The sequence below is a fragment of the Salmo salar genome, chromosome ssa05 (genome assembly GCF_905237065.1).
Source record: "Salmo salar chromosome ssa05, Ssal_v3.1, whole genome shotgun sequence".
In the NCBI taxonomy this organism is placed as follows: Eukaryota; Metazoa; Chordata; class Actinopteri; order Salmoniformes; family Salmonidae; genus Salmo; species Salmo salar.
Window position 1 is genome coordinate 72,688,918 of NC_059446.1, and position 71,619 is coordinate 72,760,536.

Here is a 71,619-nt window from a genome sequence, read left to right on the forward strand (position 1 = left end):
TAGTTCATTCTCTTTTTCCCCAAAAACATCAACACACTCACTCGCTCTTTGACGTACGTAGATGCATGTGGGGAGAGGGGGTAGGGAGGAATGATGGTGTGTGTAGGGGGGTGGTGAGTTAGGGTTACCACGACAGTTGGTCAGATAGGATGCCCTACTGGAATCATGCACTCTGAGGCAGGAATGGAAGGATGGCGTGAGGGAGGGGATGGAGGGAGGGATGTCAGAGAGGAGTGAGGCGGAGGTTATGGAGAGAGTTAAGGGGTTGTCCATCTACCCAGTCATAGTAGAGTAAACATCAACAGTAGTATACTATGTCGGCCTCTCGTCCGTTCCCTTTGAGCGTTTATTCTACAGCTTGGTGGAATTCCCTGGAGGAGGAAATGGTGGAGCAATATCAGCATGATGAAATGATTGGCTCCCAAAATCACGTTTGCAATTGGAGCTTCCTGTGTTTCCAGCGTTGCGTCATATTCAACATTCCCTCTGTTTACACATCCAAGGCTGTGAGGTAGGCAGGATCAGAGCCTTAACCTTCACCTCCATTACACTACAGTCACTTACAGGAGACATACAGTAACCAATGGTGTCATTTAGAACAGGAGTTTTACACTACATAAACCAATTGGAATACCAGAAGGGTTATTTGGACAATACCAACATATTCAAATGTAAATGTAAAAAAGTATGATAAATATTATGAAATGATTCAAATGTGCCCTTATTGTATTCCAGGGATGATCAACTCCCAGCCAATCAGAGCGCAAGGATCAAACCCAGCAGACACTCTGACCCATCAAAAGGCTTCATATGACAGTGAGGAAACCATGTAAGAGACAGTCGCGTGCAGAACTACACGGCGCCAGGGTTTGTCAGGGCTACGCAAAGATTGACTAACCCAGTAAAGTTGGACTAAGTGAGTCAGGTTTGTCTGGCCAGGAGGCCAAGGGAAGGCCATTTCACAGGTTCCCTACTCTCACTCTCTGATGTCTTACTAATGTTTCATACACACACGGACACAGTCACAGACATAAGGAGGGCTGTAGTACGCCGTGACACAGTCACAGACATAGGGAGGGCTGTAGTACGCCGTGACACAGTCGCAGACATAGGGAGGGCTGTAGTACGCCGTGACACAGTCACAGACATAGGGAGGGCTGTAGTACGCCGTGACACAGTCGCAGACATAGGGAGGGCTGTAGTACGCCGTGACACAGTCACAGACATAGGGAGGGCTGTAGTACGCCGTGACACAGTCACAGACATAGGGAGGGCTGTAGTACGCCGTGACACAGTCACAGACATAGGGAGGGCTGTAGTACGCCGTGACACAGTCACAGACATAGGGAGGGCTGTAGTACGCTGTGACACAGTCACAGACATAGGGAGGGCTGTAGTACGCCGTGACACAGTCAGAGACTTATGGAGGGCTGTAGTACGCCGTGACACAGTCACAGACATATGGAGGGCTGTAGTACGCCGTGACACAGTCACAGACATAAGGAGGGCTGTAGTAAGCCGTGACACAGGTTCCTCTGATGTATAACATTTTAACACACACACACACGGCTGGTATAAACCATGTCACAGGTTCCTCTGATGTATAACATTTTAACACACACACACACGGCTGGTATAGACCATGTCACAGGTTTCTCTGATGTATAACATTTTAACACACACACACGGCTGGTATAGACCATGTCACAGGTTCCTCTGATGTATAACATTTTAACACACACACACGGCTGGTATAGACCATGTCACAGGTTCCATTCTCTCTGATGTGTTGGAGGTTTAATTCAGTGTCTCACTCTGCTCCTCCTCCTCCGGTGGTTTCAACACATTGGTGATGTCATGGGTAGCACATCGAGGCCACACACACACACACACACACACACACACACAAACTTAATGTTCTTGTACACGTATATACACCACACTCACACCACCAGCCTACTAATTATCCACACATATGCACACACACTCACACTCACATTCGCACACACACACGCACTCACACTACCCCTTCTCCTAACACACACACATCATGGCACATAGGCCTTCTTTCCCAACAAATAGCCCCCCATGAGCACACAAACACACACACACACACTGCATACATGTGCACTCCCTCCCTCTCACACAAACACACAAACACACACACACAGAGTGACAGTGTGTATGAGTGATACGAGTGATCACCACAGGCAGATTGTCTAACAGACTCTCAGTGCCTCAGAACCACCCAGGAGACCCCCATCATGGTAGGCAGACGGAGAGAAGGAGAGAGAGGGAACGAGGGAGGGAGAGTGACTAACTTCACTCTTTCTTTTCTTCTTGCCCCAGCTGTGTCTTCAAACAGCCCTTTGATGTGGGAAATTAAAAAGAGCGAGTGTGTCAATATCTCCCTCGGTCCTCCACATTCATCCATTTCCTCTCCTCCTCTCCCCTTCTCCTCTCCTCTCTTTTCTTGTCTGCTGTTGACCCAGGAAAAGAGAATACTACTTGTTTCCCACAACACTTCTACCACCCAGCCTCCTCGCCACTATGCCCTCATAAGTGTCAGTGTGTTTATTTGTGTATCCGTGTGTGTGTGTGTGTAGGCCCATCACTTAACACTTGTACCCACTACCCACATCATTATTAGTGTGTCTGATGTTCTCCCTTGAAGACCCACCCTCTAAGTATTTTATCCTTTTGTTGGTTTATGAGTGTGTGTGTGTGTGTGTGTGTGTGTGTGTGTGTGTGTGTGTGTGTGTGTGTGTGTGTGAGTGAGTGAGAGGGAGTGCACATGTATGCAGTGTGTGTGTCCACGTGCATGTGTGTTTGTGTGTGTCTGCGTGAGTGAGTGAGAGTGAGTGCACATGTGCTCGTGTATACAGTAAGTGTGTGTGTGTGTGTGTGTGTGTGTGTGTGTCCACAGGCCCACTCCCCTGGGGTTTATGTCTATGCTGCATTAATCCTCTGTCTCTGCCTTGATGACTGGAAACTCATTTCTGCCTTTTTGCAACACTGTGCTATGCTTTACTGCACCTGACGGGGTGTTTCCAGGGCCGCTCAGTCAGTGACTGAGAAAGTGTGTGTTTGTGAGACTGGTGCGTGTGTATGTGCCTGCTTGTTTGCACATCTTTGTTTGTTTGTGTGTGTGTATTCATTCTGCCATGTATGTGTGTGTGCATTATGCTGTGTGTATGTATTGCACTGTGTGTGTGCATGTGTGTGTGTGTGTGTGTGTGTGTGTGTGTGTGTGTGTGTGTGTGTGTGTGTGTGTGTGTGTGTGTGTGTGTGTGTGTACTGTTTTAACTCCATCTTATTCCCCCTCCCTGACACTGTTACTGGACTGGAGTCCAGTCACTGTTTCTATGCAACAGTAGGCCCCTTCTTGACAACACCTCTCTCCCGTCCCGCTCTGTCTCTCACTCTTTCCTTCACCCTGGAGAGGGAGAGAGGGAGAGAAAAAAGAAGGGGGGAAAGTGGAAATAACAGGATGATGTCTCAGGAGTGGCTGTCTGAAAAAAAGGAGAGTGAGGGGGGTGAGAGAGGTGTTTGCTCTGTGTATGAACTATGAAGTGGGGAACGTGCCATATGGAGTCCTACTGTAAAGCCACAGTCAAAAAGCATTTTAACACTCAGAGAAACACAATAAACAATGAGAGGGAGAGAGCGAGAGAAAACAAGGTAGATCCACTGTATAAAGGATACAGGACTGGAGATAGGCTGATATAAAATTAAACAATGGCCTTTTTAAACTTCTGCAGTGATAGAGAGAGGGGGGAAGAGATTTGGAGATGGAAAGATAGAAAGAGGTAGATGGACTGATAAATTTGTAGCGGGATGCGACGGAGGAAGTGTAGACTACTGGAGATAGGGACAGGATGGAGGAGCGAAAGTGATACAGACCGAAAAAAAATGAAAAAACAACGGAACATTTTGAAAAATTTGCTAAGGGAGAGACAGCGCTGGGAGGGAGGGGGAAAGAGGGAGCACGTGTGTTTTTATGAATGAATGTCGGTGACTCAGTCGATGTGTCATACAGCCCAGTCTTTATAAAAGGACGTTTAAAACAAGCCTAAACATTTCACTGCGCGAAAATTTGACTTACACACGCTCGCGTCCCTCTCTCTGTACTCATCCGTCTATCCCTCCCTAACCATTTGTCTGAGTGTCTGTCTATCGTTACTATCAGTTCATTACTTAAACTGATCTCAAACTTTACTGAACAAAAAGTTTGGAGGCATTGAATTTTATTTCTTTTTTGGATTGTGCGCCCTCATTCCTCTAATTATTCATTCATTCTCTCGTTCTTTTCCTCTTCTCCAATCTCTTGCCTCCACTCTTTTCGCGGAATGTGAAAGGGAGAAGAAACTGGAGCACGTGACAATTTCCGGAGTTCGATTTATTTATTAATTTTCTTACCTTATTTTAACTATTTATTTACTGAAATTCGTGCATTTATTTCTTGGACACGAACAAATATGAAATGTAAGTGCCTATGATTTTTTTTCTTTCAAAAGCCATTATTCTTTCAATTGTTTCTTAATTTTCTTATTATTATCATCCTTTCTCTCAAACTTTTCTTGTTTAGTTAAGTCTATGTCCATTATGTTGGCATAATAATATGCTGACACGATTCTGAGGGTACGATCATTGATTGGGCTATTCCATATTCAACTGCAATTACTGAGCATGCAAATGTTACTGAATTGCAGCCAAGCATTGCCATGTTCAGTGACCACTGAGTGATCCATTTGTTTCAAGAAGCCTAGACACTGACGTCTTATACCAGCAGGTGGTTAAAGTTTGAACAAGGAGTGATGCTCTCCTGAGTCCTGGCTTGTGCTTCTCCTGTAATTACACGGGCATTTATCATTTCAGCAGCAATTGGGACTTTCTTTACCTTGTATTTGAACTTGAAAGAGAAGGAATGAATGAGCGTACTGTTACAGAACTGTCTTGGTTTAGGCTATGTAATGTATGTCATCCAACAACTGATGTATACTATTGCAGGTGTGACAATTGGAGGCATTCATGAAAGTCGATAATTGTGAAGGAGATCAACATAATATTATAGTGTGTCATAGCATGTAATGATTTAGGTCAAGTGATTTGCATTTAGGACCCTGGTCACATTCAACAACTGATGTATCGTATTGCAGGTGGGACAATTAGAGGCGTTCATGAAAGTCGATAACTGTGAAGGTGTTGTTATTGTTAATAATATTATGAGTCATAGGATTGAATGATTTCGATAGATTTTCAGTTAACCTGTGAAAACATGACTCTGCTGGCTTTGTGCAACTCTGAAGGATTCCACTGCCAAGTCTGGGTTTATGTTTACATTATGGTGCAATATCTCTGGAGAGTTGACAGCCGTGCCCCGAGGTCATTATCATTATATCGACATGACAGCACTTCTCCGCGGTCATATAAACCTAATAATTGCTTCCGTTTCCTCCCACCCTGCAGTGCTTGTCGACTCCTCCTCCTCTCTGCTGCTCTCGCTGCTATTGGCCCAGCTTCCTTTATTTACGTCTGCCGTCCCCGCCCCCTACCGGCGGGCGAACGTCGTGCACGAACTGGATAGATTGGCCAATCAGACGAAGAATCTGAGGCAGATCACAGCAGATTTATTGGTGAGTGGAATGTTACTGTACTCACTTCTGATGTCACGATGGGGAGATTGCTATGCTGATCTGGGTACTGTATTGATTGTGTGGTGGTGATCATGCCATGACCAGTTACCTGAGGCACATGAAAAGAGACTGGCTGAAGTTGTTGTCCAATAGCTCACCTTTATGACCCCTTAATGACTACTATAGTGCCATAGTGATTGCATAGAGCAGTCATAAGAAGCCATGCTCCTTCTGCCTCACTCTCCCTGGCTGACGCAATATAACTCTGGACAGTTGAATTGGACAGTTGCCCTAGATGTTTTATTCTCCTGGCTACGTTAACCTGCTTGTGTTGTGTCAGCCAGTGTATTAAGAGTCCCTTGGCTGTGTGAGAAGGACAGTCAGGGCAAGCGTCAGTAGAGATTTCACTATGTGAGGTCAGCCTTAATCCAGACAGGACCAACTGGAGGGCCGACTGACCGTGGGGAGATCTGACTCAACGTCCTGGTCTGACTGGTCACCTGATACCATAGGGCCTGATGGAGCCCTCATAGTAGGAGAAAGTTGCCTCTAGGCACTGATTTCAGGTCAGTTTAGTGTTAATGCTAAGGGTTAGGATTGGGGGTAGGTATGCTGGTCCTAGATCTGTGCCTATGGACATCTTATACCTGGAGTAGAAAACACACACTCAAAGAGAATAGAAAGTAACTACCGGTAATAGTTATTTCTGGAACTGATTAACTCCGTTTATTAGCTGTGAGGAAATGGAAGGTGGATTGGCACCTGTTGCTTATCTGGTGCTGTTTCCTGAAGTTGTTCTAATCTAGATGCCCAAGTAAAAGCGGCTGGGGAGTTTGTATTGAAATGGAAATGATTGCTGTGTACGTTTGGCCTACAGATGTGCTGGAAGTGTCCTGTAATCAATGTGTTTGAACAGGTGAACCAGAACATATCCTTATCTTTGGTTTTTCATTCTATTTTGATATGATGTAAATCAGAAACCACATTTGTTTAAGACACAAAACTGAAAATAGTTACACACTAGTCTCTGGCAGGAGGATTGTTCAATAAGTGTGTGTGTGCGTGCGTGCGTGCGTGCGTGTGTGTAGTATCTCTGTATGAGGACAGAGTGCTATAGCAATAGTGTTGTATGGGGGCCAGATGTGAGGAAGTAGCCTTATCAAAGAAGAGAACTCTGCACAGCAACGGCAATATGCTGCTTTGACAAAATATTGTGTTTTGTTTTTCACTGACATGAAGCATTTCTTTTGGTTTCTTTTCTTCTTATGCGGAGTTCCACTGAATAGGGGTCAAGGCTAGGAAAGAAAAATAGAATTGGAGACAACGGAAAGTCCCCGCAAGAAAGCAATACAACTGTGTGTGTGTCTGTGTAATGTTTCTACATGTCTGTTGTGTGTTTTCAAGAGTGTGTGTGTCCATGTGTTGTGTGTGTGTCAGAGTATGTGTGCATTGAGGGTGCTGTAAATAGTTGTGTAGGTGTGGTGTTTTTAGTGTTTGGTTTTCGGTCGCCACAGCAAAGTGACCTGATAAAAATCACAGAGATTTATCACATTCCAGTATTTGCATTCAGGAAGATTGTTGGGGGGGGGGTGCAAGGTTCAGTTGAGTGAGGTCATGATGGAGAGAACGAGAAAGGGCGGATAAGAGAGAATTACATGCTGAGACTGAGCAGATAAAGAGATCAGAGAGAGGTGCATGAGAAGTGGTCACCAGCCTGTGTGTAACAGGGTGTAAGAGAGAAGGTAGAGAGGAAAGCAGAAGGAGAAATAACCCAAAGAGGGGTGAAAGGGATAAGAGGGGTGGGACTGGATTAATTATGAAAGAAAACTTTAAGCCACAAACATTAGTGGTTTTTGTAAAAGACAGAGAAGCAAGTGAGTGAGGGAGGGATGAGAGAGAGATGGGAAAAATCAACAATAATAGCAACAACAACAATAATAGCAAAACACGATGGAAAAAGCAGTGAGGACAGAACACAACAGCATGAGGAAGCATTAAGTGTACACAACCCATTGTGTACCACCATCCATCATGTTTTCCTAATGCTGTTATGTTTCTCCACTGATTGGTGCTCTGACGCACATGGCATCAGTCACTGTTGTGCTTCACGTCATTCTCAGTCATTTACATTCTACTCATAAATCACTTCACCTGTTAAAGGCCCACAGAGATACAGTAGCCAGTAGCAGTGCCCCCCCCCCTCCCCCCAGTCTGCTGTGATGTGGTCTGTCTCCCCCTAGTGGTGGCTGTGAGCAGTGAAGACAGACTCTGGGGATTGTACACACATTACTACACAGCAATACGTCATCTCAGACTTTTTAATAGCCGTGACCCTGGAGTTTCCCTGCAGCTCTGTGTTGTCTATCCCACTCGGAGCTCTCTTAGTCACAGCATATGTTATTCTCCTCCTCTCCCAGTAGAAAACATCCTGTGGTTTCAGGTCACTTGCTCTTATTGTTGATGTTTTCGGGGTTACAATCTGGGTGAACTCTCCCTGACCCGACCACACTTTTCTCAGGGAAAGCTAGGGTCTCTAGTCCTGGCCAGACCAAACAGTCATCTGATCTAGGTACTGCTGGAGTAATACTTTTCTTATGCTTACGTGACTCTTGTGAGGATGTGCAAATTTGTGAGGATATAGTTGACTGATGTAGAGTGTTGTTTTGTCCGTTTTTTTCTTACAGAAGGAACATGCGTTCGAGACAGACCCAGAACAGCATAGATTTAAGTCCCTGCCACTAATGAACAACAGGGCCAGTGACATCAACTCCCTTGAGGTAAATGTCTTTTACGTTGTGTGTGTCTGTCTTTCTGCCTTTCAGATGAAGGCCCAGACATTTCATGTCCCAGACATTGATACTAAATCGCTCTTTCTTCACCCCCCCTCTTCTTCTCTCCTCCAGATGAGACCCACTCTCTCTCAGCTCCACGCGGACTTGAAGTCGTTTGAGCACCATTTTGCCTGGTTGAGCAGAGCATCAAGGAAACACCACCACCCTGCTCTCCCTAAACTGGGACAGATGATGTCACTCATCAAGTCTCTCACCAGCATGCTAGAGCATCAGGTAACTGCTCTGTTCAACACGAATACGGCTGATACAGTATGCAGCGTAGTACATTTATATCAATTAGATATTTTATACATTTCATCAGATCGTTCTACTGTTCTTATACTGTGTGATGATCTAATAATGGTATAACTCTGCAGTTCTTACACTCTGTTTCAATCATTACATTAAGGCCTGTTGCATCACATTCCTTGGATGGGAGGTACATTAGTCTAGCCTAGCACTTCAGACAGGAAATCTAAACCATCCCTCTCTCTCTCCGTTCTCCTCATAGATGATGAGAGTTGATGCTCAGCGTGTCTCTCCTCCCTCTCCCTCGATGCCGCCGCCACCCCCCTCTCAGTTTGATGTGTTACAGTCTTCCCAGGAGCTGCTACTACAGTTCAGACTCTTCTGTGATTGGGCCCAACGAGTGTTCTCAGTGCTCAGTACAAAGTCCAAAATGTCTGCAGTACAATGATGATTCCTGAAGTGCTATTGTCTATAGGGATACACAGAATCCACACTGCAACCAATGGGGATCTACTAGCTTCAACCGGCACTACAACCAATGATGATCCAAGAAATCCACACTATAGCCAATGATGACCCAAGAAATCCACACTACCACCAATGATGATCCAAGAAATCCACACTACAGCCAATGATGACCCAGGAAATCCACACTACAGCCAATGATGACCCAGGAAATCCACACTACAGCCAATGATGACCCAAGAAATCCACACTACAGCCAATGATGACCCAAGAAATCCACACTACAGCCAATGATGATCCAAGAAATCCACACTACAGCCAATGATGACCCAAGAAATCCACACTACAGCCAATGATGACCCAAGAAATCCACACTACAGCCAATGACCCAAGAAATCCACACTACAGCCAATGATGACCCAAGAAATCCACACTACAGCCAATGATGATCCAAGAAATCCACACTACCGCCAATGATGATCCAAGAAATCCACACTACCGCCAATGATGATCCAAGAAATCCACACTACAGCCAATGATGATCCAAGAAATCCACACCACAACCAATGATGATCCAAGAAATCCACACTACAGCCAATGATGACCCAAGAAATCCACACTACAGCCAATGATGACCCAAGAAATCCACACTACAGCCAATGATGACCCAAGAAATCCACACTACCACCAATGATGATCCAAGAAATCCACACTACAGCCAATGATGATTCAAGATAACCACACTACAACCTTGCACTGTTGTCACTGAACCTCCATCCTCATTGTAGCCAATGAGAGACCTCCATATTCAAACTACAGCCTATGAGGATCCACCATATTCACACTATTACAACCAGTAATGATCTCAAATATACATGAACACTTCACTGCCACCCCATCCTCTCTCTTAAATACCTTGTTCCTGACTGTGTTATTTATGTATTTATTTATTTATTTAGTTATTTATTTGATGTCATTATTTATTTGATTTTGTAACGCGTCACGTATCACGTATCATTTTTACTTTGTTGTGAATTTAATTTCTTGTAGCTTGTCAATACTCCCATTTTGTTCTCTCTCTCCCACTTCATCCCACCTCCCAAACTAAACAAGGAGACCACACAGTAGCACTTCCTGACTTCTTACAGTCTCTAATGATATGGATTGTATTTTCAACTATTTAACCCGTCTCTCTTTACAAAGAGTAGCCTATTTCCGCCAGTAGATGTAGCAAACATACTTGGCTTGTAGCAAGCATATCTTGGGAGAGCGTACATGTATTTTTCTTACAGTGCTGTACTTTACCTTGTAGATTTAGGGTTACTCATAGAATCTTCTGAACATGTTAAATGTGCCACCTGTTTGGTTTTGTAAACTGTTAAGAAAGAGAATTATTATGAACCATGCCTCAATCAGGATGTCAACACAACATAGGAGAGTAGATCATTTTTCCATGGGTTTAGTTGCTATAAGTGGCTGTGTCCCACATGGAAAAATAACAGGTGGCCTATCTAACACTGTGGTAAAGGTTTATGAATATGCCCTGTTGCTAAGCACTGATCTAGGACCTGATCTAATCTCTTTGCACAAATTTGTTAGGATTAGCCTTTTGAGTCAGCTGATCCTGAATCTGTGCCTTGGTACACTTAATGTTTGAGCATTTTAGTGACATAAATAAGAAATGAAAAAACACCCCAAGCCTTAAAATACTATGTATTGTGATACTATGGTTCTGCACAGCTGTACATACTTGTACAATAATGTAAATTGTTGTATACAATGCAATTGTGTAGTATAGTTTCTATGATATAAATGTAAAATACTCTGTCAATGCTATCCCTATTGTTTTGTCGCAATATCAATATTATTCTATTCTAGTATTTTGTGACAGTATTTACTATTTATTTAAGTTACTTTGGTGGAACTATTTATTTGCGCTGCAGAGGAGCAAGTCTCCTGTTGTTTTTGTACTTTTATACTGTTTTTATTCATATTTACCATTATCATTGCTATCATCCATGTTGAAATCATTGTAGTACCATGCCTGAACGCTGTGTAAAATCTTGTGCTTGGGCTGTCCAGCACACAGACTGACTGATTGGCCTAAATGTGAAATGTGTGCCTTGAAAAAAAAAAAAAAAAAAAGTTAATAAAGAACATGCACAATGAGATGGGCTTTTCATCTTACTTTGTCATCTTTAGGTAGGCCTTCACATCATGCTCTCTTTTTTTCCTTTCCCTCCATCATTCACCATCCTCCTGTGTCTCGTCCACCGTCACACACTACAGGGCCTTTCCTACATTCTACCAAAGACTGCATTAACCATCAGGCATTGCAGCAAGCACAGTTCATAAACCTGTTTCCAATTAACCTATAATAAGCCTTTTTATATTTGGGGTTAACTAAATCACAAATTAGTACAGTATTATCATATATTTATATTTTTCAAACAGATCTAGAGACAAGACTTGACTGTTGTAGCTCTTACCCAATGGCAGTGGTGCATTCGGGGCTAGACCCAGCCTATAGCGATCGTCGTTGTTGGGAGGCGGCAGCGGGTGGGTGACTGCCAGCTAGCTAGTTAGTTTGTGCTCAGGTTTATTGTTAAGGTTGTATGGAGTAGCACTGCGAGTCTCAATCCCATTTCACAATATCAACAAAAGCATTAACCATGAGTTAATGATACTAGGTGAGTAATTGTTACAATATTACTAATGCACCATTCCTATCAAACATTATATAGCGAAGAATGCGCACGGACGAAGGCTTATAGATTCGCAGGCCAGTTGCAGAGGAGGCATTGAAGGCGGCATCTGTAACATTTTCTGCTCATAGCTAACATCAGGGTAGGTAGCATTTGGTTTTTTTCTGCCTTTTAGCTTGGAGAAACCGATCTTTTTCGCACACGCTCATCAGGGACAGACGCGTATAAACAGAAAGACGAGGAGGGAGAAATTAGAAGGAGGGAGGGGTCGGGAGGAGGTGGGATTTAAAGGAATAGGCGGGTCTGTCTTTTGGCCGACTTTATTATTTGTAGATGTTTGAATAGTTGTAGATGGAGATCAATAGTTAACGTTGCTTTGGTGTTAGTTCCTGGACCTTGTGTCATTGATCAATACTTTGTGTTTTATTTTATTTCACAGTCCTACTCTTAAGAAAGGAGACCACCCACTACATCAGCTCAGCTGTTGTTTCCACACACTGAGGAACAGAGCCACATCAGCTGAAGGAACCTTTCCACCAGCAATGAATGAAACCGGGAAAGAAGAGACACAGCTCCACCAACACTAATACACACACCTACATTAATACCAAACATACAACCTGTTATTCCCTAATCCTGTCTTGCCTCAACATGGCAAACTCAGTGGCCACTCTAGTGGTCCAAGCGGAACTATTACCCCCTCAACCGTCCTCCTCCCTCTCTCCCTTCCCATCGCTGCAGGGATCAGGAGAAGGGGAGGAGGACAGGGAAAGGGGGGAAGAAGCGGATGGGGAGAAAGGGATGGTGGAGGGGGGTGAGGATATAGTGCTGACCGGGGTAGGGGTGCAGATGGTGACATCATCGGTCCTGGCTGCGCCCCATCTCCAGGAGCACCCTGAGCACCCGTTCCAGTGCCTGGACTGTGGCAAGAGCTTCAAGTGGTCTTCAAGGCTGGCCCACCACCAGCGCAGCCACAACAACGAGAGACCCTACCGCTGTAACCTCTGCCCCAAGGCCTTCAAGGGCTCCTCCGCACTCCTCTACCACCAGAGGTACTGCAGGGAGGGAGACAGGGGGAGTGACACAGTGAAAGTTAGCAATAGAAATGCTTGCAGCTTATAACATGCATCTCACTTTATGAAGAGTATTGTTCTCCTTGTGTCCATCTGTTTTCATCTGTTTAGTTCTCTCACAATAATCCAAATGAGGGAATAGTGACGTGAACAATATAATGTGAGTCTCTTTAGGGCCGTGGGAAACTAGTGGAATAATCAATACAAGCAGGAATTCTTTCTGTAGCCGTATGATGTCCTGTAGATCCGTTGAAGGGTCAGGAGGTTGTCTGTTTTCATGTTTGTTTTTTCTGTGCAGATCTCATTCAGGGGAGAAGCCCTATAAGTGTGACGACTGTGACAAAGCTTTCAAACGCTCCTCCCTGCTCCAGGTGAGAAACACTGGCCAGTAGTCGTTCCCCCATTTTGTGGTAAAAATGTGTTAAAACGTTTTAACTTTAAAAAGTTGAATGTTACAGTATTAAAATATTCTTTTTTGGGTTAAGGGACCAGTCACGGAGGTCCTCCTCTCTCTTGTGCATGTTTCCAGGTCCATCGTAGCGTCCACACAGGCCTGCGGACCTTCCAGTGCCCCTACTGCCCGCTCACCTTCAAGTGGAGCTCCCACTACCAGTATCACCTGCGCCAGCACACGGGCGAGTGCCCCTACCCCTGCGACAGCTGCCCCAAGGCCTTCAAGAACTCCAGCAGCCTGCGCCGACACAAGAACGTGCACCTGGGTCTGAAACCCTACGTGTGCACCGTGTGTACCAAGGCCTTCACCCAGTCCACCAACCTCAGACAGCACATGAGAATCCACACAGGAGAGAGGCCCTACATCTGTGGAGAGTGTGGACGCAGTTTCACACACTCATCCAATCTGGCCCTGCACCGGAATTCTCAAAGTCACACTGGTGAAGGAAAGGGGGGGGAGACAGGGGGAGGCAACATGGGGGATGAGATACAGGAAGTGATAGTGGGGGAGGACGTGACATCACAAATGTTGACGGACATGGGCTTTGTGAGCCAGGAGGCCACGGTGGGGGTGGGGGTCGGGGAGGTGTTCCTATCGTCAGGTCACCAGACCCTCCTGCCCCATCTCACCCCCTCCCAGGGGGGCGTGTGCACATCCAGGGCCATCGGGACAGAAGTGCACGTGAGCACGGAGTCGGGCGCCAGCGTGCTGCTGTACAGCTGTGGCAGCTGTAGTCAGACATTCAGCACACGGACAGAGCTAGAGGACCACCAGGCCATGCACCTGGGCCCCGGGGAGGAGGGGAGCAGCGGGGTGGGGGAGGGGGGGAGAGGGAGGGGTGGGGCATCTGCTGGCTGACTTTGAGGAGGTGGTGGAGACGACGGCAGCAGCAGAGAACGGACACACTACGGCTGAACTACTGGGACTGACCGGGGGGAGTGGACGGAGGGGTGAGTAGTAGGACTCTGTCTCAGCCTGGGGAGGTTACCCCTAAGGCTCTGTTTTAGGGTCACACCAGATTCATCCATTCATGATCAATATTTGGTTTCTTACTCTACCCTCTAGGTCAATATCTCAGCTAATATGACTTCTGTGATGTTGATGCTGTAGTGCAGTGACTCTGGCCTAATAGTGTTTTGTCCCATGTCAGAATATGGGGACTACTCAGGCCCAGTTTGACCTGCTGCAGAGCTTCACAGTGGGGGCTCAGATCCCCACAGACAGCGTGGAGACAGGGGGTAACACCACAGGTCCAGGGACGGGCACAGAGTGTGCCTACTGCGGGAAGAGCTTCAAGACCAGCGGAGGGCTCAACAGACACCTGGCACAGGTACCAATCAGCTGATGGGCTGCACATCCTCACTACTGTGTCATAAGGTCTCTGTCCTGGATGCCAGTCTGTTTCTACGTCGTCTAACTTGTTCCTAGATTCAATCAGTTAAGCATTAACCTCCGATAACCGACAATAGCATAGCATATCATTGCTTTTGTTTGAGAGCTGTCAAATCCACATGCAGCTCCCGGCGGTATGCCTTTCACAGACATTACCATTGAATGCATTAGTAGAAAGCTCCTCCAGCCGTATTACAAGTTGGAACTCTGGAATGTGTGATGATATCTACACTTTGATTAGTCTGAACTGATCTACTCCTTGGTGTCAGTAAAGCTGACGTTATCTGATCCATAAATAGTCCGTTTTGATGACCCTCTCTCTTCCCATATCTTCTTCTCTCCCTCTGCTCCCTCTCCAGGTCCACTCCCTCTCTCCCTCCCAGTCTCGCTCCCAGTTCAGCTGCTCTGCATGCGACCGCTCCTTCACCCTCCTCTCTTCCCTGCTCACCCACCAGCATTCCCACACCCCCGAGCAGCGCCTCCTAGCCGAGGCTGAGGCGGAGATCGTCTGCCCCGCGTCCCTGTCCCTTTCCCTGCCCCTGCCCTCCTCCCCCAGCCAGGGGGACCAGCACCAGGACACCCAGGGGGACATCCACGTCAGCCTGATGGCTGTGACCGAGGAGGGGGACAGGGAGGTGGTCAAGACATCCACCAGAGCAGTGGTCAAGGGCCAGAGGAGAGGAGCAGCTAGTAAGACTGCTGGGGGGAACAATGGTGAGTTAGTCTTTTTCTTTTGGCATTTTGATAGAAAATACTTTTAAAAGTGAGATACCTTGACAGTAACAGAGCCTAACCAACTGCTGCTCATGAAATTACCTGTATAATTAATGTGTGGAAGAAAATAAAAGAAGTCTATGTAACATTCTCCTCGTCCCTGTGGGTACGGTACAGAGAGGCCGTACCGTTGCTCTGAGTGTGGGAAGGCCTTCAAGGGCTCATCGGGTCTGAGGTACCACATGAGGGACCACACAGGAGAGAGACCCTACCGCTGCACAGAGTGTGGCAAGAGCTTCAAGAGGTCCTCACTGCTCTCCATACACCAGAGGGTAAGACGCATGCGTCCATTTCTATCTCACTAAGGCTGCGTTTAGACAGGCAGCCCAATTCTGATCTTTTTATTTCACTAATTGGTCCTGTGACCAATCAGATTAGCCTTGAAAAATATCTGATGTGAAAAGATCTGATGTGATTGGTCAAAAGACCAATTAGCGGGAAAAAAAGATCAGAATTGTGATGCCTGTCTAAATGCGGCCTATGGCATTTGTCACAATGTGCAGAACAGCGGCACTGCTGCAATATAGCAGTTTATGACCTGCTTTTCTTGTTCAAACTTGAATGTACCTGTACTTTCAGAAGAATCCAGGGCGTATTCAGTTATTTTCTGACTGACCCCCCCTCTCCAGGTGCATACAGGTGTGCGAGCGTTCCAATGCCCCTACTGCCCGCTCACCTTCAAGTGGAGCTCCCACTACCAGTACCACCTGCGCCAGCACACGGGTGAGCGGCCCTATGTGTGTCAGGAGTGTGGCAAGTCCTTCAAAAACAGCAGCTGCCTGAGGAGACACAGTCAGCTCCACTCTGGCCTGCGCCCTCACATCTGTCCCATCTGCTCCAAGTCCTTCTCACAGACCTCCAACCTCAAACAGGTCAGCACAGATAGCTCTGCTATGGCTGATGCTAGGATTCTTATGATATTGTGTACAGTGGCCCCTTTGCTCCATCTCTCTATATATACACAGTGCATTCAGAAAGTATTCAGACCTCTTGACTTTTTCCACATTTTGTTACTTTACATGCTTATTCTAAAATGCATTAAATTACATTTTTCCCTCATCAATCTACACAAAAAAAAAAAAAACTGAAATATGACATTTACATTCAGACCCTTTGCTTTGAGACTTGAAATTGAGCTCAGGTGCATCCTGTTTCCATTGATCATCCTTGAGATGTTTCTACAACTTGATTGGAGACCACCTGTGGTAAATTCAATTGATTGGACATGATTTGGAAAGGCACATAACTGTCTATATAAGGTCCCACAGTTGACAGTGCATGTCAGAGCAAAAACCAAGCCATGAGGTTGAAAGAATTGCCCATAGAGCTCAGAGACAGGATTGTGTCGAGGCACAGATCTGGGGAAGGGTACCAAAAAATGTCTGCAGCATTGAAGGTCCCCAAGAACACAGTGGCATCCATCATTCTTAAATGGAAGAAGTTTGGAACCACCAAGACTATTCCTAGAGCTGGCCGCCCGGCCAAACTGAGCAATCGGGGGAGAAGGGCCTTTGTCAGGGAGGTGACCAGGAACATGATGGTCACTCTGACAGAGCTCCAGAGTTCCTCTGTGGAGATGGAAAAAACCTTCCAGAGGGACAACCATCTCTTCAGCACTCCACCAATCAGGCCTTTATGGTAGAGTGGCCAGACGGAAGCCACTCCTCAGTAAAAGGCACATGACAGCCCGCTTCGAGTTTGCCAAAAGGCACCTAAATACTCTCAGACCATGAGAAACAAGATTCTCTGGTCTGATGAAACCAAGATTGGATGCCAAGCGTCACGTCTGGAGGAAACCAGGCACCATCCCTATGATGAAGCATGGTGGTGGCAGCATCATGCTGTGGGGATGTTTTTCAGCAGCAGGGACTGAGAGACTATTCAGGATCGAGGGAAAGATGAACGGAGCAAAGTACAGAGAGATCCTTGATGAAAACTTGCTCCAAAGCCCTCAGGACCTCAGACTGGAGTGCAGGTTCACCTTCCAACAGGACAACGACCCTAAGCACACAGCCAAGACAACGCAGGACTGGCTTCGGGACAAGTCTCTGAATGTCCTTGAGTGGCCCAGCAGGAGCCCGGATTTGAACCCGATCTAACATCTATGGAGAGACCTGAAAATAGCTGCGTAGCAACGCTCCCCATCCAACCTGATCGAGCTTGAGAGGATCTGCAGAGACGAATGGGAGAAACTCCCCAAATACAGGTGTGCCAAGCTTGTAATGTCATACCGAAGACTCAAGGCTGTAATCGGTGCCAAAGGTGCTTCTACAAAGTACTGAGTAAAGGGTCTGAATACTTATGTAAAGGTGATATTTCAATTATAAATTTGCACACATTTCTAAAAACCTGTTTTTGCTTTGTCATTGTGGGGTATTGTGTGGAGATTGATTAGGGAAAAAAACAACTGAATCCATTTTAGAACAAAATATGGAAAAAGTCAAGGGGTCTGAATACTTTCCGAATGCACTGTATCGCTCTGTCACCAACACTTTCTCCTCTCTCTTTATCTTTCTCTCATCCTCCCTACCCTCCTCTCTCTCCAACAGCACGAACGCACCCACTCAGGCGAGCGGCCCTTCCAGTGTGCCCAGTGTCACAAGAGCTTCACCCACTCCTCCAATCTCCAGCTCCACCTGAGAACTCACTCCTCCAGGAAGGACTACAAGTGTCCCTTCTGTGGGAAGGAGTTTGTCATGCAGTCCTACTTGCAGAGGCACATGCGGACCCATGGGAACGGGGCTGTGGCCGGGGACGCAGGGGTGGGGGGGAAGGAGGGGGGCAGGGCAGGTAAAGGGGGTGGAGGGGTGACAACCACCACCACCTTACTAAACCCCATCACCCTAGAGACCACAGGGAACTCTGGGTCTCTGATCGTGTCTCAGCCGGCGCTGGACATTCCCCCCAATACCTCCCAGAACTACTTCATGATCCAGACAGCAAATGGGCTTCAGCTCATCCCCCTGTCTGCCCCCGCCCCCCCTCCTCCCCCTCCGCCTCCCCCCCAGACACAGTACATCCTCCTACAGTGCCCCTCCACCAATGGGAGCCAGCCCAGCCTGATTCTCGTCCCCACCACAGCGACCAATCCCCAGCCCACCCTGGAGCCCCAGGGCCTCCCATTGGTCCAGACAGTTCTAAACCCTGCCCAAACCCAGATGCAACATTTCCAAACCGTATCCCAGCAACAACAGCAGCCCAGGTTCATCATCACCACCAACAACAACAATGTAAACAACCCTCCCGTTGCTAAGACAACAACTCCCTCGCTGAACTCTATGCTGAACAAGCCCATTTTAGGGAAAAGTACCCGGACAGCCAGGTCCAGGAGAGGACGCAAACCCAAAGCCGCTGTAGGTCGGAATACTGCCACCTCAGTTGCTACGACAACCACCTCTGTCACCATGACAACAGCCCCCGTCAGTCAGTCGGGGGATGTAATACCTGTGTCTAGCTGTAATGTAACTAGTATCACTCCAGCTACTGTTACTGCTGCCAACACTATGACATCATCATTGCCATCGTCTTTACCCGCCAAGTCACAAAGTCCTTTCTCACCACCAACAGCCTCTGTCTCTGTTTCTACCCCCTCCTCCTCTACCTCTGCCACTGTTACCTCAGGACCCCTAAAGGTTGCCACAGTTAACTCAGTTACCACGGTTACCCCGGCCTCCCTGTCCTCTGACCCTGTGGCCTGGGTTGGGGAACCCCAAACCGCCCCAGAGTTGGGTGAGTCCACTGAGCAGGACATGAGAGGGGAACAGTATGTCCTCTGCTTCCAGAAAGAAGGAGGGAAGAAGGAAGAGGTAAAGATAGGAGGAGAGGGAGGAGGGTCCTACATGTTGCGGTTTGAAGGGGAGGGGTCCGGGGAGGGGGGGCAAGGAGGAATGGGCAGAGAGGGGGATGGGGAGTCATACGTGCTGCGCTTTCAGACTGAGGGAGAGACAGAAGGAGAGAGAGAGGGAGGGAAGGAGAAAGGAGGCCTGGTGTCACTGAACCTGCTGCAGGAATGGGGAGGAGTGAGGGAAGGAGAAAGACGTGTAGGGGAGGATGGTGGAGTGGGAGAGTCCTTTGTGCTTCATTTCCAAACAGAGCCGCAGAGCGAAGAACGGACCACTTCTGATCGTGGCTATCCAGAAGGCCCCAGCAACAGCCTGGAACTTTCCTGCCCGCCTCCCCAGGCCTTAATGCCTCTGAATGGGCAGGAGGTGGTGTTTGAGCTGGGGGATGAGAACAAGATGGTGGGCCAGGGGTTCTGGAGAGAGTGTGCAGATGATAGCCCTGATCCAAGGCGAAGGGGGTGGGGAGGGAAAAGGGGGCAGTTACAGTGGGGCAGGGGGGGCAGTAGGGGAGGGAAGGGGGCCAATGGAGGGCATCTTTCAGCTGGAGGGAGGAGAGGGGATCGTCATCATTGAGGTTAGCACCAGCAGTCTAAGAGAAGGGATGGACAGAGGGGAAGGAGGAGTAACTGTAGAGAGGAGTGAAGCAAAAGGAGGGAGTGGAATAACTGAGAGGCCTGAAAAAGACAGGAACTCAGCGGAATGCATTGAAATAGAGACTGGAGCGAATGAAGGAGAAAACACAGCTACGAATGGCCCTACACCTAACTCTCAGTTCTCTTAAACCTAAACCAAACAACCACTGTTAGGAAATGTGTGTGAAGGCTTGTGCATGGGTGTGCACACATGAATGTACATATGCGTGCGCACAATGTGTGTGAGTGTGTTTTTGATGTGGAGGCCTTTTCCAGCTACTGAACTAAAGGAGAGTATGGTCGTTCAGAAAGAGACTATAGAAAGTACTGTAGGAAATAATACCAAGGTGCCAGAAACAGAAGAGTTACATTCACTGACTGTTAATGAAGAGGGACCTCAACAAATGACTTAAGAGTTTCAATTAAACTGTCATGTTGACAGTGTTGATATAAAACACCTAAGAGGTTTTTTTGTGGATGAATAATGGCTACATTGGCTCGGTTTCACTATAAATATTCATACTAGGAAATAGTCATTATTAATAAAGTTGTTAATAATATTTTATGAATGTTGATTAATTCACCTTTCTTATTTCGTAAATATAAATATGTCCCTTTATCTAAAGATGAAGAGGATCTGCTCAGAATAACGGACAATCCCGGTTTATTATGGGAAATAGCGGTTCTCCACAGCGTAAAGTTCGACTGACCACATTCACGTAGCAGGTTAGTCAATTTTCTGCAGCGCCGGTACTCGCTATGCAAATGGCGTAGAGACGGCGTTCATGACAGTAAATGTTATCGTAAAACTACGTAACACTACATTTGCAATAGGTGGCCATGGTGGCCACGCAAGTATTGCGAGTCATTCAATCAAACATAAGAAAAATCGTTTTGTGGAATAAATACACAGCGAATATATAAATCCGTTTCCCTGCATTTGGCGGTGGTCCAACGCTGCAAGTTTGCAAGGTAGGCTATGTAGGTTCGGCTGGGTTGAACGAGAAGATTCGACGTTTATTTAGACATTGCGCATGAATAACCCTTCTCCACTCACCATATAAGGATTTAAAACATGTCAACGGGTTTAAAACAGGCTCAAAATATATGAAAACCGTGTGTTTTGATTTGCTTTTTAATTGTCATATTACTGATTTACGAACTATATTTATTGTACATAGGAGACCAACGTTGTTCTAAAGGAGCCTCTTGGCCCGTTGTTTGTTGTTGATAAGCCTTGTAGAAGCAGTGTGACCATGCAATAGACAAATCTTTTCCCGACCCCCTCAAATAATCGATCGTTCTTTAGCTTGATTTTGGGAGGAAACGGCACTGCACTCACAACTGACACATTGTATCAACCTGTGCCAGTGTGATGCATCGGTTGTTACATTGTAGTAACAAACATTATGCTGTTACTTTGTTGCACAATGCAGCCACCTACTGTATCCTGGCATACATAGTCTCTGATAGAGGGCTATCATAGGGGTCTGCCCTCATACTATAATGTCATGTGTTTTCAATGTGTATCTGTCAATTCAGGAACTTAACAAAAATTACAATCCAATAATTGAAAAAAGGGCATTTATTTTTAATGACTTCTCAATAAACTGAAAAGTAGAAGCAATTTATTTCAAAAGTTTTTAAACTTCCTGAATTGACTGCCTTCAATTCAAATTGAGACCATCCCAGGTATCTATGTAGGCTACATATACCGTGTTACAGGGATGGATTGCTTTCCCTCTGAGTCATGGCCTCAAACCCAAAATAGCCTGGATCAAATATAACCCACCACATTCCTATCATCTTGAATACGATTTTATACCATTTAGCTACTATGGTAACCAGAATGTAAATACTCCGCTGTATATTGTCATTGTAGTGTTGTATGTAATCAAATATGCAAAATTCAACCAAATGGTTTATCTGTACAAAACAATGTATTACGTGACCATGAGATTTTCTATATTTGCAGACCGGTGTGTGTTGCTGTATGAGGTGTGCGTGAGTGAGGGTGTGTGTGCAGTGTGTGTGAAGTCCAGACATGGTAAAGCTGGAGCTAGATCAGGTGGTAATGAGGAGGATGAGGGAAGACGACATTGAGACTGTCAAAGCTATCATCAAGGTTTGTGTTTTATCCTTAAAGTTATGCACGCACACACACACACACTTCAAGCCTGGGTTATGCTCTGTCTCTACGCTCTTAGAATAAAAGGTGCTCTCTGGAACCTAAAAGGGTTCTTCGGCTGTCTCCATAGGAGAACCCTTTGAAGAACCATTTTTTTTTTGTAAGAATACTTTTTCAGGTTATCACTCACTCACCTTTCTCTCTCTGTCCCCATTCCTTCCGTCCCCCTATCTCTCTCTCTCTCTCGCTCTTTCTCCTCCCCCGCCCCTCTCTCTCTCTTCGTCCCTCCCTACCTCTCTTTCTCTGTAGGAGGGTTGTCAGGGAACAGAAAACCGTCTGATCCTCCACATCCTGACTCGTCCTGTCTGCCTCCTACTCCTGGCCACCGTCTCTTCTGTCCTCCGCTGCTTCCTTCACTCTTTCATCCTGGCCCTCATCATCCCTGTCTTCCTGCTCATCGTCTACCTCAAGTTCACCATGCCACGCTCCACCGGAGTGCTGGGCACTAGCCGGCCCTACTGGGACTATGTGGGGAGCAGTTACCGAGGGGCGCAGGACGAGACCCTTCCCAACCCCTATAGCAGGATCAGTGGGAAACCCCCACCGGCAAAAGTAGGTTTCCTTTTCTTTGACTTTAGGTACTGTATGTTGTGGATGTTACATGCATTACTCAGTTTTACTACAGTGTTTTAGTGATTTGGACTTTTCGTACTTTGGGCCGAGTTGCTGCACAAATAAAGTTGATTATTATCTGTCATTAAAGGGCAAGGCCAGACGGAGGACCAAACCCAAGGCAGAGGACAAGGACAAAGACTCGTCACCTGAGATCGTAGACGTGGAGAGGGAGAAGGCAGCAGGGCAGGTGTGGGTGGCGGACTGTGAGGGGGAGATCGTGGGCTGTGTGTCCAGGGAGGGTGACTGTCGTCTGGGGATGAGGAGGTTCTGCAGGGTGGTGGTGGGCTGCTGGTACCGCCGGGAGGGCCTCGGCAGACTGCTGGTCCAGAGTCTGGAGCAGAGGGAGAGGCAGACGGGGGCCAGGAGGGTCTACGCCCACGTCCCCTACCCCTCTGCAGTAGGAGAGGCCTTCTTCAGGAAGCTGGGCTACAGGCTGCAGGGGGAGGTGGGCTACGATGGGGAGGAAGAAGAGGAGGATGAAGAGCAGCCGGAGAGGACATTTCTGGGCTTCCATGTCACCAAGGTGTTTGTCAAAGACCTCAAGTGATGGAGGAGACAACGAAGGGAATGTGGAAAATAAGACAAAGAAGAGATACTAAAGGGAAATAGAGAGAGGAGGAGAGATATTAAAGGGAAATAGAGAGAGGAGGAGGGGAGATATTAAAGGGAAATAGAGAAAGGAGGAGGAGGAGAGATACTCTAGGGAAATAGAGAGAGGAGGAGGAGGAGAGATACTAAAGGGAAATAGAGGAGGAGGAGAGATACTCTAGGGAAATAGAGAGAGGAGGAGGAGGAGAGATACTAAAGGGAAATAGAGAGAGGAGGAGGAGGAGAGATACTCTAGGGAAATAGAGAGAGGAGGAGGAGGAGAGATACTAAAGGGAAATAGAGGAGGAGGAGAGATACTCTAGGGAAATAGAGAGAGGAGGAGGAGAGATACTCTAGGGAAATAGAGAGAGGAGGAGGAGGAGAGATACTAAAGGGAAATAGAGAAAGGAGGAGGGGAGATACTAAAGGGAAATAGAGGAGGAGGAGAGATACTCTAGGGAAATAGAGAGAGGAGGAGGAGGAGTGATACTATAGGGAAACAGAGAGAGGAGGAGGAGGAGAGATACTAAAGGGAAATAGAGAGAGGAGGAGGAGGAGAGATACTAAAGGGAAATAGAGGAGGAGGAGAGATACTCTAGGGAAATAGAGGAGGAGGAGGAGGAGAGATACTCTAGGGAAATAGAGAGAGGAGGAGGAGGAGGAGAGATACTAAAGGGAAATAGAGAGAGGAGGAGGAGGAGAGATACTCTAGGGAAATAGAGAGAGGAGGAGGAGGAGAGATACTCTAGGGAAATAGAGAGAGGAGGAGGAGAGATACTCTAGGGAAATAGAGAGAGGAGGAGGAGGAGAGATACTCTAGGGAAATAGAGGAGGAGGAGGAGAGATACTCTAGGGAAATAGAGGAGGAGGAGGAGAGATACTCTAGGGAAATGGAGGAGGAGGAGGAGGAGAGATACTCTAGGGAAATAGAGAGAGGAGGAGGAGGAGGAGAGATACTAAAGGGAAATAGAGAGAGGAGGAGGAGGAGAGATACTCTAGGGAAATAGAGCGAGGAGGAGGAGGAGGAGAGATACTAAAGGGAAATAGAGAGAGGAGGAGGAGGAGGAGAGATACTAAAGGGAAATAGAGAGAGGAGGAGGAGGAGAGATACTCTAGGGAAATAGAGAAAGGAGGAGGAGGAGAGATACTAAAGGGAAATAGAGAGAGGAGGAGGAGGAGGAGAGATACTCTAGGGAAATAGAGAGAGGAGGAGGAGAGATACAGTGAAAAGAGGTGGACTACCTCTCTTATCAAGGCAATAATGAGGGTAGAGTCTAACTAAAATGTTGGAAGACAATGGACAATCTAGTGAACAGAACCTTACTTAAATTATGTTTTTTCCTCTCCTGATTTGTAGTATGTATTTATTTCTGTATTGCTTTTACAATTGTCATTGAGTTCTTATTCAATGTAAAATGTATCTGTTTATATGTCTGGCTGGCTCTTTATTTGTAAAAACTTGTTTTTATTAATAAGTGATTTTGCAAATAAAAGTGTGCGTACGTGGGGCTGTGTGCACACTTGTGTCAGTGAGTATACATTTACTGTGTGTGAGGAAGTATGTGGTTTATGTGAGTCTGCAGAACTTCTCTGTTCGCCTTTCTCTCTTTCTCCCCCGTCTTCTCTCTCACTCCTCACCTGCACCTGTGTGTGGCTTTGTATGAGTCTGCAAAACACACAGGCTCTCCTTCATTCATCTCTCTCTCTCTATCCTCATCCCCCCCTTTAATGACACTTAATATCCTTCCTCACACTGCACACCTGTCACATGGCAGGAGGAAAGTGTCAGCTATATTATCCTTGGTACAGCTTACACACCATGGTATTGGTAGTAAATTATAGCAGTAGTGTAGTGTGCTGTCTGCAGGTGAATGTCAGTTTGTGTGTGGGTGGAAGGGTATGAGTGACACTGCTCTCCAGCCCTGTCTCGGCCTAACCAGAATTAGAGCGTGGTTAGCTAAACGTGTGCTCATCGTGCTAACCTCAGACCGTATCATAACTACAGTAACCTGTTTCTTACAGACATACAGTGTTGGAGTGTTGTAAATGAAATAGCTAGCGGTGTGTGTGTGTGGTCTTGGGGGAGGAGTATCTCCCCTAATACAAAGTTTAAGAAAACAGCCACCAAAGATTGCATCAACTGTTTAACCAGAACAAATCCTTAGCTCTAAGCCTCTAGGATTCTGGGTAACGTAAAGTGATTCCTCTGCAGTGCAAAAGACAGTGTTCAGAATAAATACATTACAATGCCATAACGTTTTGTAGTGCTGGGATTACAGTAAAACCCCATTAAAAATCACTCCCACTCACACGTTTAGCACTACCCATGGCCATGCACATTAGTGAAGGAAATGTGCAGACAGACAGATGTAATGGTGAGTGTGGGAGTAATTGTTATCCTTGAAACAGTCTTCCCCATTCTTCCCGTTGAGCATGAGGTCATTTTATTATTGAGAGTCATGGTTCTCTCTCTCCATGGCTGCCCTGCCCTGCTGCAGACACCTGTTAGCTGGCCTTCTATAGTCTAACCCATCTGAAACTATTATTGTTGTCAGGAAACAGATGTGAGTTCACGCTACTGGAAAGTAAGCCTGTTTGTGACTGTGGTCATGTGGTTCTGCACGGTATGGCGGTGTGTGTTTGTGTGTGTGTGGGTGGGTGTTTGTGTGTGTGTGTGTGTGTGTGTGTGTGTGTGTGTGTGTGTGTGTGTGTGTGCGTGTGTGTGTGTGTGGGTGGGTGGGTGGGTGGGTGGAAGGGTTTCGGAAAGTATGACTTTGCACATCCTGCTGCCAGTTGGTTCCCCCCTGACTATGGGTTAAATGCACAGCCATGTCTACCATAACCTACTGTACTCTGACACACACACTGTCTGTTACAGTCGGGCTGTGCACGAGAGGAGGGCCAGTGCACGTGAGTTGATATGTGACCGAAAGGCGACCTCAGTAAACTGTGGTCAAACCATGGAAGATGGTGATGTGTAATCCATATGTCTTACTTAAAACCACACACACACACACACACACACACACACACACCGTTTTCAGGATCATATTTAAAACAGACTGGAGGTTATGAATGGTAACATTCCATAGACACATTCACTTGCACAGTGAATTTTAGGTGCTTTAATAAACATAGTGCAACAAGGTTACTAAGGTTAGTTGCTGTCAACACATAGAGTCACTCTCTCACACACATACAGCACACATACATACACAGACACATACACACACAGACAAACATTGCAGATGAGTGTAAATCTTGATGTTGGGGCACCGCACCACCGGCGGTTGGTACGTAAATGGCAGAGTGTATAAATCTGTTCCAGATGATGTGTATAGATCATAATTATGACACACTCACACAGATGGGCTCCACAAGCCAACCAAACACACACTCACACACATACAGTACAGATGAGCTCCAAATACACCCACCCTGGGAAACGGTGAATTCCCCAAACCACAGAGTGCATGAGAGGGTGAGGGGAGTGGGGAGTCATGGGAAACAGAGGCACAGGATGCGTGCAGCTGCAGTGAATGGGACCGGGCCGGAGCAAAAACAGACAGAACCATGGCACAGAACAAAGCCGGAGAGAGAGTGAACACACCCTCGTCTATGGAGGAGGATAGATGACAACATCTCATGGTTCAAAGGCTGGTTGGTCTGAGTTATACACACTGTGGGTAAGGGGAGAGAGCCACACACTGCGGTGGTGGAGCAGAGAGGGAAGCCTGGGGTGAGAGGGGTCACTCACAGCTCCTACGGTTTTTATGATTGACACACTTTGGTAAAACCCAAATATGACACGTGCAAGAACATGCACTCACAAAACCCAAATCAGAGGTATAGGTGTCAGGGCCTCTGGATTAGGGGGGACGCCCATGTCTACCCCAACTCTGGGGCCTGGAAAGGGTGACGAGGGGGAGGAGGGAAGGAAAGGAGGGAGGAGTGGAGGGGAACGAGGAAGAGTGGTAAACCCAGTCTGCATCAAGGCGAGAAGGTATCTGGAAGTTTTCATTTTTTATGATCTGGGAAAACCAGAGTGGAGGGTTGGGTGACTGGCTGGGGGAGCGAGCGAAGCGCCTTTGGAAATTTCCACCCATTTGGCTGAGTTTACTGACGTATGTGAGAAAATCAAAAGGTTACAAATCACGTCAAACACTCCTGGACTCGTGTGGTCACTATAATTACTTTGTGTTTCCTGCATTGTGAAACGGATTTGTTTCCTGAGGTTCTCTAATTAGTCATTATCAACTCATGGACTTTATCTATGTAGTATAACTATACTCAACAAACATATTAATGCAACATGTAAAGTGTTGGTCCCATGTTTCATGAGCTGAAATAAAAGATCCCAGAAATTTTGCACAAAAAGCTTATTTCTCTCAAATTATGTGCACAAATTTGTTTACATCCCTGTTAGTGAGCATTTCTCACTTGCCAAGATAATCCATCCACCTGACAGGTGTGGCATATCAAGAAGCTGATTAAACAGCAGGATCATTACACAGGTACACCTTGTGCTGGTGACAATAAAATGCCACTCTAAAATGTTCAGTTTTGTCACACAACATAATGCCACAGATGTCTCAAGTTTTGAGGGAGTGTGCAAATGGCCTGCTGACTGCAGGAATGTCCACCAGAGCTGTTGCCAGGGAATTGAATGTTCATTTATCTACCCTAAGCCGCCTCCAACGTTGTTTTAGAGAATTTGGCAGTACGTCCAACCAGCCTCACAACCGCAGACCACGTGTAACCACGCCAGCCCTGGACCTCCACATCTGGCTTCTTCACCTGCGGGATGGTCTGAGACCAGCCACCCAGACAGCTGATGAAACTGTGGGTTTGCAAAACGAAGAATTGTCAGAAACCTTCTCAGGGAAGTTCATCTGCATGCTCGGTGTCCTCACCAAGGTCTTGACCTGACTGCAGTTCGGGATCGTAACCAACTTCAGTGGGCAAATGCTCATCTTCGATGGCCACTGGTACGCTGGAGAAGTGTGCTCTTCACGGATGAATGTCGGTTTCACCTGTACCGGGCAGATGGCAGATAGTGTGGCGTTGTGTGTTTGAGCTGTTTGCTGATGTCAACGTTGTGAATAGTGCCCCATGGTGGCGGTGGGGTTATTGTATGGGCAGGCATAAGTTACGGACAACAAAAACAATTGCATTTTATCTATGGCAATTTGAATGCACAAAGATATCTTGACGAGATCCTGAGGCCCATTGTCGTGCCATTCATCCGCTGCCATCACCTCATGTTTCAGCATGATAGTGCACGGCCCCATGTTGCAAGGATCTGTACACAATTCCTGGAAGCTGAAAATATCCCAGTTCTTTCATGGCCTTCATATTCACCAGACATATCACCCATTGAGAATGTTTGGGATGCTCTGGATCGACGTGTACGACAGCGTGTTCCAGTTCCCGCCAATACCCAGAAACTTCGCACAGCCATTGAAGAGGAGTGGGACAACATTCCACAGGCCTCAATCAACAGCCTGATAAACTCTATGTAAAGGAGATGTGTCGCGCTGCATGAGGCAAATGGTGGTCACACCAGATACTGCCTGGTTTTCTGATCCACGCCCCTACCTTTATTTTAAGGTGTCTGTGACCAACAGATGCATATCTGTATTCCCAGTCATGTGAAATCCATAGAATAGGGCCTAATGAATGTATTTCAATTGACTGATTTCCTTACATGAACTGTAACCCAGTAAAGTCTTTGAAGTTGTTGCATGTTGCGTTTATATTTTTGTTCAGTTTAGTATTAGTCATAATCAACACACGGACTATATATATCTAGTATAACTAGTATTTGTTATCTAGTTTCCCAGTTTGTAGGCCTACATCGTTGTTTGCTGAATAACAATGTCCTGTAGTATACTGTATCTATACGGCCCTGGCCTAGCTTTGATACTCTTGTCACCCCTCCCCTATTCTTGTTTTGAAAAATCTCTCCATCCAACCAGAGCCACCTCTCTACACAAGCTGTTTGACTGAGCGTATAGGTATATATATATATATATATATCTACCCTGTCCCCTCCTTCCCTTCCCTCCTCCCCCCACCCTCTCTCACTCATCTCACCACTCGCTCTCGCCTGATTGACTGTGTGAGACAAATTAGGCTTCTGAAATGATCAACAAATTTGACAGGTGAGTAAAATGAACATCAGTTTTTTTGTATTCATTGTTTAATGAGTTGAGCAAATGTATATGATATAATATCACATGACGGGATCAACTAACGCATGGCGTAGTACATATTTTAAAGCTCCTATTTATTATTGATGATGCATTATGAAACCACTCCTGTCATCTTTCTCTTATGCAGCACAATCAGAAGTTTCGGTGATGATGACAACAATGTATTGAGTAGCTTTCGCTAGTTTCACTGAAAGCTGTCTGATTGAAACTGAGACTGAGAGAACCAGGACCAGTTTGTTAGACACCAGTTCATTGACAGATGGTTAACCAAACCTGTGGTTTTGTTAAAGAAGAAGAGGAAGGTGTTGAGTAGTTAGTGCAGTCCTCATAACCAGAGTATATTGCTTTTCCACACCAGAGAAGACAATACAGGGGCAGCGGAGGGAAAAACAATACTAGTGGCTTTAACCATTCACCTTTTCACCTTAGGCCTGCCTCAGTGTGCTTATGAATTTTTACTTGGCAGCATCCCTACTACGTATTTCAGTGAAAACCTATTTTCTGTGTCTCAGTGTTCTGTTGGCCCAGAAGAAGTTTATCTACCACTATAAGAACATGCGCTGGGCCAAGGGCCGACACGAAACCTACCTGTGCTTCGTGGTCAAGAGGCGGGTGGGACCAAACTCACTCTCCTTCGACTTTGGACACCTGCGCAACCGGTCCGGCTGTCATGTTGAGGTGAGGGAGGGAGGGAGGGTAGAGGAGAGGAGATGAGAGGAGAGAGAGGAGAGAGAGGAGAGAGAGGGAGAGGAGGAAACAGAGGAAAGGGGTAAAAAATATACAACAAATCTCATCATCTGTCATTTGCTCCAGTTTCTCTCCCTCTTTCCGTCTTCATATATTTTCCCATCTCTTCTATTTTCTTTCTTTCCTTCCCCTGTCTTCATCACTCTTTCCCGCCATTCTACTCTACACTCTCTCTATCCATGCATTACTTCTCCTTTCTCTCTATCTACATCTTCCTTCCTCAAACATTCCCATCTCTCTCTCTCTTCCTCAACTACATCCATCACTCTCTCCCTCATTCCTCACCCGTCTACCTTCCTCACCTATCTCCATCACTATCTCTCCCTCATTCCTCACCCCTCTCCCTTTCTCACACATCTCCATCACTCTATTCCCCCCAGCTGCTGTTCCTGCGCCTCTTGGAAGCAGGCGCCCTGTGTCCAGGCCTGTGGGGTTATGGAGCTCCAGACAGTGTGGGACTGTGTTACTCTGTCACCTGGTTCTGTTCCTGGTCCCCCTGCTCAGACTGCTCCTACAGGCTGGCCCAGTTCCTCAGCCAGACCCCCAACCTCCGCCTCAGGATCTACGTCTCCAGGCTCTACTTCTGTGACCCGGAGGACAGCAGTGCTAGAGAGGGTCTCCGCATGCTGCAGAGAGCCGGGGTGCAGATCACTGTCATGAACTATGAAGGTAGAGAGGGTGTGTGTGTGTGTGTGTGTGTGTGTGTGTGTGTGTGTGTGTGTGTGTGGGGGTGTGTGTGTGTGGGTGTGTGAGTACGTCTCTCATTAGAATTCGGTCTCTTCCCAATAGACTATTTCTACTGTTGGCAGACCTTTGTGGCTTGCAGACAGCGTGTTTTTAAGGCCTGGGATGGACTGCATCAGAACTCTGTTCAACTGGCTAGGAAACTTAACGACATCCTCCAGGTGGGACACACACACACACACACACACGCACACACACTGTACCCTTGAGTTAATAGGCTAATATCATTTACTGATTTGTCTTTCAGCCTGGAGAGGCAGAAGATTGGGGAGATGCTTTCGAGCTACTTGGACTGTGATTCACCTCTATCCCTGTCATATACACTGATATGGAGCTATTTATTCTGCTCCTCCCACTGGTGCTACCTGTCAATGTTAAACTGATCACTTTAATCTATCACTGTAAAAGTAAATAATAATAACTGAAGTAGGTCAACTGTACAACTCAATTGCATAATGTGTTTATATATTGTTATTTAATCCATGGGATTTACATTTTTACACTTTGTAGCATTATTACTGTCTTGTAACACATCCATTAAATCATTCCCTCCAACTGTGATTATGAGTGGTTTTGTGTTGACATTATCCTATCCTCTATTTACATTTGACCAGCTCTTTATCTCTCACATAGCCAACAATAAACAAACAAATAAAGTTTAGGATAATTGATTACAATGATCTCTAAACTATCACTGACAATGGTTGATTAATCTGGATAAATTACATTAGAAATGGATGTGAACGCTTTATGTGCGCAAATATACAGTGTATTACGCTCTCGCACCCGTTAACGTGCACGATCACCACACACCGATTGAATTAAAGTCAAGATGGCGACCGAGGGCGAATACGAGTCGATCCTGTGTGTGAAACCTGACGTCAACGTTTACCGAATCCCGCCGCGGGCATCGAACCGGGGAGTCAGGTAAGAGACCCGGTTCCGTCAGCATCAACCAGTGACCTTGCCCTGGTCTGACTCCAGCATCCATTGTTTGATGCGGCGATATATAAACGTCCCCAAAGGCAAAGCTCTTGTCCCCACATCAAGGCAATGCATAGCCCATATAAAGGCTATAATGGTCGTCTCTGTCGCCTTTGCAGTGCGCAATAGCTTTTTCTAAGGTGGCTTACTAGTCAAACTGGTTGACTTCTATTGGGGAGGAATAGTCTACCACCAGATGTCAAGGTTGCGCGTAGTGGGATGGATCGGGAGAATACACCTGTCATTATTGTAGTCCACCTGTCGGTATTAGACAATGATACTGAATCCTGTTTTCAGTGCGAAAACGTGACCGTGTCGTGCGCCCTTTTTACAGAATGCGCTTTGACTGCACTCTGCTTTGTGGCGAATGTATATTGAAGGACTATAGCGGGTACTACGGTATTTAAAGGTCTAGAGGATTAGGTGAGATTTTTACTCCCTCTGAGGATTATCTGGGCATTTTCTCTGTTGTCGCCTATCCTGTTACTTTCTGAACAGGGTTCGTTAGAGGATCTCTTGTTAACAGTGACTTCTGTCCTGTTAGGGTACAGTCTACGTTTGGCAGTGTGTGTGACTATATTGCATTTACCCATTTGTTCATTGGCTGGTGTTTTAACGTGATCCAGTCTATCTCCATGCTGACTGGACAGCGCTCCATACTGTATCTGTCTCCTGGGAGCTGATTGGCTGACCACCACTAACGTGCCATGACCACACACAAAGCTGAGTCTGTTGTGTGATGTAGTGAGTAATAATAATGAGGGACTATTCCACCCCAGGTCTGGTGAACTGCCAGCCCAGTCACCAGCCCAGTCACCAGCCCAGTCACCAGCCCAGACACCAGCCCAGTCACCATCCCAGACACCAGCCCAGACACCAGCCCAGTCACCAGCCCAGACACCAGCCCAGTCACCATCCCAGACACCAGCCCAGTCACCATCCCAGACACCAGCCCAGACACCAGCCCAGTCACCAGCCCAGTCACCAGCCCAGTCACCAGCCCAGACACCAGCCCAGTCACCAGCCCAGTCACCAGCCCAGTCACCAGCCCAGACACCAGCCCAGTCACCAGCCCAGTCACCAGCCCAGTCACCAGCCCAGTCACCAGCCCAGTCACCAGCCCAGTCACCAACCCAGACACCAGCCCAGACACTCATTTCAGTAGCAAAGTGTGGTGGTTGGTTATCAACAACATGGTCTCCCTCTTTCTCACACACACACCTATACAGTCAGTCTCATCTCTGATTGGCTGTCTGTGTCTCCCTCAGGGCTGCGGATTGGAAGCTGGACGCCCCTGATTGGACAGGCCGTATGAGAGTGACGGCTCGGGGAAAAGTGGCTTTCATCAAACTGGAGGACAAGATCTCTGGTGAGAGGCCAAATCGTCCCCTAGCCCCTAGCCCAGGGTTACCCAATAGGCGGCCCGCAGGCCAAATTTTATTTGGCCCCCCAAGTTTTACATTTTTACAAATAATTATTTTTGTTCTTGGACATAAAAGACTGTAAAATCACCAGGAAATGCTCAAAGTAATTTTAATGTAGGAAATCTGTTCCCAAGTATTCTCACGCATAAATAGAGAGGCATATGTGATCATATCCCAATGTAATCAAGGTTTGAAATGATTCTGTTTTTGTCAAATACTATATCTGTTTCTTGTAGTCAATTTGCAGTGTACACATTATTTATAACTATGTTCCGAGCATCCGCTCAAGGAAAAATTGTCCCACTGCTGAATGTAATTGGGAACTCCTACCCTAGCCCCTAGCCCACCTCAAGGCACTTCTAGTCAGAAGATCATCGTGCCCAATTCCAAATCGTCCCCTGGGCACTTCTTGTTGATCTGAAAGGACCATGTTAACTGTTCCACCTTGCTCTCTGACTCTTGATTTGAACCGTTAGTTATAAGGCCTAAATTCTAATTACCCTCCGTCTCTGCAGGGGAGCTGTTTGCACAGGCACCAGTGGACGAGTACCCTGGCATCGCCATAGAAACCGTCAGTGACTCCAGTCGTTACTTTGTGCTTCGGATCCAGGATGAGAGTGGTGGGTTGTTGGTTGTCATCACTAGTCACCATCTGGCCAAATTAGAAAGGACAGAAGTATCACACACTACTTTCTCACATTTTCTATTAGTATTTATTATACTGAACAAAAATATAAACGCAACATGTAAAGTTTTGTTCCCATGTTTCATGAGCTGAAATAAAAGATCCCAGAAATGTTCCATTTGCCCAAAAAGCTTATTTATCAAAAGAAAAATGGCACATATTTGTTTACATCCCTTTTAGTGAGCCTATCTCCTTTGCCAAGATAATCCATCCACCTGACAGTTGTGCCATATCAAGAAGCTGATTAAACAGCATCGGCATTACACAGGTGCACTTTGTGCTGGTGACAATAAAATGCCACTCTAAAATGTTTAGTTTTGTCACACAACACAATGCCACAGATGTCTCAAGTTTAGAGGGAGTGTGCAATTGGCATGCTGACTGCGGGAATGTCCATCAGAGCTGTTGCCAGAGAATGTAATGTTTATTTCTCTACCATAAGCCGCCTCCAACTTTGTTTTAGAGAATTTGGCAGTACGTCCAACCGGCCTCACAACCTCAGTCCACGTTTAACCAGTCCAGCCCAGGACATCCACATCCAGCTTCTTCACCTGGGGGATTGTCTGAGACCAGCCACCCGGACAGCTGATGAAACTGAGGAGTATTTCTGTCTGTACTAAAGCCCTTTGTGGGGAAAAACTTATTCTGATTGGCTGGGCCTGGCACCACAGTGGGTGGGCTTGGCTCCCAAGTGGGTGGGCTTGGCTCCCAAGTGGGTGAGCCTATGCCCTCCCAGGCCCATCCATGGCTGCACCGCTGCCCAATCATGTGAAATCCATAGATCAGGGGATAATTAATTTATTTCAATTGACTGATTTCCTTACATGAACTGTAACTCAGTAAAATTGTTGAAATTGTTGCATGTTGCGTTTATATTTTTGTTCAGTATAGTAGTAGTAGTAGTAGTAGTAGTAGTAGTAGTAATAGTACTAGTAGTAGTATACCACAGTAAAAACAATGTATGTGTTGGATCATTTGAGTGTGTAGTATGAAACAGTATTCTACAGCATTTGGAGTACACAATCAGCTGTTTCTCACTGTGCAATGTGTTTTAGGATCAGTGTGTGTACGAAGTGATTTGATTTGTAATTTACGTTGGTCTGTTGTTCTTCTCTGACCTCTGTCTCTCAGGTCGCAGTGCGTTCATAGGCATCGGGTTCGGGGACAGAGGAGACTCGTTTGACTTCAACGTGGCGCTGCAGGACCACTTTAAGTGTGTTGCTCTTACAGCTGTCAGCTGTCACAACAGAGATAACACTCTCATTACATTAGCGAACAAGTGCAGATCAGAGCTTGAATGTAGACTTCTAACTGACATGAATTAGTAATAGCCTGTCATCTGTTTCACTCTATAACTCTCAATTCAATTCCAAGGGGCTTTATTGACATGAAAAACATGTTTATATTGCCAAAGAAAGTGAAATAAACAATCACAAATTAACAATAAACATTATCCACATAAAATTTTTCAAAAGAATAAAGATGCTTGAAATGTAATATCTAGCTATAACTCTCTGTCCCTTTTTCACACTCATTCTTTCTTTCTATCTGTTTACTGTATATATCTCTTTCTCTCTATCTATTTACTGTATATATATATCTCTTTCTCTCTATCTATTTACTGTATATATCGCTTTCTCTATCTATTTACTGTATATATCTCTTTCTCTTTATTTACTGTATATATATATATATATATATCTCTCTCTCTCTCTCTCTCTACCTCTGTCTCTCTGTCTGTTTACTGTATATATCTCTCTGTCTCTACCTACCTCTGTTTCTCTCTACCTACCTCTGTCTCTGTCTCTCTCTCTCTCTACCTACCTCCCTGTCTCTCTGTCTCGCTCTCTCTACCTACCTCTGTCTCTGTCTCTCTGTCTCGCGCTCTCTACCTACCTCTGTCTCTCTCTCTCTCTCTCTACCTCTTTGTCTCTCTCTCTACCTACCTCTCTCTACCTACCTCTCTGTCTCTACCTACCTCTCTCTACCTACCTCTGTCTCTCTCTCTCTACCTACCTCTGTCTCTCTGTCTGTCTCTCTCTACCTACCTCTGTCTCTCTGTCTCTTTCTCTACCTACCTCTGTCTCTCTGTCTCTCTCTCTCTACCTACCTCTGTCTCTCTGTCTCTCTCTCTCTACCTACCTCTGTCTCTCTGTCTCTCTCTCTCTACCTACCTCTGTCTCTCTACCTACCTCTGTCTCTCTGTCTCTCTCTCTCTGTCTGTCTCTCTCTCTCTCTCTCTCTCTCTCTCTCTCTCTCTCTCTCTACCTACCTCTCTCTCTCTCTCTCTCTCTCTCTCTCTCTCTCTCTCTACCTATCTCTGTCTCTCTGTATCTCTCTCTCTACCTACCTCTGTCTCTCTGTCTCTCTCTCTCTACCTACCTCTGTCTCTCTGTCTGTCTCTCAGGTGGGTGAAACAGGAGCTTGAGATCAGTAAGCAGTCTCAGACTCCAGACAACACTCCTAAACTGGACCTGGGTTTCAAAGAGGGACAGACCATCACTCTCAATATCGGGGTAACTTCCTCAACTCATACCCATAATACCCCTGCCATGGTACCATCTGGTTAGCGCTTAACAACTAAAAAACGAACATGCACGCACACGTTGCAAACCCATGCTCTGTTTATAAGCTTTGTCAAGCTATCACTCAAACACCTATTCCTCTCTCCTTCCTTCTCACCCGTCGCCCCTCTCTCTTTCTTTCTTTCTTTCTTTCTTTCTTTCTTTCTTTCTTTCTTTCTTTCTTTCTTTCTTTCTTTCTTTCTTTCTTTCTTTCTTTCTTTCTTTCTTTCTTTCTTTCTTTCTTTCCATTTCTGTTCCTCTCTCAGCAAGGCAGAAAGAGAGACAAGTCCCGCCCCCAGAGCGCTGGTGGCTTTGGGCTCCTCCCTCCTCCCCCTGGCGGCGGTGGTGCCAAGATAGCCCCTCCCCCTATGTCAAGCTCCTCCAATGACAACGAAGGTTTATTCTCACGGGGAGACTTATTCTCTGCGGGAAGTGACTCGTTTTCAGGGGGTAGTGACACATTTTTAGGAGGAAACAACACATTCTCAGCAGGAAGTGACATGTTCTCAGGGGGAAGTAACACAGGTAGGTGAACAGCATTTTGGGCCACATTCAGGGAAGTGTAATGCTACTGGTTGTTCAGACAGATATACACTGCATGACCAAAAGTATGTGGACACCTGCTTGTCGTACACCTCATTCCAAAATCATGGGCATTAATATGGAGTTGGTCCCCCCTTTGCTGCTATAACAGCCTCCACTCTTTTGGGAAGGCTTTCCACTAGATGTTGGAACATTGCTGTGAGGACTTGCTTCCATTCAGCCACAAGAGCATTAGTGATGTCAGGCGCTGAAGTTGGGGCTTATGCCTGGCTCGCAGTCGGCGTTCCTATTCATCCCAAAGGTGTTCGATGGGGTTGAGGTCAGGGCTCTGTGCAGGCCAGTCAAGTTCTTCCACACCGACCTCAACAAACCATTTCTGTATGGACCTCGCTTTGTGCACTGGGGCATTGTCATGCTGAAACAGGAAATGGCCTTCCCAAAACTTTTGCCACAAAGTTGGAAGCACAGAATCGTCTAGAATGTCATTGTATGCTGTAGCGTTAGGATTTCCCTTCACTGGAACGAAGGGGCCTAGCCTAAGGCATGAAAAACAGCCCCAGACCTTTATTCCTCCTCCACCAAACTTGACAGTTGGCACTATGCATTGGAGCAGGTAGCGTTTTCCTGGCATCCGCCAAACCCAGATTCGTCCGTCGGACTGCCAGATGGTGAAGTGTATTTATCACTCTAGAGAATGCATTTCCACTGCTACAGAGTCCAATGGCGGCGAGCTTTACACCACTCCAGCCAACGCTTGCCATTGTGCATGGTGATCTTAGGCTTGTGTGCAGCTGCTCGTCCATGGAAACCTATTTCATGAAGCTCCCGACGAACAGTTCCTATGCTGACGTTGCTTCCAGAGGCAGTTTGGAACTCGTTAGTGAGTTATGCAACAGAGGACAGACGATTTTTACGCGCTACGCTCTTCAGCACTCGCCGGTCACATTCTGTGAGCTTGTGTGGCCTACTACTTCGCGGCTGAGCCGTTGTTGCTCCTAGAAGTTTCAACTTCACAATAACAGCACTTACAGTTGACTGAGGCAGCTCTAGCAGGGATGAAATTTGACAAACTGACTTGTTGGAAAGGTGGCATCTTATGACAGTGTCGCGTTGAAAGTCACTGAGCTCTTCAGTAAGGCCATTCTACTGCCAATGTTTGTCTATGGAGATTGCATAACTGTGTGCTCAATTTTATACACCTGTCAGCAACGGGTGTGGCTGAAATAGCCGAATCCACTAATTTGAAGAGATATTCACATACTTTTGTGTATATATAGTGTATATAATTTAAAAAAAATAAACACAACATGTAAAGTGTTGGTCCCATGTTTCATGAGCTGAAATAAAATATCTCAGAAATGTTCCATATGCACAAAAAGCTTAGTTTTTGCAAGTTTTGTTCCGAATTTGTTTACATCCCTGTTGGTGAGCATTTCTCTTTTGCCAAGATACTGTAATTGTACCACCTGACAGGTGTGGCATATCAAGAATCTGATTAAACAGCATGATCCTTACACAGCTGCACCTTGTGCTGGTGACAATAAAAGGCCACTCTAAAATGTGCAGTTTTGTCACACAAAATTCCACAGATGTGGAATTGGCATGCTGACTGCAGGAATGTCCACCAGTGCTGTTGCCAGAGAATTGAATGTTCATTTCTCTACCATAAGCCGTCCCCCATTGTTTTAGAGAATTTGGCAGTACGTCTAACCGGCCTCACAACCGCAGACCACGCATAACCACGCCAACCCAGATCCTCCACATCTGGCTTCTTCACCTGTGGGATCGTCTTAGACCAGGCACCTGGACAGCTGATGATATTGAGCAGTATTTCTGTTTGTAATAAATCCCTTTTGTGGGGAAAAACTCTGATTGACTGGGCCTGGCTCCCAAGTGGGTGGGCCTATGTCCTCACAGGCCCACCTATGGCTGTGCCCTCTGGCTTCTCATGTGAAATCCATAGATTAGGGCCTAATTTATTTATTTCAATTGACTGATTTCCGTATATGAACTGTAACTCAGTAAAATCATTGAAATTGCTGCATGTTGCGTTTATATTTTTGTTCAGTATAGATCTGCTCTGGCATGTAGATTAGGGATGATGTCAGCTCCTTACAAGACAATTCTATGTGCAACGTTCAGAGCGTTGTGTTCTCCTGAATGCGACCCTGTTCTTATATTGCTGCTTCTGATTCATCTGTTTGTTTATCTTGTTCGGTTACCCTAGTAACTGCTTTTTCTGTATAGCGCATTTTGCTACCATTGTTGAAGACTATTTTTACAGTTCCCCAAACCATGCTGTGAATTCATTTGACTGAAGGGAAAAAGTGTATGTTTTATATGCCACTGTGTAATTAGGTTAAGGATTGAATGGGGCCCAGGGTGTTCTTTCTTTTAGTTTTATGAGCTAACCAAGAAAAAGTCTGTTGTCGTTACAGTATGAATGTAGAGAAAGTAGTAGAGGGTGTGTATTGAAGGGTCTGATGTGTGTTGTCTCCATAGAGATCCTATTAAATTAGTTTTCTAATTCCTAATTCTATCGTTGTCTCTCTGTTCTCAGGCTGTTTGTTAGACCTGGACAGCAGTAACTCCAACTCTGTGGTGCAGCCGAACCCCAACCCTACAGGCGGCTCGGACATGTGGGGAGACTTCTCTGCCCCAGAAAAGTAAGGGGATAATCTTCTCTCTTTCATCCTTTTCTCTCTTCTTTCATTATTCTGTTCTCCACATTAATGCTCTCCTCTTTTTCCCCATAATGCAGGTCCATGTCTCCTCTCGCCAACGATGATGGTTCCACCAACTGGCAGCAGTTCTGAGGCGTCCCACAATCCCTTTCACTTGACCTTCACCTGACCTTTAACCCCTGACCAGAGGAGGACTCCAGCAGAACACTGTATATTATCACCTCAACCTCAGTGTACTCTCTCTCTCTCTCTCTCTCTCTCTCTCTTCCCCCTCTCTTTATTTCTCTCTCTCTCACCCCTCCCCCACTCTCTTCACCCCTCTCCTGGCTTCCTCTCCTTACTGTCCTCTCCCTCTACATCTTTCCCTCTCAGCCCCAACTCTACACTCTCTCCCCCTCTGTCCCCCTCTCCTTACCCTCCTCTCCCTCTGTCTCTCTATCTATTGCAACAGAGTATTTATTTATTACTGAGGGAAAAGACTGAGGTTAAATCTCTCTAAATGAAAGATGGTACATAAAGGAATGATGGTGACTCACACTAATATAGTCTTGATAAATAAATACATTAATTTATGTACATAATATATTATTGTAAATGTATATAGTGTCAGTACTTTGTAATTCCTATTGTTGTTGTGGTAGTGTTGTAGCTAATTTTCCTTTAGAATCTCCAGTACAACTGGAATTATCGCCTGAAATAACTGATTTACAGGATGCATTAGTATATGACCAAGTTATCTTATATCTGATCCAAGGTCAGTTTAGCTTTTTCCTCTTAATTGCTAAGGTTAGGCCACGGTGAGTCTGGAGCTGTGCTTTGGAGCAGCTTCTGCTTTGAGTGGACACTGATCTACTGTAAGTTTACACAGCAGTCATGCTGTTTGGCGCCCTTTAGTGGGCTATTGCGGTCCTACAACCACAGTCTGACAGGGAGAGTGGTGAGATGCACAGCAGCAGCTGCTGTAGACGTTATCACTGCTGGCTGGGGATGGGCACTTGTCTGGTCCACTTGGCTGCATTGTTTTAACAGGAGGCTGGTGTTAGTTGGTCAATTAACACAGAAATGGAGGGAGAGAGAGGACAAAAGTGTGCTGATTGAGTGAAGGAAGAGAAAGATGGGTGGGGTCTGAAGAGGGATGGAGGGTGAGGAAGGGGTTTAACCCATGGGGTGATAGAGGCCTGATTTAGGCCTAGTGATGTAATCAACAGTCCCTAGGTGTTTCTGGGTAGTGATGACTCATTTAGGTCACGACTTTTGCCCTGCTGGATGAATAGCCCTGTGTGTGTACATACAACTGTCTGTCCGTCCATCCATCTGTCTGTATTCTATACGTTGTACCCTGGAACTAACATAACTCTGTCAATGCAGTCAGACCATTCCAGTCCTTGTGAGATGCAGTGTTTTACTTTACTGTTGTGTTGTTATTGTGAGAGAAAGGATGGAGGGAGAGAGGGAGGGATAGTGAGATGGCTGGAGGGAGGGAGGGATAGTGGGAGGGAGGTATAAAGGGATGGATGGAGGGAGGAAGGGAGGGAGGGAGGGAGGGAGGGAGGGAGGGATAGATAGAGAGATAGAGGGAGGGAAGGGTTATAATGCTGTACAGGACATCATAATATTACAGTAATCCAGTTATGTGGCTTTTGTACTTATCATTGTGTGTCTTTCTCTCATGGACACACACATGGACTCAAACATTTGCATTGATTGAAGACATGATGTTGATTAATGAGGTGATAATTGATTGATTTCCTGTGTGAGAACACAGCTAGTGGGAGAACTGGTATGAACTGGTGAGAGTCTGTGTAGACCCTACTCATGTTGGTTTATGTGTTTATTCTTGACATTACAAATACAATATATGTGTATGTAAATGTATATGTATTGAAAATCAAAGCATAAAGATATCAACTAATGTTGAATCAAGGTTGACTTATTTTATTTACATGAGGGAAAAAACTGGACTACATCAATAAAGCAATCCACACATAAACCAATGAATGACATTTTATTGGGTAGTATTGCACTGCTTCGGTGTTGGATTGTGATAGAGTGCTTTACAGTAAGGTGTCAGTAATGACAGAGTGGATACTTTGTTCTCAGACTGTCTCTACAGTACACAACTACAGGAACTCAACAGCGTTCCATCTGAACAGTATTATACAGCCCGCAACGGCACAGAACATGATCCGTGTCAAATAAAACACAGGTCAAATCTGTGGGGAGTGATTTCTCCCCTGATATTCACAGACAGTTCTAATAAAACACAGGGCTAATAGAAGAACTGAGAAATATGACTCAGACTGTTCTTAACTGGAGTTACGTGGACTGTGTTATATATATATATGTTGTTTGTGTGTGTGTGTGTGTGTGTGTGTGTGCGTGGTTGTGTGTGGTTGTGTATTAAGGCACAGGCTAGCACCAGGTGTTGAGCGGTGGATTTATGGTGTTTTGGGGTGTTTTTATGGAGACAACCCAGTGTTCTGTCTCCAAGGGTGTCCTCCCTCCTACTCCTTCTCTCCTTCCTCCCTTCTTCCTTTGCCCCTCCTTCCATCTCCGCCATCTTGGGCCCATCAGGCCTTGTTTTCCCAGGTTTTGGGGTTGCGGCGGCGATTGTGACAGAGTTTCTTATTGGTGGTTGACCTCTGGAAGCGTTTGGGCCAGCCGGACCGCTCCCTGCAGAGCTCAGCTGGGATGGAGAGAAGAGAGAGAGCAAGAGAGAGAGATTGAATAGAGCGAAGGTGTTGGAAAGAGAGAGAGGATGTGTGGGCTCAGATGTACGTGCTGTCCTAAAGCCAGTAAGTGTTTCATGCACTCTAAGATTGATATGTTGTTGTAATCCTAACAACGGGTCTAATGAAGGGCTATCAGGTGGACTGTCTTACCCTTCAGGTACTCATCCTGTTGGCAGACAGTTCTAACACAGATCTCCTTGTTGATCACATAGACACGAGGGAGGCTGAGACAAACCAGGAGACAGACATCATTACACTATAATCAGAGCCCAGCTGCTGTCTCTAAAACATGCCTCTCTGTACAGGCTCTCAGGTTGAAACCAATGGACTTTGACTGCATGACCAGGAGGCACTGAGTGTGTCTATATTTTCCAGTGACAGAGAGCCTGTAGTTTCAGTTTACCTGTAAAGGCAGAGGGAGTGGATGCATCTCTTGATGGGGCGGTGGACAGAGTACATCCTGGTGCAGGGGTACGTCTCTTCCCTACAGTCTAGCACAGAGGAAACACACAACATCCAGATAACTCACACACAATGTTTAGATAACACTGGACACCCCTGGTCATCCCTGGCCTAACACTGTTCAGTGATGTTTCTGTTCCACACTGAACACCTCACTCACCAGGTGGTAGGGTAGAGACAGACCTCACTCACCAGGTGGTAGGGTAGAGACAGACACCTCACTCACCAGGTGGTAGGGTAGAGACAGACACCTCACTCACCAGGTGGTAGGGTAGAGACAGACACCTCACTCACCAGGTGGTAGGGTAGAGACAGACACCTCACTCACCAGGTGGTAGGGTAGAGACAGACCTCACTCACCAGGTGGTAGGGTAGAGACAGACCTCACTCACTAGGTGGTAGGGTAGAGACAGACCTCACTCACCAGGTGGTAGGGTAGAGACAGACCTCACTCACCAGGTGGTAGGGTAGAGACAGACACCTCACTCACCAGGTGGTAGGGTAGAGACAGACACCTCACTCACCAGGTGGTAGGGTAGAGAGAGACCTCACTCACCAGGTGGTAGGGTAGAGACAGACACCTCACTCACCAGGTGGAAGGGTAGAGACAGACACCTCACTCACCAGGTGGTAGGGTAGAGACAGACCTCACTCACCAGGTGGTAGGGTAGAGACAGACACCTCACTCACCAGGTGGTAGGGTAGAGACAGACACCTCACTCACCAGGTGGTAGGGTAGAGAAGGCACCTCACTAACCAGGTGGAAGGGTAGAGACAGACACCTCACTCACCAGGTGGTAGGGTAGAGACAGACACCTCACTCACCAGATGGTAGGGTAGAGACAGACACCTCACTCACCAGGTAGTAGGGTAGAGACAGACACCTCACTCACCAGGTGGTAGGGTAGAGACAGACCTCACTCACCAGGTAGTAGGGTAGAGACAGACTTCACTCACCAGGTGGTAGGGTAGAGACAGACCTCACTCACCAGGTGGTAGGGTAGAGACAGACCTCACTCACCAGGTGGTAGGGTAGAGACAGACCTCACTCACCAGGTGGTAGGGTAGAGAAAGACCTCACTCACCAGGTGGTAGGGTAGAGACAGACCTCATTCACAAGGTGGTAGGGTAGAGACAGACCTCACTCACCAGGTGGTAGGGTAGAGACAGACATCTCACTCACCAGGTGGTAGGGTAAAGACAGACACCTCACTCACCAGGTGGTAGGGTAGAGACAGACCTCACTCACCAGGTGGTAGGGTAGAGACAGACCTCACTCACCAGGTGGTAGGGTAGAGACAGACCTCACTCACCAGGTGGTAGGGTAGAGACAGACCTCACTCAGCAGATGGTAGCGTAGAGACAGGCCTCACTCACCAGGTGGTAAGGTAGAGACAGACACCTCACTCACGAGATAGTAGGGTAGAGACAGACCTCACTCACCAGATGGTAGGGTAGAGACAGACACCTCACTCACCAGGTGGTAGGGTAGAGACAGACCTCACTCACCAGGTGGTAGGGTAGAGACAGACCTCACTCACCAGGTGGTAGGGTCGAGACAGACCTCACTCACCAGGTGGTAAGGTAGAGACAGACACCTCACTCACCAGGTGGTAGGGTAGAGACAGACCTCACTCACCAGGTGGTAGGGTAGAGACAGACACCTCACTCACCAGGTAGTAGGGTAGAGACAGACACCTCACTCACCAGATGGTAGGGTTGAGACAGACCTCACTCACCAGGTGGTAGGGTAGAGACAGACACCTCACTCACCAGGTAGTAGGGTAGAGACAGACACCTCACTCACCAGGTGGTAGGGTAGAGACAGACACCTCACTCACCAGGTGGTAGGGTAGAGAGAGACCTCACTCACCAGGTGGTAGGGTAGAGACAGACCTCACTCACCAGGTGGTAGGGTAGAGACAGACACCTCACTCACCAGGTGGTAGGGTAGAGACAGACACCTCACTCACCAGGTGGTAGGGTAGAGAAGGCACCTCACTAACCAGGTGGAAGGGTAGAGACAGACACCTCACTCACCAGGTGGTAGGGTAGAGACAGACACCTCACTCACCAGATGGTAGGGTAGAGACAGACACCTCACTCACCAGGTAGTAGGGTAGAGACAGACACCTCACTCACCAGGTGGTAGGGTAGAGACAGACCTCACTCACCAGGTAGTAGGGTAGAGACAGACTTCACTCACCAGGTGGTAGGGTAGAGACAGACACCTCACTCACCAGATGGTAGGGTAGAGACAGACACCTCACTCACCAGGTAGTAGGGTAGAGACAGACACCTCACTCACCAGGTGGTAGGGTAGAGACAGACCTCACTCACCAGGTAGTAGGGTAGAGACAGACTTCACTCACCAGGTAGTAGGGTAGAGACAGACACCTCACTCACCAGGTGGTAGGGTAGAGACAGACCTCACTCACCAGGTGGTAGGGTAGAGAGAGACACCTCACTCACCAGGTGGAAGGGTAGAGACAGACACCTCACTCACCAGGTGGTAGGGTAGAGACAGACCTCACTCACCAGGTAGTAGGGTAGAGACAGACACCTCCCTCACCAGGTGGTAGGGTAGAGACAGACACCTCACTCACCAGGTGGTAGGGTAGAGACAGACCTCACTCACCAGGTGGTAGGGTAGAGACAGACCTCACTCACCAGGTGGTAGGGTAGAGACAGACCTCACTCACCAGGTGGTAGGGTAGAGAAAGACCTCACTCACCAGGTGGTAGGGTAGAGACAGACCTCACTCACCAGGTGGTAAGGTAGAGACAGACACCTCACTCACCAGGTGGTAGGGTAGAGACAGACCTCACTCACCAGGTGGTAGGGTAGAGACAGACACCTCACTCACCAGGTAGTAGGGTAGAGACAGACACCTCACTCACCAGGTAGTAGGGTAGAGACAGACACCTCACTCACCAGGTAGTAGGGTAGAGACAGACACCTCACTCACCAGGTGGAAGGGTAGAGACAGACACCTCACTCACCAGGTGGTAGGGTAGAGACAGACACCTCACTCACCAGGTAGTAGGGTAGAGACAGACACCTCACTCACCAGGTGGTAGGGTAGAGACAGACACCTCACTCACCAGGTGGTAGGGTAGAGAGAGACCTCACTCACCAGGTGGTAGGGTAGAGACAGACACCTCACTCACCAGGTGGAAGGGTAGAGACAGACACCTCACTCACCAGGTGGTAGGGTAGAGACAGACCTCACTCACCAGGTGGTAGGGTAAAGACAGACACCTCACTCACCAGGTGGTAGGGTAGAGAGAGACCTCACTCACCAGGTGGTAGGGTAGAGACAGACACCTCACTCACCAGGTGGAAGGGTAGAGACAGACACCTCACTCACCAGGTGGTAGGGTATAGACAGACACCTCACTCACCAGGTAGTAGGGTAGAGACAGACACCTCACTCACCAGGTGGTAGGGTAGAGACAGACACCTCACTCACCAGGTGGTAGGGTAGAGAGAGACCTCACTCACCAGGTGGTAGGGTAGAGACAGACACCTCACTCACCAGGTGGAAGGGTAGAGACAGACACCTCACTCACCAGGTGGTAGGGTAGAGACAGACCTCACTCACCAGGTGGTAGGGTAAAGACAGACACCTCACTCACCAGGTGGTAGGGTAGAGACAGACCTCACTCACCAGGTGGTAGGGTAGAGACAGACCTCACTCACCAGGTGGTAGGGTAGAGACAGACCTCACTCACCAGATGGTAGCGTAGAGACAGGCCTCACTCACCAGGTGGTAAGGTAGAGACAGACACCTCACTCACCAGGTAGTAGGGTAGAGACAGACCTCACTCACCAGATGGAAGGGTAGAGACAGACACCTCACTCACCAGGTGGTAGGGTAGAGACAGACCTCACTCACCAGGTGGTAGGGTAGAGACAGACCTCACTCACCAGGTGGTAGGGTCGAGACAGACCTCACTCACCAGGTGGTAAGGTAGAGACAGACACCTCACTCACCAGGTGGTAGGGTAGAGACAGACCTCACTCACCAGGTGGTAGGGTAGAGACAGACACCTCACTCACCAGGTAGTAGGGTAGAGACAGACACCTCACTCACCAGATGGTAGGGTTGAGACAGACCTCACTCACCAGGTGGTAGGGTAGAGACAGACACCTCACTCACCAGGTAGTAGGGTAGAGACAGACACCTCACTCACCAGGTGGTAGGGTAGAGACAGACACCTCACTCACCAGGTGGTAGGGTAGAGAGAGACCTCACTCACCAGGTGGTAGGGTAGAGACAGACACCTCACTCACCAGGTGGAAGGGTAGAGACAGACACCTCACTCACCAGGTGGTAGGGTAGAGACAGACCTCACTCACCAGGTGGTAGGGTAGAGAGAGACACCTCACTCACCAGGTGGAAGGGTAGAGACAGACACCTCACTCACAAGGTGGTAGGGTAGAGACAGACCTCACTCACCAGGTAGTAGGGTAGAGACAGACTTCACTCACCAGGTGGTAGGGTAGAGACAGACCTCACTCACCAGGTGGTAGGGTAGAGACAGACCTCACTCACCAGGTGGTAGGGTAGAGACAGACCTCACTCACCAGGTGGTAGGGTAGAGAAAGACCTCACTCACCAGGTGGTAGGGTAGAGACAGACCTCATTCACCAGGTGGTAGGGTAGAGACAGACCTCACTCACCAGGTGGTAGGGTAGAGACAGACCTCACTCACCAGGTGGTAGGGTAGAGACAGACACCCCACTCACCAGGTGGTAGGGTAGAGACAGACCTCACTCACCAGGTGGTAGGGTAGAGACAGACCTCACTCACCAGGTGGTAGGGTAGAGACAGACCTCACTCACCAGATGGTAGCGTAGAGACAGACCTCACTCACCAGGTGGTAAGGTCGAGACAGACACCTCACTCACCAGGTGGTAGGGTAGAGACAGACCTCACTCACCAGATGGTAGGGTAGAGACAGACCTCACTCACCAGGTGGTAGGGTAGAGACAGACCTCACTCACCAGGTGGTAGGGTAGAGACAGACCTCACTCTCCAGGTGGTAGGGTAGAGACAGACACCTCACTCACCAGGTGGTAGGGTAGAGACAGACACCTCACTCACCAGGTGGTAGGGTAGAGACAGACACCTCACTCACCAGGTGGTAGGGTAGAGACAGACCTCACTCACCAGATGGTAGCGTAGAGACAGACCTCACTCACCAGGTGGTAGGGTAGAGACAGACCTCACTCACCAGGTGGTAGGGTAGAGACAGACACCTCACTCACCAGGTGGTAGGGTAGAGACAGACACCTCACTCACCAGGTGGTAGGGTAGAGACAGACCTCACTCACCAGGTGGTAGGGTAGAGACAGACACCTCACTCACCAGGTGGTAAGGTAGAGACAGACACCTCACTCTCCAGGTGGTAGGGTAGAGACAGACACCTCACTCACCAGGTGGTAGGGTAGAGACAGACACCTCACTCACCAGGTGGTAGGGTAGAGACAGACACCTCACTCACCAGGTGGTAGGGTAGAGACAGACAACTCACTCACCAGGTGGTAGGGTAGAGACAGACACCTCACTCACCAGGTAGTAGGGTAGAGACAGACCTCACTCACCAGGTGGTAGGGTAGAGACAGACACCTCACTCACCAGGAAGTAGGGTAGAGACAGACACCTCACTCACCAGATGGTAGGGTTGAGACAGACCTCACTCACCAGGTGGTAGGGTAGAGACAGACACCTCACTCACCAGGTAGTAGGGTAGAGACAGACACCTCACTCACCAGGTGGTAGGGTAGAGACAGACACCTCACTCACCAGGTGGTAGGGTAGAGAGAGACCTCACTCACCAGGTGGTAGGGTAGAGACAAACACCTCACTCACCAGGTGGAAGGGTAGAGACAGACACCTCACTCACCAGGTGGTAGGGTAGAGACAGACCTCACTCACCAGGTGGTAGGGTAGAGACAGACACCTCACTCACCAGGTGGAAGGGTAGAGACAGACACCTCACTCACCAGGTGGTAGGGTAGAGACAGACCTCACTCACCAGGTAGTAGGGTAGAGACAGACTTCACTCACCAGGTGGTAGGGTAGAGACAGACCTCACTCACCAGGTGGTAGGGTAGAGACAGACCTCACTCACCAGGTGGTAGGGTAGAGACAGACCTCACTCACCAGGTGGTAGGGTAGAGAAAGACCTCACTCACCAGGTGGTAGGGTAGAGACAGACCTCATTCACCAGGTGGTAGCGTAGAGACAGACCTCACTCACCAGGTGGTAGGGTAGAGACAGACCTCACTCACCAGGTGGTAGGGTAAAGACAGACACCTCACTCACCAGGTGGTAGGGTAGAGACAGACCTCACTCACCAGGTGGTAGGGTAGAGACAGACCTCACTCACCAGGTGGTAGGGTAGAGACAGACCTCACTCACCAGGTGGTAGGGTAGAGACAGACCTCACTCACCAGATGGTAGCGTAGAGACAGGCCTCACTCACCAGGTGGTAAGGTAGAGACAGACACCTCACTCACCAGGTAGTAGGGTAGAGACAGACCTCACTCACCAGATGGTAGGGTAGAGACAGACACCTCACTCACCAGGTGGTAGGGTAGAGACAGACACCTCACTCACCAGGTTGTAGGGTAGAGACAGACACCTCACTCACCAGGTGGAAGGGTAGAGACAGACCTCACTCACCAGGTGGTAGGGTAGAGACAGACACCTCACTCACCAGGTGGTAAGGTAGAGACAGACACCTCACTCTCCAGGTGGTAGGGTAGAGACAGACACCTCACTCACCAGGTGGTAGGGTAGAGACAGACACCTCACTCACCAGGTGGTAGGGTAGAGACAGACACCTCACTCACCAGGTGGTAGGGTAGAGACAGACAACTCACTCACCAGGTGGTAGGGTAGAGACAGACACCTCACTCACCAGGTGGTAGGGTATAGACAGACACCTCACTCACCAGGTAGTAGGGTAGAGACAGACCTCACTCACCAGGTGGTAGGGTAGAGACAGACACCTCACTCACCAGGAAGTAGGGTGGAGACAGACACCTCACTCACCAGATGGTAGGGTTGAGACAGACCTCACTCACCAGGTGGTAGGGTAGAGACAGACACCTCACTCACCAGGTAGTAGGGTAGAGACAGACACCTCACTCACCAGGTGGTAGGGTAGAGACAGACACCTCACTCACCAGGTGGTAGGGTAGAGAGAGACCTCACTCACCAGGTGGTAGGGTAGAGACAGACACCTCACTCACCAGGTGGAAGGGTAGAGACAGACACCTCACTCACCAGGTGGTAGGGTAGAGACAGACCTCACTCACCAGGTGGTAGGGTAGAGACAGACACCTCACTCACCAGGTGGAAGGGTAGAGACAGACACCTCACTCACCAGGTGGTAGGGTAGAGACAGACCTCACTCACCAGGTAGTAGGGTAGAGACAGACTTCACTCACCAGGTGGTAGGGTAGAGACAGACCTCACTCACCAGGTGGTAGGGTAGAGACAGACCTCACTCACCAGGTGGTAGGGTAGAGACAGACCTCACTCACCAGGTGGTAGGGTAGAGAAAGACCTCACTCACCAGGTGGTAGGGTAGAGACAGACCTCATTCACCAGGTGGTAGGGTAGAGACAGACCTCACTCACCAGGTGGTAGGGTAGAGACAGACACCTCACTCACCAGGTGGAAGGGTAGAGACAGACACCTCACTCACCAGGTGGTAGGGTAGAGACAGACCTCACTCACCAGGTGGTAGGGTAGAGACAGACACCTCACTCACCAGGTGGAAGGGTAGAGACAGACCTCACTCACCAGGTGGTAGGGTAGAAACAGACCTCACTCACCAGGTAGTAGGGTAGAGACAGACTTCACTCACCAGGTGGTAGGGTAGAGACAGACACCTCACTCACCAGGTGGTAGGGTAGAGACAGACACCTCACTCACCAGGTAGTAGGGTAGAGACAGACCTCACTCACCAGGTGGTAGGGTAGAGACAGACACCTCACTCACCAGGAAGTAGGGTGGAGACAGACACCTCACTCACCAGATGGTAGGGTTGAGACAGACCTCACTCACCAGGTGGTAGGGTAGAGACAGACACCTCACTCACCAGGTAGTAGGGTAGAGACAGACACCTCACTCACCAGGTGGTAGGGTAGAGACAGACACCTCACTCACCAGGTGGTAGGGTAGAGAGAGACCTCACTCACCAGGTGGTAGGGTAGAGACAGACACCTCACTCACCAGGTGGAAGGGTAGAGACAGACACCTCACTCACCAGGTGGTAGGGTAGAGACAGACCTCACTCACCAGGTGGTAGGGTAGAGACAGACACCTCACTCACCAGGTGGAAGGGTAGAGACAGACACCTCACTCACCAGGTGGTAGGGTAGAGACAGACCTCACTCACCAGGTAGTAGGGTAGAGACAGACTTCACTCACCAGGTGGTAGGGTAGAGACAGACCTCACTCACCAGGTGGTAGGGTAGAGACAGACCTCACTCACCAGGTGGTAGGGTAGAGACAGACCTCACTCACCAGGTGGTAGGGTAGAGAAAGACCTCACTCACCAGGTGGTAGGGTAGAGACAGACCTCATTCACCAGGTGGTAGGGTAGAGACAGACCTCACTCACCATGTGGTAGGGTAGAGACAGACACCTCACTCACCAGGTGGAAGGGTAGAGACAGACACCTCACTCACCAGGTGGTAGGGTAGAGACAGACCTCACTCACCAGGTGGTAGGGTAGAGACAGACACCTCACTCACCAGGTGGAAGGGTAGAGACAGACACCTCACTCACCAGGTGGTAGGGTAGAAACAGACCTCACTCACCAGATAGTAGGGTAGAGACAGACTTCACTCACCAGGTGGTAGGGTAGAGACAGACACCTCACTCACCAGGTGGTTGGGTAGAGACAGACACCTCACTAACCAGATGGTATGGTAGAGACAGACACCTCACTCACCAGATGGTAGGGTAGAGACAGACCTGACTCACCAGATGGTAGGGTAGAGACAGACCTCACTCACCAGGTGGTAGGGTAGAGACAGACACCTCACTCACCAGGTGGTAGGGTAGAGACAGACACCTCACTCACCAGGTAGTAGGGTAGAGACAGACACCTCACTCACCAGATGGTAGGGTAGAGACAGACATCTCACTCACCAGATGGTAGGGTAGAGACAGACCTGACTCACCAGATGGTAGGGTAGAGACAGACCTCACTCACCAGGTTGTAGGGTAGAGACAGACACCTCACTCACCAGGTGGTAGGGTAGACACAGACACCTCACTCACCAGGTGGTAGGGTAGAGACAGACACCTCACTCACCAGGTGGTAGGGTAGAGACAGACCTCACTCACCAGGTGGTAGGGTAGAGACAGACCTCACTCACCAGGTGGTAGGGTAGAGACAGACCTCACTCATCAGGTGGTAGGGTAGAGACAGACCTCACTCAACAGGTGGTAAGGTAGAGACAGACACCTCACTCACCAGGTGGTAGGGTAGAGACAGACACCTCACTCACCAGGTGGTAGGGTAGAGACAGACACCTCACTCACCAGGTGGTAGGGTAGAGACAGACACCTCACTCACCAGGTGGTAGGGTAGAGACAGACCTCACTCACCAGATGGTAGGGTAGAGACAGACCTGACTCACCAGATGGTAGGGTAGAGACAGACCTCACTCACCAGGTTGTAGGGTAGAGACAGACACCTCACTCACCAGGTGGTAGGGTAGAGACAGACACCTCACTCACCAGATGGTAGGGTAGAGACAGACACCTCACTCACCAGATGGTAGGGTAGAGACAGACCTGACTCACCAGATGGTAGGGTAGAGACAGACCTCACTCACCAGGTGGTAGGGTAGAGACAGACACCTCACTCACCAGGTGGTAGGGTAGAGACAGACACCTCACTCACCAGGTAGTAGGGTAGAGACAGACACCTCACTCACCAGATGGTACGGTTGAGACAGACACCTCACTCACCAGATGGTAGGGTAGAGACAGACCTGACTCACCAGATGGTAGGGTAGAGACAGACCTCACTCACCAGGTTGTAGGGTAGAGACAGACACCTCACTCACCAGGTGGTAGGGTAGAGACAGACACCTCACTCACCAGGTGGTAGGGTAGAGACAGACACCTCACTCACCAGGTGGTAGGGTAGAGACAGACCTCATTCACCAGGTGGTAGGGTAGAGAATGACCTCACTCACCAGGTGGTAGGGTAGAGACAGACCTCACTCTTCAGGTGGTAGGGTAGAGACAGACCTCACTCACCAGGTGGTAGGGTAGAGACAGACACCTCACTCACCAGGTGGTAGGGTAGAGACAGACTTCACTCACCAGGTGGTAGGGTAGAGACAGACCTCATTCACCAGGTGGTAGGGTAGAGACAGACCTCACTCACCAGGTGGTAGGGTAGAGATAGACCTCACTCACCAGGTGGTAGGCTAGAGACAGACACCTCACTCACCAGGTGGTAGGGTAGAGACAGACACCTCACTCACCAGGTGGTAGGGTAGAGACAGACACCTCACTCACCAGGTGGTAGGGTAGAGACAGACACCTCACTCACCAGGTAGTAGGGTAGAGACAGACACCTCCCTCACCAGGTGGTACGGTAGAGACAGACACCTCACTCACCAGGTGGTAGGGTAGAGACAGACTTCACTCACCAGGTGGTAGGGTAGAGACAGACCTCATTCACCAGGTGGTAGGGTAGAGACAGACACCTCACTCACCAGGTGGTAGGGTAGAGACAGACCTCATTCTCCAGGTGGTAGGGTAGAGACAGACCTCACTCACCAGGTGGTAGGGTAGAGACAGACACCTCACTCACCAGGTGGTAGGGTAGAGACAGACTTCACTCACCAGGTGGTAGGGTAGAGACAGACCTCATTCACCAGGTGGTAGGGTAGAGATTGACCTCACTCACCAGGTGGTAGGGTAGAGACAGACCTCACTCACCATGTGGTAGGGTAGAGACAGACACCTCACTCACCAGGTGGTAGGGTAGAGACAGACACCTCACTCACCAGGTGGTAAGGTAGAGACAGACACCTCACTCACCAGGTGGTAGGGTAGAGACAGACACCTCACTCACCAGGTGGTAGGGTAGAGACAGACACCTCACTCACCAGGTGGTAGGGTAGAGACAGACACCTCACTCACCAGGTGGTAGGGTAGAGACAGACACCTCACTCACCAGGTGGAAGGGTAGAGACAGACACCTCACTCACCAGGTGGTAGGGTAGAGACAGACCTCACTCACCAGGTAGTAGGGTAGAGACAGACTTCACTCACCAGGTGGTAGGGTAGAGACAGACCTCACTCACCAGGTGGTAGGGTAGAGACAGACCTCACTCACCAGGTGGTAGGGTAGAGACAGACCTCACTCACCAGGTGGTAGGGTAGAGAAAGACCTCACTCACCAGGTGGTAGGGTAGAGACAGACCTCATTCACCAGGTGGTAGGGTAGAGACAGACCTCACTCACCAGGTGGTAGGGTAGAGACAGACACCTCACTCACCAGGTGGAAGGGTAGAGACAGACACCTCACTCACCAGGTGGTAGGGTAGAGACAGACCTCACTCACCAGGTGGTAGGGTAGAGACAGACACCTCACTCACCAGGTGGAAGGGTAGAGACAGACCTCACTCACCAGGTGGTAGGGTAGAAACAGACCTCACTCACCAGGTAGTAGGGTAGAGACAGACTTCACTCACCAGGTGGTAGGGTAGAGACAGACACCTCACTCACCAGGTGGTAGGGTAGAGACAGACACCTCACTCACCAGGTAGTAGGGTAGAGACAGACCTCACTCACCAGGTGGTAGGGTAGAGACAGACACCTCACTCACCAGGAAGTAGGGTGGAGACAGACACCTCACTCACCAGATGGTAGGGTTGAGACAGACCTCACTCACCAGGTGGTAGGGTAGAGACAGACACCTCACTCACCAGGTAGTAGGGTAGAGACAGACACCTCACTCACCAGGTGGTAGGGTAGAGACAGACACCTCACTCACCAGGTGGTAGGGTAGAGAGAGACCTCACTCACCAGGTGGTAGGGTAGAGACAGACACCTCACTCACCAGGTGGAAGGGTAGAGACAGACACCTCACTCACCAGGTGGTAGGGTAGAGACAGACCTCACTCACCAGGTGGTAGGGTAGAGACAGACACCTCACTCACCAGGTGGAAGGGTAGAGACAGACACCTCACTCACCAGGTGGTAGGGTAGAGACAGACCTCACTCACCAGGTAGTAGGGTAGAGACAGACTTCACTCACCAGGTGGTAGGGTAGAGACAGACCTCACTCACCAGGTGGTAGGGTAGAGACAGACCTCACTCACCAGGTGGTAGGGTAGAGACAGACCTCACTCACCAGGTGGTAGGGTAGAGAAAGACCTCACTCACCAGGTGGTAGGGTAGAGACAGACCTCATTCACCAGGTGGTAGGGTAGAGACAGACCTCACTCACCATGTGGTAGGGTAGAGACAGACACCTCACTCACCAGGTGGAAGGGTAGAGACAGACACCTCACTCACCAGGTGGTAGGGTAGAGACAGACCTCACTCACCAGGTGGTAGGGTAGAGACAGACACCTCACTCACCAGGTGGAAGGGTAGAGACAGACACCTCACTCACCAGGTGGTAGGGTAGAAACAGACCTCACTCACCAGATAGTAGGGTAGAGACAGACTTCACTCACCAGGTGGTAGGGTAGAGACAGACACCTCACTCACCAGGTGGTTGGGTAGAGACAGACACCTCACTAACCAGATGGTATGGTAGAGACAGACACCTCACTCACCAGATGGTAGGGTAGAGACAGACCTGACTCACCAGATGGTAGGGTAGAGACAGACCTCACTCACCAGGTGGTAGGGTAGAGACAGACACCTCACTCACCAGGTGGTAGGGTAGAGACAGACACCTCACTCACCAGGTAGTAGGGTAGAGACAGACACCTCACTCACCAGATGGTAGGGTAGAGACAGACATCTCACTCACCAGATGGTAGGGTAGAGACAGACCTGACTCACCAGATGGTAGGGTAGAGACAGACCTCACTCACCAGGTTGTAGGGTAGAGACAGACACCTCACTCACCAGGTGGTAGGGTAGACACAGACACCTCACTCACCAGGTGGTAGGGTAGAGACAGACACCTCACTCACCAGGTGGTAGGGTAGAGACAGACCTCACTCACCAGGTGGTAGGGTAGAGACAGACCTCACTCACCAGGTGGTAGGGTAGAGACAGACCTCACTCATCAGGTGGTAGGGTAGAGACAGACCTCACTCAACAGGTGGTAAGGTAGAGACAGACACCTCACTCACCAGGTGGTAGGGTAGAGACAGACACCTCACTCACCAGGTGGTAGGGTAGAGACAGACACCTCACTCACCAGGTGGTAGGGTAGAGACAGACACCTCACTCACCAGGTGGTAGGGTAGAGACAGACCTCACTCACCAGATGGTAGGGTAGAGACAGACCTGACTCACCAGATGGTAGGGTAGAGACAGACCTCACTCACCAGGTTGTAGGGTAGAGACAGACACCTCACTCACCAGGTGGTAGGGTAGAGACAGACACCTCACTCACCAGATGGTAGGGTAGAGACAGACACCTCACTCACCAGATGGTAGGGTAGAGACAGACCTGACTCACCAGATGGTAGGGTAGAGACAGACCTCACTCACCAGGTGGTAGGGTAGAGACAGACACCTCACTCACCAGGTGGTAGGGTAGAGACAGACACCTCACTCACCAGGTAGTAGGGTAGAGACAGACACCTCACTCACCAGATGGTACGGTTGAGACAGACACCTCACTCACCAGATGGTAGGGTAGAGACAGACCTGACTCACCAGATGGTAGGGTAGAGACAGACCTCACTCACCAGGTTGTAGGGTAGAGACAGACACCTCACTCACCAGGTGGTAGGGTAGAGACAGACACCTCACTCACCAGGTGGTAGGGTAGAGACAGACACCTCACTCACCAGGTGGTAGGGTAGAGACAGACCTCACTCACCAGGTGGTAGGGTAGAGAAAGACCTCACTCACCAGGTGGTAGGGTAGAGACAGACCTCACTCTTCAGGTGGTAGGGTAGAGACAGACCTCACTCACCAGGTGGTAGGGTAGAGACAGACACCTCACTCACCAGGTGGTAGGGTAGAGACAGACTTCACTCACCAGGTGGTAGGGTAGAGACAGACCTCATTCACCAGGTGGTAGGGTAGAGACAGACCTCACTCACCAGGTGGTAGGGTAGAGATAGACCTCACTCACCAGGTGGTAGGCTAGAGACAGACACCTCACTCACCAGGTGGTAGGGTAGAGACAGACACCTCACTCACCAGGTGGTAGGGTAGAGACAGACACCTCACTCACCAGGTGGTAGGGTAGAGACAGACACCTCACTCACCAGGTAGTAGGGTAGAGACAGACACCTCCCTCACCAGGTGGTACGGTAGAGACAGACACCTCACTCACCAGGTGGTAGGGTAGAGACAGACTTCACTCACCAGGTGGTAGGGTAGAGACAGACCTCACTCACCAGGTGGTAGGGTAGAGACAGACACCTCACTCACCAGGTGGTAGGGTAGAGACAGACCTCACTCTCCAGGTGGTAGGGTAGAGACAGACCTCACTCACCAGGTGGTAGGGTAGAGACAGACACCTCACTCACCAGGTGGTAGGGTAGAGACAGACTTCACTCACCAGGTGGTAGGGTAGAGACAGACCTCACTCACCAGGTGGTAGGGTAGAGATTGACCTCACTCACCAGGTGGTAGGGTAGAGACAGACCTCACTCACCATGTGGTAGGGTAGAGACAGACACCTCACTCACCAGGTGGTAGGGTAGAGACAGACACCTCACTCACCAGGTGGTAAGGTAGAGACAGACACCTCACTCACCAGGTGGTAGGGTAGAGACAGACCTCACTCACCAGGTGGTAGGGTAGAGATAGACCTCACTCACCAGGTGGTAGGCTAGAGACAGACACCTCACTCACCAGGTGGTAGGGTAGAGACAGACACCTCACTCACCAGGTGGTAGGGTAGAGACAGACACCTCACTCACCAGGTGGTAGGGTAGAGACAGACACCTCACTCACCAGGTAGTAGGGTAGAGACAGACACCTCCCTCACCAGGTGGTACGGTAGAGACAGACACCTCACTCACCAGGTGGTAGGGTAGAGACAGACTTCACTCACCAGGTGGTAGGGTAGAGACAGACCTCATTCACCAGGTGGTAGGGTAGAGACAGACACCTCACTCACCAGGTGGTAGGGTAGAGACAGACCTCATTCTCCAGGTGGTAGGGTAGAGACAGACCTCACTCACCAGGTGGTAGGGTAGAGACAGACACCTCACTCACCAGGTGGTAGGGTAGAGACAGACTTCACTCACCAGGTGGTAGGGTAGAGACAGACCTCATTCACCAGGTGGTAGGGTAGAGATTGACCTCACTCACCAGGTGGTAGGGTAGAGACAGACCTCACTCACCATGTGGTAGGGTAGAGACAGACACCTCACTCACCAGGTGGTAGGGTAGAGACAGACACCTCACTCACCAGGTGGTAAGGTAGAGACAGACACCTCACTCACCAGGTGGTAGGGTAGAGACAGACACCTCACTCACCAGGTGGTAGGGTAGAGACAGACACCTCACTCACCAGGTGGTAGGGTAGAGACAGACACCTCACTCACCAGGTGGTAGGGTAGAGACAGACCTCACTCACCAGGTGGTAGGGTAGAGACAGACACCTCACTCACCAGGTAGTAGGGTAGAGACAGACACCTCCCTCACCAGGTGGTAGGGTAGAGACAGACACCTCACTCACCAGGTGGTAGGGTAGAGACAGACTTCACTCACCAGGTGGTAGGGTAGAGACAGACCTCATTCACCAGGTGGTAGGGTAGAGACAGACCTCACTCACCAGGTGGTAGGGTAGAGACAGACCTCACTCTCCAGGTGGTAGGGTAGAGACAGACCTCACTCACCAGGTGGTAGGGTAGAGACAGACACCTCACTCACCAGGTGGTAGGGTAGAGACAGACTTCACTCACCAGGTCGTAGGGTAGAGACAGACCTCATTCACCAGGTGGTAGGGTAGAGACAGACCTCACTCACCAGGTGGTAGGGTAGAGACAGACCTCACTCACCAGGTAGTAGGGTAGAGACAGACACCTCACTCACCAGGTGGTAGGGTAGAGACAGACACCTCACTCACCAGGTGGTAGGGTAGAGACAGACACCTCACTCACCAGGTAGTAGGGTAGAGACAGACACCTCACTCACCAGATGGTAGGGTAGAGACAGACACCTCACTCACCAGATGGTAGGGTAGAGACAGACCTGACTCACCAGATGGTAGGGTAGAGACAGACCTCACTCACCAGGTTGTAGGGTAGAGACAGACACCTCACTCACCAGGTGGTAGGGTAGAGACAGACACCTCACTCACCAGATGGTAGGGTAGAGACAGACACCTCACTCACCAGAAGGTAGGGTAGAGACAGACACCTCACTCACCAGGTGGTAGGGTAGAGACAGACACCTCACTCACCAGGTAGTAGGGTAGAGACAGACACCTGACTCACCAGATGGTAGGGTAGAGACAGACCTCACTCACCAGGTGGTAGGGTAGAGACAGACACCTCACTCACCAGGTGGTAGGGTAGAGACAGACACCTCACTCACCAGGTAGTAGGGTAGAGACAGACACCTCACTCACCAGATGGTAGGGTAGAGACAGACACCTCACTCACCAGATGGTAGGGTAGAGACAGACCTGACTCACCAGATGGTAGGGTAGAGACAGACCTCACTCACCAGGTTGTAGGGTAGAGACAGACACCTCACTCACCAGGTGGTAGGGTAGACACAGACACCTCACTCACCAGGTGGTAGGGTAGAGACAGACACCTCACTCACCAGGTGGTAGGGTAGAGACAGACCTCATTCACCAGGTGGTAGGGTAGAGACAGACCTCACTCACCAGGTGGTAGGGTAGAGACAGACACCTCACTCACCAGGTGGTAGGGTAGAGACAGACACCTCACTCACCAGGTGGTAGGGTAGAGACAGACACCTCACTCACCAGGTGGTAGGGTAGAGACAGACCTCACTCACCAGGTGGTAGGGTAGAGACAGACACCTCACTCACCAGGTACTAGGGTAGAGACAGACACCTCACTCACCAGGTGGTAGGGTAGAGACAGACACCTCACTCACCAGTTGGTAGGGTAGAGACAGACACCTCACTCCCCAGGTAGTAGGGTAGAGACAGACACCTCACTCACCAGATGGTACGGTAGAGACAGACACCTCACTCACCAGATGGTAGGGTAGAGACAGACCTCACTCACCAGGTGGTAGGGTAGAGACAGACCTCACTCACCAGGTTGTAGGGTAGAGACAGACACCTCACTCACCAGGTGGTAGGGTAGACACAGACACCTCACTCACCAGGTGGTAGGGTAGAGACAGACACCTCACTCACCAGGTGGTAGGGTAGAGACAGACCTCATTCACCAGGTGGTAGGGTAGAGACAGACCTCACTCACCAGGTGGTAGGGTAGAGACAGACACCTCACTCACCAGGTGGTAGGGTAAAGACAGACACCTCACTCACCAGGTGGTAGGGTAGAGACAGACACCTCACTCACCAGGTGGTAGGGTAGAGACAGACACCTCACTCACCAGATGGTAGGGTAGAGACAGACCTGACTCACCAGATGGTAGGGTAGAGACAGACCTCACTCACCAGGTTGTAGGGTAGAGACAGACACCTCACTCACCAGGTAGTAGGGTAGACACAGACACCTCACTCACCAGGTGGTAGGGTAGAGACAGACACCTCACTCACCAGGTGGTAGGGTAGAGACAGACCTCATTCACCAGGTGGTAGGGTAGAGACAGACCTCACTCACCAGGTGGTAGGGTAGAGACAGACACCTCACTCACCAGGTGGTAGGGTAGAGACAGACACCTCACTCACCAGGTGGTAGGGTAGAGACAGACACCTCACTCACCAGGTGGTAGGGTAGAGACAGACCTCACTCACCAGGTGGTAGGGTAGAGACAGACACCTCACTCACCAGGTAGTAGGGTAGAGACAGACACCTCACTCACCAGGTGGTAGGGTAGAGACAGACATCTCACTCACCAGGTGGTAGGGTAGAGACAGACACCTCACTCCACAGGTAGTAGGGTAGAGACAGACACCTCACTCACCAGATGGTACGGTAGAGACAGTCACCTCACTCACCAGATGGTAGGGTAGAGACAGACCTGACTCACCAGATGGTAGGGTAGAGACAGACCTCACTCACCAGGTTGTAGGGTAGAGACAGACACCTCACTCACCAGGTGGTAGGGTAGACACAGACACCTCACTCACCAGGTGGTAGGGTAGAGACAGACACCTCACTCACCAGGTGGTAGGGTAAAGACAGACCTCATTCACCAGGTGGTAGGGTAGAGACAGACCTCACTCACCAGGTGGTAGGGTAGAGACAGACACCTCACTCACCAGGTGGTAGGGTAAAGACAGACACCTCACTCACCAGGTGGTAGGGTAGAGACAGACACCTCACTCACCAGGTGGTAGGGTAGAGACAGACCTCACTCACCAGGTGGTAGGGTAGAGACAGACACCTCACTCACCAGGTAGTAGGGTAGAGACAGACACCTCACTCACCAGGTGGTAGGGTAGAGACAGACACCTCACTCACCAGGTGGTAGGGTAGAGACAGACACCTCACTCCCCAGGTAGTAGGGTAGAGACAGACACCTCCCTCACCAGGTGGTAGGGTAGAGACAGACACCTCACTCACCAGGTGGTAGGGTAGAGACAGACTTCACTCACCAGGTGGTAGGGTAGAGACAGACCTCATTCACCAGGTGGTAGGGTAGAGAATGACCTCACTCACCAGGTGGTAGGGTAGAGACAGACCTCACTCTCCAGGTGGTAGGGTAGAGACAGACCTCACTCACCAGGTGGTAGGGTAGAGACAGACACCTCACTCACCAGGTGGTAGGGTAGAGACAGACTTCACTCACCAGGTGGTAGGGTAGAGACAGACCTCATTCACCAGGTGGTAGGGTAGAGACAGACCTCACTCACCAGGTGGTAGGGTAGAGACAGACCTCACTCACCAGGTGGTAGGGTAGAGACAGACACCTCACTCACCAGGTGGTAGGGTAGAGACAGACACCTCACTCACCAGGTGGTAGGGTAGAGACAGACACCTCACTCACCAGGTGGTAGGGTAGAGACAGACACCTCACTCACCAGGTACTAGGGTAGAGACAGACACCTCCCTCACCAGGTGATACGGTAGAGACAGACACCTCACTCACCAGGTGGTAGGGTAGAGACAGACTTCACTCACCAGGTGGTAGGGTAGAGACAGACCTCATTCACCAGGTGGTAGGGTAGAGACAGACACCTCACTCACCAGGTGGTAGGGTAGAGACAGACCTCATTCTCCAGGTGGTAGGGTAGAGACAGACCTCACTCACCAGGTGGTAGGGTAGAGACAGACACCTTACTCACCAGGTGGTAGGGTAGAGACAGACTTCACTCACCAGGTGGTAGGGTAGAGACAGACCTCATTCACCAGGTGGTAGGGTAGAGATTGACCTCACTCACCAGGTGGTAGGGTAGAGACAGACCTCACTCACCAGGTGGTAGGGTAGAGACAGACACCTCACTCACCAGGTGGTAGGGTAGAGACAGACACCTCACTCACCAGGTGGTAAGGTAGAGACAGACACCTCACTCACCAGGTGGTAGGGTAGAGACAGACACCTCACTCACCAGGTGGTAGGGTAGAGACAGACACCTCACTCACCAGGTGGTAGGGTAGAGACAGACACCTCACTCACCAGGTGGTAGGGTAGAGACAGACCTCACTCACCAGGTGGTAGGGTAGAGACAGACACCTCACTCACCAGGTAGTAGGGTAGAGACAGACACCTCCCTCACCAGGTGGTAGGGTAGAGACAGACACCTCACTCACCAGGTGGTAGGGTAGAGACAGACTTCACTCACCAGGTGGTAGGGTAGAGACAGACCTCATTCACCAGGTGGTAGGGTAGAGACAGACCTCACTCACCAGGTGGTAGGGTAGAGACAGACGCCTCACTCACCAGGTGGTAGGGTAGAGACAGACACCTCACTCACCAGATGGTAGGGTAGAGACAGACACCTCACTCACCAGAAGGTAGGGTAGAGACAGACCTGACTCACCAGATGGTAGGGTAGAGACAGACCTCACTCACCAGGTGGTAGGGTAGAGACAGACACCTCACTCACCAGGTGGTAGGGTAGAGACAGACATCTCACTCACCAGGTAGTAGGGTAGAGACAGACACCTCACTCACCAGATGGTAGGGTAGAGACAGACACCTCACTCACCAGATGGTAGGGTAGAGACAGACCTGACTCACCAGATGGTAGGGTAGAGACAGACCTCACTCACCAGGTTGTAGGGTAGAGACAGACACCTCACTCACCAGGTAGTAGGGTAGACACAGACACCTCACTCACCAGGTGGTAGGGTAGAGACAGACACCTCACTCACCAGGTGGTAGGGTAGAGACAGACCTCATTCACCAGGTGGTAGGGTAGAGACAGACCTCACTCACCAGGTGGTAGGGTAGAGACAGACACCTCACTCACCAGGTGGTAGGGTAGAGACAGACACCTCACTCACCAGGTGGTAGGGTAGAGACAGACACCTCACTCACCAGGTGGTAGGGTAGAGACAGACCTCACTCACCAGGTGGTAGGGTAGAGACAGACACCTCACTCACCAGGTAGTAGGGTAGAGACAGACACCTCACTCACCAGGTGGTAGGGTAGAGACAGACACCTCACTCACCAGGTGGTAGGGTAGAGACAGACACCTCACTCCACAGGTAGTAGGGTAGAGACAGACACCTCACTCACCAGATGGTACGGGTAGAGACAGACACCTCACTCACCAGATGGTAGGGTAGAGACAGACCTCACTCACCAGATGGTAGGGTAGAGACAGACCTCACTCACCAGGTTGTAGGGTAGAGACAGACACCTCACTCACCAGGTGGTAGGGTAGACACAGACACCTCACTCACCAGGTGGTAGGGTAGAGACAGACACCTCACTCACCAGGTGGTAGGGTAAAGACAGACCTCACTCACCAGGTGGTAGGGTAGAGACAGACCTCACTCACCAGGTGGTAGGGTAGAGACAGACACCTCACTCACCAGGTGGTAGGGTAAAGACAGACACCTCACTCACCAGGTGGTAGGGTAGAGACAGACACCTCACTCACCAGGTGGTAGGGTAGAGACAGACCTCACTCACCAGGTGGTAGGGTAGAGACAGACACCTCACTCACCAGGTAGTAGGGTAGAGACAGACACCTCACTCACCAGGTGGTAGGGTAGAGACAGACACCTCACTCACCAGGTGGTAGGGTAGAGACAGACACCTCACTCCCCAGGTAGTAGGGTAGAGACAGACACCTCCCTCACCAGGTGGTAGGGTAGAGACAGACACCTCACTCACCAGGTGGTAGGGTAGAGACAGACCTCACTCACCAGGTGGTAGGGTAGAGACAGACCTCATTCACCAGGTAGTAGGGTAGAGACAGACCTCACTCACCAGGTGGTAGGGTAGAGACAGACCTCACTCACCAGGTGGTAGGGTAGAGACAGACACCTCACTCACCAGGTGGTAGGGTAGAGACAGACACCTCACTCACCAGGTGGTAGGGTAGAGACAGACACCTCACTCACCAGGTAGTAGGGTAGAGACAGACACCTCACTCACCAGGTGGTAGGGTAGAGACAGACACCTCACTCACCAGATGGTAGGGTAGAGACAGACGTGACTCACCAGATGGTAGGGTAGAGACAGACCTCACTCACCAGGTTGTAGGGTAGACACAGACACCTCACTCACCAGGTGGTAGGGTAGAGACAGACACCTCACTCACCAGATGGTAGGGTAGAGACAGACACCTCACTCACCAGAAGGTAGGGTAGAGACAGACCTGACTCACCAGATGGTAGGGTAGAGACAGACCTCACTCACCAGGTGGTAGGGTAGAGACAGACACCTCACTCACCAGGTGGTAGGGTAGAGACAGACACCTCACTCACCAGGTAGTAGGGTAGAGACAGACACCTCACTCACCAGATGGTAGGGTAGAGACAGACACCTCACTCACCAGATGGTAGGGTAGAGACAGACCTGACTCACCAGATGGTAGGGTAGAGACAGACCTCACTCACCAGGTTGTAGGGTAGAGACAGACACCTCACTCACCAGGTGGTAGGGTAGACACAGACACCTCACTCACCAGGTGGTAGGGTAGAGACAGACACCTCACTCACCAGGTGGTAGGGTAGAGACAGACACCTCACTCACCAGGTGGTAGGGTAGAGACAGACACCTCACTCACCAGGTGGTAGGGTAGAGACAGACCTCATTCACCAGGTGGTAGGGTAGAGACAGACCTCACTCACCAGGTGGTAGGGTAGAGACAGACACCTCACTCACCAGGTGGTAGGGTAGAGACAGACACCTCACTCACCAGGTGGTAGGGTAGAGACAGACACCTCACTCACCAGGTGGTAGGGTAGAGACAGACACCTCACTCACCAGGTGGTAGGGTAGAGACAGACACCTCACTCACCAGGTGGTAGGGTAGAGACAGACACCTCACTCACCAGGTGGTAGGGTAGAGACAGTCACCTCACTCACCAGGTGGTAGGGTAGAGACAGACCTCACTCACCAGGTGGTAGGGTAGAGACAGACACCTCACTCACCAGGTGGTAGGGTAGAGACAGACACCTCACTCACCAGGTGGTAGGGTAGAGACAGACACCTCACTCACCAGGTGGTAGGGTAGAGACAGACACCTCACTCACCAGGTGGTAGGGTAGAGACAGACACCTCACTCACCAGGTGGTAGGGTAGAGACAGACACCTCACACACCAGGTGGTAGGGTAGAGACAGACACCTCACTCACCAGGTGGTAGGGTAGAGACAGACCTGACTCACCAGATGGTAGGGTAGAGACAGACCTCACTCACCAGGTGGTAGGGTAGAGACAGACCTCACTCTCCAGGTGGTAGGGTAGAGACAGACCTCACTCACCAGGTGGTAGGGTAGAGACAGACCTCACTCACCAGGTGGTAGGGTAGAGACAGACCTCACTCACCAGGTGGTAGGGTAGAGACAGACCTCACTCACCAGGTGGTAGGGTAGAGACAGACCTCACTCACCAGGTGGTAGGGTAGAGACAGACCTCACTCACCAGGTGGTAGGGTAGAGACAGACACCTCACTCACCAGGTGGTAGGGTAGAGACAGACACCTCACTCACCAGGTGGTAGGGTAGAGACAGACACCTCACTCACCAGGTGGTAGGGTAGAGACAGACACCTCACTCACCAGGTGGTAGGGTAGAGACAGACCTCACTCACCAGGTGGTAGGGTAGAGACAGACACCTCACTCACCAGGTGGTAGGGTAGAGACAGACACCTCACTCACCAGGTGGTAGGGTAGAGACAGACACCTCACTCACCAGGTGGTAGGGTAGACACAGACACCTCACTCCCCAGGTAGTAGGGTAGAGACAGACACCTCCCTCACCAGGTGGTAGGGTAGAGACAGACACCTCACTCACCAGGTGGTAGGGTAGAGACAGACTTCACTCACCAGGTGGTAGGGTAGAGACAGACCTCATTCACCAGGTGGTAGGGTAGAGACAGACCTCACTCACCAGGTGGTAGGGTAGAGACAGACCTCACTCTCCAGGTGGTAGGGTAGAGACAGACACCTCACTCACCAGGTGGTAGGGTAGAGACAGACCTCACTCACCAGGTGGTAAGGTAGAGACAGACACCTCACTCACCAGGTGGTAGGGTAGAGACAGACACCTCACTCACCAGGTGGTAGGGTAGAGACAGACCTCACTCACCAGGTGGTAGGGTAGAGACAGACACCTCACTCACCAGGTGGTAGGGTAGAGACAGACACCTCACTCACCAGGTGGTAGGGTAGAGACAGACACCTCACTCACCAGGTGGTAGGGTAGAGACAGACCTCACTCACCAGGTGGTAGGGTAGAGACAGACTTCACTCACCAGGTGGTAAGGTAGAGACAGACACCTCACTCACCAGGTGGTAGGGTAGAGACAGACACCTCACTCACCAGGTGGTAGGGTAGAGACAGACACCTCACTCACCAGGTGGTAGGGTAGAGACAGACACCTCACTCACCAGGTGGTAGGGTAGAGACAGACACCTCACTCACCAGGTGGTAGGGTAGAGACAGACACCTCACTCACCAGGTGGTAGGGTAGAGACAGACACCTCACTCACCAGATGGTAGGGTAGAGACAGACCTGACTCACCAGATGGTAGGGTAGAGACAGACCTCACTCACCAGGTTGTAGGGTAGAGACAGACCTCACTCACCAGGTGGTAGGGTAGAGACAGACACCTCACTCACCAGATGGTAGGGTAGAGACAGACACCTCACTCACCAGAAGGTAGGGTAGAGACAGACCTGACTCACCAGATGGTAGGGTAGAGACAGACCTCACTCACCAGGTGGTAGGGTAGAGACAGACACCTCACTCACCAGGTGGTAGGGTAGAGACAGACACCTCACTCACCAGGTGGTAGGGTAGAGACAGACACCTCACTCACCAGATGGTAGGGTAGAGACAGACACCTCACTCACCAGATGGTAGGGTAGAGACAGACCTGACTCACCAGATGGTAGGGTAGAGACAGACCTCACTCACCAGGTTGTAGGGTAGAGACAGACACCTCACTCACCAGGTGGTAGGGTAGACACAGACACCTCACTCACCAGGTGGTAGGGTAGAGACAGACACCTCACTCACCAGGTGGTAGGGTAGAGACAGACACCTCACTCACCAGGTGGTAGGGTAGAGACAGACACCTCACTCACCAGGTGGTAGGGTAGAGACAGACCTCACTCACCAGGTGGTAGGGTAGAGACAGACCTCACTCACCAGGTGGTAGGGTAGAGACAGACACCTCACTCACCAGGTGGTAGGGTAGAGACAGACACCTCACTCACCAGGTGGTAGGGTAGAGACAGACACCTCACTCACCAGGTGGTAGGGTAGAGACAGACCTCACTCACCAGGTGGTAGGGTAGAGACAGACACCTCACTCACTAGGTGGTAGGGTAGAGACAGACACCTCACTCACCAGGTGGTAGGGTAGAGACAGACACCTCACTCACCAGGTGGTAGGGTAGAGACAGACCTCACTCACCAGGTGGTAGGGTAGAGACAGACACCTCACTCACCAGGTGGTAGGGTAGAGACAGACACCTCACTCACCAGGTGGTAGGGTAGAGACAGACACCTCACTCACCAGGTGGTAGGGTAGAGACAGACACCTCACTCACCAGGTGGTAGGGTAGAGACAGACACCTCACTCACCAGGTGGTAGGGTAGAGACAGACACCTCACAAACCAGATGGTAGGGTAGAGACAGACACCTCACTCACCAGATGGTAGGGTAGAGACAGACCTGACTCACCAGATGGTAGGGTAGAGACAGACCTCACTCACCAGGTGGTAGGGTAGAGACAGACCTCACTCTCCAGGTGGTAGGGTAGAGACAGACCTCACTCACCAGGTGGTAGGGTAGAGACAGACCTCACTCACCAGGTGGTAGGGTAGAGACAGACCTCACTCACCAGGTGGTAGGGTAGAGACAGACCTCACTCACCAGGTGGTAGGGTAGAGACAGACCTCACTCACCAGGTGGTAGGGTAGAGACAGACCTCACTCACCAGGTGGTAGGGTAGAGACAGACCTCACTCACCAGGTGGTAAGGTAGAGAGAGACACCTCACTCACCAGGTGGTAGGGTAGAGACAGACACCTCACTCACCAGGTGGTAGGGTAGAGACAGACACCTCACTCACCAGGTGGTAGGGTAGAGACAGACACCTCACTCACCAGGTGGTAGGGTAGAGACAGACCTCACTCACCAGGTGGTAGGGTAGAGACAGACACCTCACTCACCAGGTAGTAGGGTAGAGACAGACACCTCACTCACCAGGTGGTAGGGTAGAGACAGACACCTCACTCACCAGGTGGTAGGGTAGACACAGACACCTCACTCCCCAGGTAGTAGGGTAGAGACAGACACCTCCCTCACCAGGTGGTAGGGTAGAGATAGACACCTCACTCACCAGGTGGTAGGGTAGAGACAGACTTCACTCACCAGGTGGTAGGGTAGAGACAGACCTCATTCACCAGGTGGTAGGGTAGAGACAGACCTCACTCACCAGGTGGTAGGGTAGAGACAGACCTCACTCTCCAGGTGGTAGGGTAGAGACAGACACCTCACTCACCAGGTGGTAGGGTAGAGACAGACCTCACTCACCAGGTGGTAAGGTAGAGACAGACACCTCACTCACCAGGTGGTAGGGTAGAGACAGACACCTCACTCACCAGGTGGTAGGGTAGAGACAGACCTCACTCACCAGGTGGTAGGGTAGAGACAGACACCTCACTCACCAGGTGGTAGGGTAGAGACAGACACCTCACTCACCAGGTGGTAGGGTAGAGACAGACACCTCACTCACCAGGTGGTAGGGTAGAGACAGACCTCACTCACCAGGTGGTAGGGTAGAGACAGACTTCACTCACCAGGTGGTAAGGTAGAGACAGACACCTCACTCACCAGGTGGTAGGGTAGAGACAGACCTCACTCACCAGGTGGTAGGGTAGAGACAGACCTCACTCACCAGGTGGTAGGGTAGAGACAGACACCTCACTCACCAGGTGGTAGGGTAGAGACAGACACCTCACTCACCAGGTGGTAGGGTAGAGACAGACACCTCACTCACCAGGTGGTAGGGTAGAGACAGACACCTCACTCACCAGGTGGTAGGGTAGAGACAGACACCTCACTCACCAGGTGGTAGGGTAGAGACAGACCTCACTCACCAGGTGGTAGGGTAGAGACAGACACCTCACTCACCAGGTAGTAGGGTAGAGACAGACACCTCACTCACCAGGTGGTAGGGTAGAGACAGACACCTCACTCACCAGGTGGTAGGGTAGAGACAGACACCTCACTCCCCAGGTAGTAGGGTAGAGACAGACACCTCCCTCACCAGGTGGTAGGGTAGAGACAGACACCTCACTCACCAGGTGGTAGGGTAGAGACAGACTTCACTCACCAGGTGGTAGGGTAGAGACAGACCTCATTCACCAGGTGGTAGGGTAGAGACAGACCTCACTCACCAGGTGGTAGGGTAGAGACAGACCTCACTCTCCAGGTGGTAGGGTAGAGACAGACCTCACTCACCAGGTGGTAGGGTAGAGACAGACACCTTACTCACCAGGTGGTAGGGTAGAGACAGACTTCACTCACCGGGTGGTAGGGTAGAGACAGACCTCATTCACCAGGTGGTAGGGTAGAGACAGACCTCACTCACCAGGTGGTAGGGTAGAGACAGACCTCACTCTCCAGGTGGTAGGGTAGAGACAGACACCTCACTCACCAGGTGGTAGGGTAGAGACAGACCTCACTCACCAGGTGGTAAGGTAGAGACAGACACCTCACTCACCAGGTGGTAGGGTAGAGACAGACACCTCACTCACCAGGTGGTAGGGTAGAGACAGACCTCACTCACCAGGTGGTAGGGTAGAGACAGACACCTCACTCACCAGGTGGTAGGGTAGAGACAGACACCTCACTCACCAGGTGGTAGGGTAGAGACAGACACCTCACTCACCAGGTGGTAGGGTAGAGACAGACCTCACTCACCAGGTGGTAGGGTAGAGACAGACTTCACTCACCAGGTGGTAAGGTAGAGACAGACACCTCACTCACCAGGTGGTAGGGTAGAGACAGACACCTCACTCACCAGGTGGTAGGGTAGAGACAGACACCTCACTCACCAGGTGGTAGGGTAGAGACAGACACCTCACTCACCAGGTGGTAGGGTAGAGACAGACACCTCACTCACCAGGTAGTAGGGTAGAGACAGACACCTCACTCACCAGATGGTAGGGTAGAGACAGACACCTCACTCACCAGATGGTAGGGTAGAGACAGACCTGACTCACCAGATGGTAGGGTAGAGACAGACCTCACTCACCAGGTTGTAGGGTAGAGACAGACCTCACTCACCAGGTGGTAGGGTAGAGACAGACACCTCACTCACCAGATGGTAGGGTAGAGACAGACACCTCACTCACCAGAAGGTAGGGTAGAGACAGACCTGACTCACCAGATGGTAGGGTAGAGACAGACCTCACTCACCAGGTGGTAGGGTA

General features: G+C 49.5%; 4 protein-coding genes across 5 annotated transcripts; all 4 read left to right on the forward strand.

Annotated features, from left to right (window-relative positions):
- The first annotated feature begins 11,713 nt into the window (after nt 1–11,713).
- LOC106605829 (zinc finger protein 628) lies at nt 11,714–20,613 on the forward strand. Its single transcript, XM_045717748.1, has 10 exons — nt 11,714–11,871; nt 12,326–12,938; nt 13,258–13,330; nt 13,489–14,251; nt 14,353–14,363; nt 14,564–14,743; nt 15,165–15,519; nt 15,697–15,851; nt 16,209–16,451; nt 18,129–20,613. The coding sequence occupies exons 2-10, from the start codon at nt 12,433–12,435 to the stop codon at nt 19,992–19,994; spliced, it is 4,152 nt and encodes a 1,383-aa protein (XP_045573704.1). The 5' UTR covers nt 11,714–11,871; nt 12,326–12,432; the 3' UTR covers nt 19,995–20,613.
- Nucleotides 20,614–20,748: 135 nt separating this feature from the next.
- Nucleotides 20,749–23,601, forward strand: LOC106575140 (N-acetyltransferase 14 (GCN5-related, putative)). Its single transcript, XM_014151376.2, has 4 exons — nt 20,749–21,025; nt 22,029–22,178; nt 22,491–22,793; nt 22,945–23,601. The coding sequence occupies exons 2-4, from the start codon at nt 22,098–22,100 to the stop codon at nt 23,401–23,403; spliced, it is 843 nt and encodes a 280-aa protein (XP_014006851.2). The 5' UTR covers nt 20,749–21,025; nt 22,029–22,097; the 3' UTR covers nt 23,404–23,601.
- Nucleotides 23,602–29,514: 5,913 nt separating this feature from the next.
- Nucleotides 29,515–31,703, forward strand: LOC106575151 (single-stranded DNA cytosine deaminase-like). The gene is made up of 5 exons (XM_014151382.2): nt 29,515–29,608; nt 30,172–30,337; nt 30,787–31,075; nt 31,196–31,311; nt 31,398–31,703. Exons 1-5 carry the CDS (start codon nt 29,589–29,591, stop codon nt 31,446–31,448), a joined length of 642 nt encoding a protein of 213 aa, XP_014006857.1. The 5' UTR covers nt 29,515–29,588; the 3' UTR covers nt 31,449–31,703.
- Nucleotides 31,704–31,944: 241 nt separating this feature from the next.
- Nucleotides 31,945–41,525, forward strand: necp1 (Adaptin ear-binding coat-associated protein 1). 2 transcript variants are annotated; one of them, XM_014151351.2, is made up of 8 exons: nt 31,945–32,077; nt 33,403–33,503; nt 34,074–34,178; nt 35,375–35,456; nt 36,651–36,759; nt 37,074–37,332; nt 39,911–40,016; nt 40,112–41,525. In XM_014151351.2, exons 1-8 carry the CDS (start codon nt 31,983–31,985, stop codon nt 40,164–40,166), a joined length of 912 nt encoding a protein of 303 aa, XP_014006826.1. In that variant the 5' UTR covers nt 31,945–31,982; the 3' UTR covers nt 40,167–41,525.
- The last annotated feature ends 30,094 nt before the right edge of the window (nt 41,526–71,619 follow it).

Excerpts from the sequence above, each read along its gene's own strand:
- necp1 (XM_014151351.2), top strand. The coding sequence starts at position 31,983 with ATGGCGACCGAGGGCGAATACGAGTCGATCCTGTGTGTGAAACCTGAC. Across the intron at positions 34,179-35,374 it reads TCGGATCCAGGATGAGAGTG|GTCGCAGTGCGTTCATAGGC; the intron begins GTGGGTTGTTGG and ends TCTGTCTCTCAG. Across the intron at positions 35,457-36,650 it reads GCGCTGCAGGACCACTTTAA|GTGGGTGAAACAGGAGCTTG; the intron begins GTGTGTTGCTCT and ends TCTGTCTCTCAG.
- LOC106605829 (XM_045717748.1), top strand. The coding sequence starts at position 12,433 with ATGAAACCGGGAAAGAAGAGACACAGCTCCACCAACACTAATACACAC. Across the intron at positions 12,939-13,257 it reads GCACTCCTCTACCACCAGAG|ATCTCATTCAGGGGAGAAGC; the intron begins GTACTGCAGGGA and ends TTTTCTGTGCAG. Across the intron at positions 14,744-15,164 it reads TCAACAGACACCTGGCACAG|GTCCACTCCCTCTCTCCCTC; the intron begins GTACCAATCAGC and ends CTCCCTCTCCAG.
- LOC106575151 (XM_014151382.2), top strand. The coding sequence starts at position 29,589 with ATGATCAACAAATTTGACAG. Across the intron at positions 29,609-30,171 it reads ATGATCAACAAATTTGACAG|TGTTCTGTTGGCCCAGAAGA; the intron begins GTGAGTAAAATG and ends TCTGTGTCTCAG. Across the intron at positions 31,076-31,195 it reads CACTGTCATGAACTATGAAG|ACTATTTCTACTGTTGGCAG; the intron begins GTAGAGAGGGTG and ends TCTTCCCAATAG.
- LOC106575140 (XM_014151376.2), top strand. The coding sequence starts at position 22,098 with ATGGTAAAGCTGGAGCTAGATCAGGTGGTAATGAGGAGGATGAGGGAA. Across the intron at positions 22,179-22,490 it reads CTGTCAAAGCTATCATCAAG|GAGGGTTGTCAGGGAACAGA; the intron begins GTTTGTGTTTTA and ends CTTTCTCTGTAG. Across the intron at positions 22,794-22,944 it reads GGAAACCCCCACCGGCAAAA|GGCAAGGCCAGACGGAGGAC; the intron begins GTAGGTTTCCTT and ends CTGTCATTAAAG.